Genomic DNA, 72,089 nt, shown 5'->3' with positions numbered 1-72,089 from the left:
GCAGTATCTCAGGCGATGCCCTCCTCCAAGAAGGCACCTCAGCCAAAACAGAATGCCAGACCAGGTGCAGCTTCTGTGGAGAGAAAAAAAATCGGAGAAAAAACATAAAGTTGAACGGTAAATAATGTAAGTTGGAGAGTAATACACGAAGAAACTGGAGAATGTGGTCAGTCTGTTCCTCAGCAGTCTGAGCCTATTGCAGCCTAACTAAAGAGATAGATCAGGATAACCAAAATCCTTAGATTGAGGCGTGAGAGAGGCAGAGCCAGGGAGCACTGTCTTTTCAGACTGTTTTCTCCCCCCAGTGGATCGGGCCGTACACTCATACTGCCTCCTACTCCCACACTCAACTGGGCAAACATCGCTGTCTTATCTATGAGCTTTATCAGAAAGGAAAGTTTTAAGCCTAGTCTTAAAAATAGACAGGGTGTCTGCCTCACGGACTGAAACTGGGAGCTGATTCCACAGGAGAGGAGCCTGATATCTGAAAAACCCGCCTACCGTTCTACTTTTAGAAATTATAGGAACAACCAGTAAACCTGAAGTCTGAGAGCAAAGTGCTCTGTTAGGAACATATTGAACAATCAGGTCTCTGATGTATGATGGAGCTTGATTATTAAGGTCTTTATATGTGAGAAGGAGAATCTTCAATTATCTCCTGGCTTTAACAGGGAGGCAGTGAAAGGAAGCTAAAGTAAGAAAAATATGATCAATTTTTTTCATTTATACCAAAACTCTTGCTGCAGCATTTTACACCAGCTGAAGGCTTTTAACTGTATTTTGTGGACTTCCTGATAGTAAATAATTACAGTAGTCCGGCCTTGAAGGAAGAAATGCCAGGACAAGTCTTTTTCAACATCACTCCTGAACAGGATATTTCTAATTCTGGGAATATTCCAAAAGACACTAAGATTTTTTACTTTACTGTCAAAGACCAAAATAATGTCATCCACATCAAGTGATTGACTAATCGGTACGAAACAAAGCTAAAAAATCTCCTGCATTCGCAAGTGCTATTTAGCAGTATTATAATTTAGGTTGAGAGTGTTACATATAGTGTTTCATCCATTTAGCTATTTCACTGGTAACTTACAACACATATTTATATATTTATATACACATCAAAACTACATGCTGGGTAATTAGTCAGTTTATGCATCTGAAAAAAAATGATACAATGTATACACTTGTGTTAAAAAACAACACAAAAAGAAAAACACTTGAATTGAATCTGACTGCATGCTGTTTGTTGCAGTTGTGTTTTATTGTACTGTAGGAATGATCTTTATGAGCCTCATGTTTGTGTTAAAGCATTAAGTTAATGAGGCCACTACATTATTTTCTCACCTCAAGCTGCTTCAACACAAAAACATCAAAGGATGTCAGGAAAAGCACATATAAGCGGGAATTGCACATGTAAAATCTGCAATTCCTGTTCACACAAATGAAAAATATCCCATGCCAGATGCATTTGATTCTAACAACCTATATGTTGAAGTGGTTGTGTGTAGGTAGACTGTCCAGGATCACAGGATGTGATGCAATAAGTATGTTTGAAAAATTGCAGTGCTTTGTTTACAACATTTCAGCGATGAGGGATGAGGCCAAAGCTGTCTTTTAAAATGTGAGTTTCAGTGTTTACGTGTAAACTACATGTAACCCAAAATTACAGTGGGAAACCAACAGAAAGGCAGGAAGGCAGGAGAAGAGTTTGGTTTGATGCAACAATCCTCTTGAGCACCCAGAATCACTCACCATGAATTCTTCAGGGAATTCACTGCTCTTTTCACAGATGAGCTCATTCTGACACTTCCTATGGTTAAGCCTACAAGGCTGACCTGGCTTTATGTGTTTTTTTAAAACAGTTTGTCAGTGATGACAAAGAAAGAAGAGGAACATTTGTTTTGCCTGTGACAATGAGCAACCTTATATTTTGAAGAAAACAAATGTTAATTTGTAATTTCATGGTAGTGAATAACGGAGCAGTGTGATGTAAGGGTAAGGAAACAGAAATGCGTGGACTCTGACGGACCACACTTTTGCAAAAAACTGAAAAATTCACTTCATGTGGAGCAAGGTCAAATAGTTTTCAACAACAATGTTTTTCTACTAGACTGCATTCCAATTATGTTTGCTATCAGATACACCTGGAAGTATTTATTTTAATTGCAAAGTGCCAAAAAGTGAAATATGACCTGAAAGGTAAGGTAGTCTAGTGTATCTGATGCACTAACATAATTGGAAATCCAAGGCTGGTGCTGGACAGATGTGATAAAAGGCAGATAAAGCATTGGGAATTTAAAATGAGTGTGTGCCTTTTACAGTCTTTTGGGAGGAAGAGCTTTCTCTCCGTGATTTATTTAGACATTATGGGTATAAAGTCTGTCAAACAAATTGAAGGGCACAGTTGGGAAAAGCTAAGTGAAAGTGTTTAACAAATTATGGGCAGAGACGACTTTAGTTGAGTCTTTTTATCCATCATTTTGGTCCATAGCCACTTTTCTGTCAAAATATATTTGGCCTGTATATTCCTGTCTATGTAAAAGACATCTATCCTTCTTATTTCTTCTTTTCTATCGTTCCCCATCTACCCATTGGGATCCTTGGATCAGCTGCTGTTGAAGCACATGTCCCAGACTGCTTTCTGGGACAAACTTCAAGAAGCTGGGAAAAAAAGATAGAAGGGGGAAAATATGGTTAGAGAGAGAAAAAGAGAGTGGCTCCTCTGGCACTACGGAGCCTCTTCAATTATTCAAATGGCCGCTGTCCCTCTGCACTTGTTCACTCTGCTTGGTTTGAATATTAAAATGGCCGCCCCCAAAAAAGACAGATTTGCAGAAGATGAAACTCATGCAGAGAGCAAAGGCTGGGTGTGCTTGACTTTTCACATCTTTGCCTGAGCAACTATTGAGCAGTCTATGCTACTGACAGCGTGACTTTGAGGAGTAAGATATTCCTCTCACGTATGGCCTAAATTCCATTAAAGACAGGCTGATGGACTGCATTATTAGCATGAAGAAGAGCATGCTACCTGTGCCCCAAAAGACAGGAAAAGCCCACTCAGGAGCAAACTTTGAAGTAGTAATACTTCCCTTCCTTGTCCTTTATTTATGCATCTTGACTTGGTCTCTATGGTTCAAGACATTTACTGACATTGACTTTAACTTCAAAAATTGCAAAAGATCCCGAATCCCAAATATGTTGAGATTTGGACCGAGACAAGCTATGAAAATTGGTCTGATTTACTGAACTTTAACTAGCTATTCTAGGAAGGTTTCGCAATCAATAAAAGCAAACAAGGAAAAACCAGGTCTTTATTTTTCTATTTTTCTAGTGAATACAAAAAGCAGTTTCAAATTATAATTGTATTTACAAAGTTATCCTAATAAATGAAATGTACGCTCAAAAAGGAAACATATTTTACTATAAAAACTGTTCTTTTGAGAGTAAAATACCTGGAAAGCTCTTTGATTTTCTTTGTTCTACTTTCTTAATAATCCAAATATGCAAACATAGAGATCATAAATCATTTAGGCAACTTATTGGAAGACTTATTTAAAATAAGAAATGTACAGATGATAATTTAGCACAAATGGAACTTCTATTATCTTTTTACATTACTTTCTGACTTTTTTGGTCTGCAAACGTACAAAAAAATTAATGACATATTGTTTCTTAAACTTTGTAAAACTCAAACAAAGGTCAACGGCCTTTGCTTTAATGAATGGAAGGGGGTACTCTCTCCTACTTTCAAAACCCTTACCTCTTTTAACCTGGTTATTGTTTGTTATATCTGATTACTGGAATAAAACAGTTTGAACAGAACTGTTTTTGTGCTTTTAATACCTCATTCTTAGAATGATGATTGAAATCGGCAGCTCAGAGGTAAAAAAAAGCCGGGAATCTTTGGCATCCACTAAAAGTCTTATTGGTATCTCTGCGGTTATTACTTATGTATGATGTTCCTAAACTGTAAGCTGGTGGTCTCCTGTGGTCGTCTCCACCTTGATGTATTCACACAGCCAGATGGTGTATTTTTCTTCATAATACAAACTGTGCTGTGATTCTGGAGCAGAATTTATTTCCACTGCTACACAGCTGAGTGTGTCATGGGAACAAGCGTTGACTGCAATCAACCAAAGCAGCCAAAAAGCGATAGGAGGAGGCAGAAGTTACTGGAGCTGACTTAAAGCTTTGTAAACTGTTTTCTCTGCAGTGTTAATTTTCCATAACAGAGCTCTGTGTGTGTTCAGCAAACACCTGAGCGTTCCTTCCACACTAAATGTTTTGCTGGAGTAGGAAGAGAGGAGGATAAGCATATTTTCAAAGGTGAAGTTATAAAAAGATTGTTTTAAGGAGTAAAAATAGGTAAATTAATGAGGCGACTGATAAAAGACGATGAAAGATCAATAACTGGAGGGATTTTTTTTAAAGGGCAGCTAAAACAAATGTCAAAAAAAAAACAAGAGTCAGCATGCTTCCTCTCACTTTAGCGTTTTGTGTAATATTTGAAATGAATTGTTATGACAGCAGCAGAAAATGCTGCTGAAAATGAAGGAGCTATCACAAATTAACTTCATATATCCATGTGAAACTAAAATCTGTTCAAATTGTTTTTTTTTTTGCAGTTCAAATGTATATTTATTTGGTGAAGCAACTCAGGAATTCTTATTTCATTGCATTTTTTGGTAAAATATAATATTAATTGTAAGGACCTTTATTGAGATATCTTTGAAAATCTCTGTAGATCACATAATGTCCTGAATTCTCCTTTATGTTCTCTTATCATTAGCTTCCTGGATTCTCCTTTATGTTCTCTTATCATTAGCTAGCCCCAGAGGTGTTTTTATAGGATTAAGGTCTTTTAAAAAGTTCAAATTGCCTTGCATTTAATCAAGGTTCCCAGAACCTTTGGAAGAGAAATATGCCCCTCAGAATTGCCGCTCCTGTCTTCATGAGGTGCTGTCATATTCATTACATATTCATTCTTTGTTTCAGGTCAGAGATACCTTGAGTCCTTACTGAAGAAAAGATTTTGTGACCTCAGCATACCATTTTTTGCAGTTGTCCTTAAACAGTTAATTAAGGACATTTAGTAACATCTCCCACTGTGTGTGGTGGCAAGATAAAACTGGGTCCTTGTTTAGTTTTGTCGTAGTTCCAGTTTTTTAAGCAAAAAGTATTTCTCTGACTGTAGATATGGAGTTCAATACAAAATGAAATCTTATGAAAATATAACGTTCTCCTGACCTTCCCATTCAAGAAGTGGCTAAGAAAAATAGTTCTTAGTGTCCTATTGAATCAACACTTTTGATCTCCAAGCATTTACAGAAGTAAGAATTCACTTTATGAGATACATCTGTTTAATCTCTTGTTTAGTCAAAAATAGAATTTGGATATAACCTACTTCATTTAGGAATTAAAATGTGGTGAATTCCACTTGCCAAAGTTAAAATCCAGCATCGGAATTGAGAAAGAATCTCAGGTAAGTGACTTTGAATGGTTGTTGGTGTCAGACTGGTTGGTCTTGGCTTTTCACAACCTTCTGATCAACTGAGACTTTGATGCACTTTTCACACACAACCACTGGGTGTACAAAGAAAAGTCTGAAAGAGAGAAAATAACCAGTGATTGGCAGATGCGTGGGCGAAAGTGCTTTGTTGATGTCAGAGGTCAGAGAAGATTTGGCAGTCTTCTTTGAAATGATAGAAAATCTTAGGAACCCTAAATAACTACTAATTAAAACCAACTTATGCTAAATACCATCTATGCATGCTCAACACATCAAGATGGGCTGGAGCTACAGAAGACTCATTGAAGTGCCAATCTGTTTAGAAAAAGAAGGTGAGGTGATGCTCACCTAAATTGGAAAAATTACAGAATGGGAAACATCGCCTCGTCTAATTAGTTACAATTTCCTGTGACGATCAGATGGTAGGTTTTAAGATTTGGCATGAACAGCATAAAGGCAGTCGGATTTAATAACAGACATTATGTGACTGGCAAAATGTAGGCCTGAGTGCATAACTACACCAAGTTTTCTGCAATGATGCTCAAAATTTGGATATTTTGGACTAAAAATATTGACTTCTCTTTTTATTTTAAGATACCACTAGGTCAATGACTATGGGTAATGCATTAATGTGGTAATACAGGAATATCCAATATGGTTTTGTTTTTAGCATACTTATAGAAATAATTGTCACAATACTATGTTCTGAGCTAAGGGGATTATATACTGTAGCAGGTTTATAATAACCAAATGACAAAAGAAGTCCCATCCACTTTTCATCAAATCAGTAATAATGCTTTGATAATCAATGCCAGACGCAGTAATAACCAGTAATACTCACTGAAAGTTTTTGAAATATCAGTGTAATGACATTTGGCATCAAAAACTTTTAAAAGTGAATTATCAGTGCTGCAGAGTTGTTGAAATCTTAACTGGAGAGCATTAAAAATATAACTTTGTATGAAATGGAGAAATGTTTTGATAATCTGCCTTTTCAATTATCTTTTCCTAAAATTTTAGGTTGGAGATGGGCTTGTAGTGATTTATTATTTAGGTGTCGAGGTTAGGCTTCTTTAAAAGAGGTTTGATCTACTTTCAAGGACTAAAGAAAATAACCGTAGATAAGAGAAGTATTTACTATCTGTTCAGTGATGAAACCCAGAAGCATTTTACAAAATGCACTTTTGGGCACCATGTCAAGGCAGTGTGTTGTGGACTTAAAGGTAATGTTAAAGATACACAAGTCAAGGGTTGAAAATCAGCTGAATGCACACCCAATTAAGGCTGGACAGAAGACTTAAAGTTAGATGGAGCAACATAAGGCTCATGATGTCCTTTTAATTTTGTCAGAGATAAAAAATCTCCAGTCTGGTAAAGAAAAGATTTGCTTAACGGGTGTTTGAGAGGGACAAATTGTGAGGAATCCATTAGCCTGTCAACAATATTTATTGATGGAAGGAGTTTATGGTGAATATAACACCGTACTGTATTTAAGACTTTATATGTCTGAAAACAACCTGCATAATCCTCTTTCAAAGAATGCCAGCACACTTCAGGTTCTCCTAAGTGATGTTTTCCCACAAATATGATTTGCTATGGTCACTTGAAGCCACTCATATTTACTCAGATTTTAAGTTTGTTGTTTAACAACATATCCTGCTTTATTGCTCAACATGATGATTTGTGCAGTTGTAACTCTTCCTTCTTTGTAAGGTCTGTTCAAACAATGGAGTTTTTAATATAAGCTTCAAAGCTACATGAGGGGCTTTTCTTTTCAATAACAATTATGCAATTTTAAAAGTGAAGTGAAATCTCCACTTCAAAATTTAAAAAACATGCAAGGTTCTACACACTACTATTTCCAGAATATGCACATCAAGGTCACTAACCTCACAGTTGGCAGTAAAAATTGATGCTAGAGAGCAAATTTGATAGCAAAAAGCAAGGAAAAATAGTAAACACTTCATGAGAGTCAGCAGGCTAAATAAAATGCTTTGGTAAATGAGCAGCCTTTGACAGATCCCAACATGAATTCTGGAGGCATTTGATTTTATTTCTCCCGATGATTAAAACAGAATAAACTGAGAATAATTCAAAACTAGAGATTGATTAACAATCCAGAGCCTGAATTTGACTTTGATGATAACCAAGTCATTATTGATGGCTTGGTTATCTATGGGTCCAGCAAAAAACCCAAATGTTGACTAAAACAATGGTAATTAAAAAAAATTAATTATTTCCAAAGTAAGTTACATGTTGTGCTTATTTAATCATCTTATTAAACACTGTGCAGCGCAAATAGTTTTGTAAAACATAAAGTGTAATGCGGTAAACAGAATGGAGGAAAACATCCAAACTAATTATATCTATATAAATGAAGAACATTGTGATTTCCTTTCTCACTATTTTCTTATTGTTTACTTCTGGTGTTGAAAAGAATGATGAGACTGAATTACTTTTGATCAGCTCTAGTTTAGATTCTGAGTTAATAGAGAAAAATCATTTTGAAAACAGTAAAATAACCCATTACAATCTATCAAATTGTTTACTTCTGGACAAATTATCCCAAAACATTCATGCAGTGTCCTCACGTTTTGCTGTACTCATTTGGAAAACAATTGAACTCCTTTATGGGAGACACAAAGAAAAACAAAAACAGATGTACTCAGCAGTACTCTGATTAGATGGCTTACTGTGACTTAGTGGAAGCGCTACCAAAAAAATAAAAGCAAGGCCCATTTTGGTTTGCTTTCTTTAATTTCTAGAATTTAATAATAATTTATTTATAGTTTCTTTTTTTTTCGTATTTGGTGCTCACAGTGAGTAGAAAAAGAGGATGACGTTTTAATGGACTGTTTTTCCTTTCATTATAATAGTTCCAGATAATTAATGCAGCATTTCACCGAATGCTTATTACTCTAAAGCCTCTTTGTGGATTAAAAAAAAAAAAAAAAAAAACTCCTCTGGCAAAATGACTGTGGAAACTGTAAATGTGTGAAACCTATAAATGAATGAAAGCTGAGATCCAGGTGCTCCTGAGGGCAGAAAAAACACTTGCAGTTTTAATATCCCACCAATCCAGAGAACCTTTCAGGAAAAAATATATTACTGATTCTGTGGTTTACTAATATCATAATAAGTCTGAATGTGCAGAGTCTAAATGAAGCTGTATGATATTAAAATGGCTGAATTGTTTGTAAAAATAACTTCTTATTTGTATAGCTTCAGTGCAACAGACTGGCGACCTGTCCAGGGTGTACCCTGCCTCTCGCCCAAAACGTTAGCTGGAGATAGGCACCAGCACCCCACTAGGGATGAGGGTGTTAGAAAATGGATGGATGGATGGATGGATGGATGGATGGATGGATGGATGGATGGATGGATGGATGGATGGATGGATGGATGGATGGATGGATGGATGGATGGATAGCTACAAAACTATCTGTACGTAGCTTGAAATATATTATTATTATTACATTTTCAGTGACAGTGTCAAATGCACACTTCTTCTATTGACATTCTGACAATGAGAATGGTCCTTATTCTCATTATATTATGATGAGCAGAACTGTTGCAAAATAAAATGTTTTTTTTTATATCAGTGATACTCAAGAAAATATGATGTATGTAGCCACATCAAGCTAATGTGCTCAGCCGGCTGTTACTAAATAGAGGAAATTCACAACCTACATTTATCATAGTCCTCCTGTGAATTATGTTGTGTTATATGCAATGCCCCATTGATTGTGAAACCGTGCAGTATGTTTTGAAAGCACACATATCCACATGATCTCGCTGAATGGACTGGATGTGATGTGAATGACATAGTGAGCTGCGAAGGGTTTGTGTTTTTCACAGAACTATAATCAGAAAGTGTTGTAGTGGCAGTCTTAGATTATAGCTGCTGTGATTTTTGTACAGTAATATGAAGAGATTTCAAAATGTTTTACAATTACTTGTTTAAAAGGGATTTAAACTAAAAGCCCTAAATTATTGCTCACAAGATAAAATTCTATTTCAAAAGGTGCTAGCCTAATTAACTATAAGATGTACGCAAACCACTCAATAAATTAGTGTAATTCCATGTTACATAATTTAAATGTGTTCCAATGACTCATTTGACTTGGTAAAAGTAACTTTTGAAAATTACAGCCTTCAAGCAAACATACTTTTTATCAAACCTACATTTGTGATTTTTTTAAAATATGTCATTATTAAATGTCATGTTTTTTTTAATCTGTAAGTGAAAGTCAAATACAAGCTTTAAAACATCAATTAGTATGTCATCCATAAAGGGTTTCACTTAGTGTCATAATAAAATAAAATATCAATGTACAAATTTATTGATTATACAGTGCAAAAAATTTTCCTTAACTGATTCTTGTCTAAACATTTCACTTAGATCATTTCTGCATCATTTGTTATTGTGGCCAAAAAATTAAAAAAATCCAACCTGTCGCAAAATAAGGGCAAATATTACTAAACTGCATAACTAAAAAGGCATTTTTGTATCTTCATGCATCTAGCCTTATCTGCTTCAATAATCAGATGAAAAAATAAACTGTTTTGCAAAACAGCTACGCCTTTTGCACAGTCTCGTGTTTCACTGAAACTCTGTTTAGAAGTTGCAGACTGAAGTTGTTCTTTCTCGCTTGACTCTTATCCTTTGCGCGGTCAATCGATAAGCAAGCCTTGCATCTTCAGAAGTGAGCCAACATATTTGATATGTTGCTGCTAGCATGAGCCAGACATACTGCATGATGCTTGCAGACAATTGCACTTCTGCTCACAGCAAATGCTTGTCTTAGAATACAAATCTAATGCAATAACTAGATAATGTTTTACGTTTCTGTTAGCTTCTACTGTGGTATTTTTCAGAAAGAATAGCATTAAACCATATTTTGTGTACCAAGTTGTAGAATGAGCGGTTATTTACTTGGCGTGCCATAGATCGACTGGGATCACAGATGTATGATTTATTTACTTTTTTTATTTAGCCTACATACATCCACCTCGTTTACTATCACAGTCACAGTAGGTCACACTAATTAAAACACAAGCCCACATAATAACGCAAACCAGTACTGCTACTAGTGTGAAATGTAACTATGAGATTCCCCTGGTTTTATCAAAAATAATATTTGTCCATTTCCAAATTTTTCATATTTAGTATAGGGCTATTATTGAGCAAGCACTGACAATGAATAAACCTGTGGCCGTGTTCAAGCACTGTGCAACAGTTGTTGTTTATGCCAGGTGCAGCACATCCTGTTGGCTCATCTATGGAATCACCAGGGGTCATTGACTGACAGCTCAAGGAAGGCAGAGCTGGTTAGGGAAGAACATCTTCTAGTCCTTGTAAACCAGAGTGAAAATTTCAGCAGAGCAAAAGCCAAAACTAAACATTGGGATGTTGTACCTCTACATTTGTTGTGGATGATGCAGGTTTTATTGGGTCAGAATGGTTCAAGAGTGATATAGAAAAATAAAAATATTTCTTCTGGTGCTTCAGCTACAGTATCATGTCCAGAAACAATCTAATTGTAAATGGGAAGTTGAAAATTATTCATACCTTTTTCACAAAACAATGGAGAAATCTTCATTGGCATTATATCAATTAAGCCCTCATTATTTAATTTTTTTCCATTTTCAATTGGATTATGACAGTTTATCTTTGGTATTGAACCGGAAGGTTCTAAGGTTGAAAGATTTAAATTTTTACCCCACAGATTTTCTATCAGATTCAGGTTGGAAATCCAGCTGGAACAATATGACAGAACAGAAATATGACTCACAGTCAGAAAAAGCTTATTGGTAAAGTTAAAATATTGCCTTAAATTTAAATCTCTGATGGTATTAACATTTTTAAAGCCTAATGTACAGTATATGTATAAAAAATATGTAATTTAGAATACAACATACAAACAAGGCACAGACAAATGATCAAAACATCAAAATAACCAATGCCTATAAGAAAAACTATAATCTGAAAAAATTCAAAAACAGAATTAAAACTCTGCCTTTATGCATTCATGAAACAGATCGCTTTCAGAATAAAAGGGTCTTTTGAATCTATTGCTCCTAGAAAGACGTATCCCCTGTTCAGAGCCAGAGGGCAAGAGCTGGAGCACAGAATGTAGAGCATAGGTGTCGTCAGGAAGGAGAGCAGTGGCCTTCGTTACAGCCTGCCTGCTAACAGGTCACAGAATAAGCTCTACCATTCACCCACAAGGGTTTGTGTGAGAGGCTCCAAACAAAGAGAATAACAAAAAGTCCATCATGCACAGCTTTTCAACATTTAAGATAACAGTTGTGATGGTTGAAACGTCATGTTGACCATCCTCAGAAAATGCTAAATGAAAGTTACATTGTATTTTAGCATAAGGGAAACTTAGTTTTTTGTCTGTGTTTGTCTGACCATCTGTATTGTAAAAATTCACACACCAAGTATCATACCTATCTCTACCATGTGACTTTAATTATTATTATTTTTAAATAATATATTCTGTAATGAGAAAATTCTGAAATGCAAAGAATTATGACTTTAAAAAAGTCTCATTGTCTTACACACTTTCTGGTTATTTTAGGAATTTAGAAACAATAGAACATTATTCTGCCATGCCTTCTCTGCCAGTCTAATATGGATGTGCTGGAACATGGTCAAATATGATCCATGTCCATGTTATTATCGAATACTGCTGTCCAACAGGCCTTGCTTCTCCAGAATACATTATTTTGATTAATTACACAAAGTCCCCATTGAATTTGAATGACCTCCAAATGAGTATACAAAGTCTTGGTCATGTGACTTCCTGTATGGTACCTAGATTTCTATAAAGCATGATAATGGAGCTATTAGCATAAACATGAAGACAGAGGGAAGCTTCTAAAATGGGCCTGAGTGCTTTATCTTCTGTCTCCTAGCTTTTGACAGTTTTACCACCTCACATGAACCTAATGCTCAGGAAAAGTAAATGCATGCAAGAGGATGCTTAATGCAATGATTCAGAATTTGAACAAGAGCAGCAGCCAGACATTTTTTATCTTACAAGAGTGTCAAAATGAAGAAAGCATCAGAGTCAGAGTGCATTCTCATAACTTTATTTGACTCATGATGTCAAACCTGATCTGTGGGGCTCATTCCTTTGAGCCAGACTTTAACCATCTAGATGATTTTGAGACCTAAATATATCAAGGAAACTATAATAAAACATGAATTATGTTTTGAATTGCATAAAACCCTTTAGATGAAATATACACTTAAGATGTTTTCCCAATAACCTTGTAGTGCAAAGATTATTTATGTTAAGAAGATTATGTGATGCCAAAATATTTTTTTTAAAGCAAAAAATACTGCAATACGTCTGCAAAGGTAAGTGGCAAAGTGTGTAAGCAAATTATGTTTTACCTGCAATAGACATTTAGCGTAAATGTTTAGTGATAGCGTAAAAAATACAGATGTAGTGATTCTTCCTTATTTCAAAGAATATGTATGCACTGGAGTGGCAGTAGGATGGGTGCATTAATCAGACAGGGGCCACAGGTCATTATCATGTTAAAGAAAATAACTGACCTATTCACCAAGCAGATACTTGAAGTAATAGAGTCCACTATAGATTACCATTGCAGATGTAATAGCAGTGTCAGTGCTTCCATGCTCAACAATTCACAGATACTTCCTTCACTCTAAATCAGTATTTTCTACTGTCGACAGATAGGTGAGGTTTGTGGAATGACTAAAGATCACCTGGAGGCCTCTTCTCAGATCAATACAACCTCATGGCCGACGTTATCTCCTAAGGAGGGGCGTTAAGATTGATTGTCGTTAAGCACTTTACAGGATGGAAAGAGGATGAGGACGGATCATAAAACGCCCACACACCACCTACCCATCCCTCTCAGCTGCAACAGAGGGCAGCCGATCGATGAGAGTGGGATCAGCAAAAAATAAATAAATAAACTACAGTCAGAAAATAAATATCTAAATAAACAACAGAAGCAATATTCAAATCCATGACAGTTCAACTGATAATAAACTCCACCATGTTGATTTGAATTTTTCCAGTCACAGCTGATCTGGTATTTTTAATTATGTTATATAATCAAGGAAGCAGTATTGGTTAACTCTGAATCAGTACTAATCTCTGTGTTTTTACCATAACAAGATGAAAAAAGGTTCTCAGATTAATAAGAGTTCTCCTAAGCCACCCAGTGAGAAACAGATATTTACTCAATTGATTTTGTATACCTAATAGCTTCTAAAATGAAAGATGTAAATATGGAATTAAAATTTCTTTCCACTTGATTTAATCATTGAATTTAATATAGAGCACACAGAGTTCACAGTACACACAGTACAACTACATTTTCTGTTTTTATGCCACAATCAAGCCTCAATATTATTCTCCTGAAATGGTCCACATTGGGAAATATACATAAAAACACAAACAGACTGCTTTGCTTGAATACCCGAGGAATTAGCCGAGAGTCAACATTACGTAACTGCACCACCTGACATATTTTGCTCAGGTCACAATGAGTCACACCTTCTGTTTGTATATGCATCATATCTTTGACTCAATATAGTATATAAACAAGCACACCATGAGAAAAAAAGAAAAAGAACAAAACTTTTTTTTAACATAGTGTTCATTGATTTTCTTAATCGAAATGAATTAGCTGACATTCGAGATTGTGAGGTCTGCAAATTCCTGCAGATGTAGACATGCTGAAAAAAGCAGGTTTTAATCTCAATAAACATTTAATTTAAAAAAAAACATGTTAAATGGAACACAGATACAAAAAAGAAAACCACTTTGTTAATACATCTTTATTAATTCAAAAATGAAGTCATACATTGCACTAGTAACAAATTCTCAGGACGGAAAAAGATTTGACTCACAGTTGGACACAGATTTATGTGCAACTGTTTGATGAGATTTGTGTGTATTCTTGATTTCCTTCACTGCCTGCTGTTGATGACACAGCGCAATAGTGTTTTATTTGCTTCTGAATAAATAAACCAGAAGATGTGACAGTATTTTTTTTATCAGCTCAAGACCTGCTGAGCCTTTCAGCGAGCAGAGAAGAAAATACAGACACAGCATACTTGTGCTGCAGTTTTGATGATTCACATTTTCTTCACCTTATTTCTGATAAGACGCACGAATAAAAAGCAGTTTTAAAAAGTATATTTTCGTACATTTTATTTCGATGCAACATGTGTATTAAAAATACATTAAACTGGGGCGTGCTGTGGTGGCCCAGGGGGTTAGCACGCGCCACGTTTGGAGGCCTTAGTCCTCGACACGGACGTCGCGGGTTCGACTCCCGGTCCTGACGACCTTTGCCGCATGTCTTCGCCCTCCTTCCTGTCTGCCTACTGTCGAAAAAATACGAGCCACTAGCACTGGAAAAAAAAAAAAATTACATTAAACTGCATACAGAGTTAGCTTAATTATTATTTATTTTCCTCCTGACAGAATAACAAAAAGGTTTGACCTGTAACTGAGCATTTTAGAGATCTAAATGAAACGTGTTTCTTCAGCTCCTATGTTCTTAAAACCATTATTTGGAGAAAATGTTGTATATTAGACATGTCAAATTGGACTTTTACAGTGGACAACATTCATAACTGTCTGAATCCCAGAATGTCAAATAATAAAAATGTGCAATTATGAATCTGAAGAAAAAACAAAACAACATAAAACTTCAATAAATTTAACTCCAGATTAAGGCAAACATATATCCATGTTTTAAAGTGCAAATTATAAGAAGTAAAATTTGTAGGAAAACTTTGTGGTCCAATACTCTCCCTTTGACACACACACACATGCCCACACCGTCGTGTCTGTCAATCTTTGTTGGGACTTCCCAATGACTTCCATTCATTTCTACAGCCCAACCCTAACCCAATCCAAAACTCAATTCACACCTTAGTTCAAAACCTAACCCCTAACAAAAAAAAACACAATTCCCCACATGTGGACCAGGATTTGTCCCCACAAGGGTCCCCACAACAAGGACATATACAGTATACTGTATATATACGGTATATACAGTATATATATATGTCCAAATGGCTTCCTCATGGAGTTAAATAAGAACATCTGCTTGGTGAAAACACATAAGGGAAGAAAAAAAGAAAGCGCGCTTGATAAAATAAAGCAATAGTTCAACATTTAATCAGCATGCTTGGAACAAATGCAAAGTGTTGGGATCAACTACTCCAGATGCACATAGATGTTTGTTCATATGGAGTGTATTAAATGACGGTTCAAATACTTGAAGCTCTCTCATAGCTATACAAACACACACATTAACATAAAAAATAATACCTAAAGTTTAGGTCAAATATATGCAAAACTGCTGACATGACATTGACTCCTTGTTTTTATCTTCTATTTTCATATACCAGAAGGATTATTTTAATATGCTAATAGATGTTTTTCCCCTTCTAATGTCACTTAACTCTCTGATATGAGCTTGCATTTAAACATTTTGAGGAGAAAAAGTGTGAAACTGGAGCAAAGGGTGACCTATATCTGTCTGTATTTGTTCGCAAAGCTGGTCAGGTTAAGGACAACACTGGGAACCACCAGCCCGACTTTCGCTGGTAATGCTGTGGGTGTAAATGGAGTCATGCTCTGTTGAAACAGTAAGGCTTGTGTGTGCTCTACTCTCATCCATCATATTTGAGGGTGCCTGTGTCTCGGCTATGTGGCCAAGGAGAGATGGAGGATGCTCTCCAGTCGAGCCCAGGAGATGGGGCTGAAGTGAAGATGACAGATGACAGATGAGGTGCCGTCATGGTTTCCTACAAGCTCAGTAAGAGCTGTCGTCCAGCACACATCTAAATTATTACCTCAGCTTCAGTGCCATTTGTAGTGCTCAGCCCCGTTGTGCATTATCCAGTTGAAGCAGCAGACCTTTAGCTTTTCTTGGCTCAAGCGTTTGTTTCAATCAGTTGGGAAATAAGATAATTATCAACATACCTCTTGCTGTAACCAGCACCTGCTTTTTCTCAGAGACTGTGATGATTGTACTGAATATGTGCATATTTCCTAATTTTGCAGCGCAGTATGGACTCAGTATATATAAAGTTTGTATATAAAACTCATTTTCACGCTTCTGGAACAGCTGGTCTCAAGCGATTACTTCCATTATAAAATACTTGACACAAACAAGCCCTAATGATAAATCCTACTGCAAACTCATTAATTCAAGACTTAAAAAAAAAACATGCATGAGTCTGATCCGCTCCCTGCAGGCAGACTCTCTTGCTGTGAGCTTGGATGGTGAGGGCCTCATTCCACTAGGTTTGACTGTGGCCCCAGAACAAAAAAAAAAAAAATCTGGCAAAGGACGCTCGCAGAAATGTGAAACTACACACACGTATCTGCCAGACACTATGGGCTTGTGCTGAGTGGGAGCTCCAGCATGCCAAGTTGATGTGGAGGAAAGTAGGGCAAACAATGAATTCCAAAAGACAACAAAGTGGATGCATTCTTATGCAGAGCAATTACACAAATATGAAGTATTAACAAGATTTGCACACATTTACAGAACAAAATAGCAGTAAGAAGACCTTTTTCCAGTAAGTGGAGCTTCTCTGCAGTCCCATGCCACGGCCCGGGCATTACCCGGGGCAGTGAACTGTATCTTGTCCAGTTCTATGAGTGAAGAGTAAATTTATAGGTACAAATTACATACAAGATTATGTAAAGGTCTCTGAATTTTCTTTCATTGAAGGTGTAATACAAAGATGTTTTCACCCCCTCACTCTTTTATACAAGATCCTGCTCTGACTCATCAACTTAGTCATGTCTGTTGTGAAAATTTAGCTTTAATATTTTCATTAATTACCCTCCCTTGCAGAGGCTAATAAAAGAAGAGGACTGAAATGTTTTTCATGTCATAGGAGACATCTTTTGTGTTTTTTGTAAGTCGCTTTTTAAAATAGCATAACTGCAATTTTTTTCTCCATATATTATTAAAACAATGTGCCTCATTGTGGACTAAAATTATGCTGTTTGATTGAAATCGTCCTGTTTTGGTTTGACAGCTCGAGAGCCTGCACTCTGCTCCACCCTTTTACTAAACCTTCTCTTCAAACTGAAACTAAGTTTTATGAAATGTTCTTGTAGTTCTTTTTTTTTTTAAATAAACCCATTTCTTTCTCTTTTTCAGTATAGGCCCACTTCAACCTTCGAAAGAAAGGATCATTAGAATAGAATAGAATCAAAATAATCCTTGAAAATTGCAAAGTTAATTATTATTCATAAAATCTATGAAAGTTATATTGTTGAGGAGGGTTTTTTTTAGCAAAACGTTATAAGCATTAAATTTTGTTGCTCTTTCTAACAGAGCTACACAGGAATAGCCTGTGCAATTCTTTTGCTAGAAAAACAGGAAATGTTAACTTTTTATAAAGAATATGAAAAATCTCTACTGATATATACAGTATATGTATATACTGTATATGTAGTATATAGCCTTGATTTTTGTTTATGTAGAGCTAAGGGATAAATAAGCTCTATCTACATCAGCCAGGACAATTTAATACACTTTTGTTTCCAAGCAGGTTTTTACCACAACTTGGTGTAAAGAGACTCAACATCATAGAAAATATATATATATATACTGACCATCATTTGCATTGACCATCTAAGAAAATCTGAGAAAATATCACTTGCATAATAATTTGGAACACGGTGTAGATACTCCTATTTAGGGTTGGTAGATAAGTATAAATAGGTATCCTCTGGTCTAATTCCTTTTCTGGGTTGGGAGAATAGGAGTCTAAAAAGTAGTTGCTAAGGTAGTTTTTCTGGGTTCCAAGTTCTAATCCCTGTTCTGGGTTGCTAAATAAGTGTAAGTAAGTAATCTCTGGATATTTTAGTATTATATTGTATCTATTTTATGGACTCAGTGGCATTTGAGCCACAATAGAAACAGGTTTTAACTCTGTGTTCTTGTTATTCTCTGTTCCTCTGATCTTTTATTGTGTCTGAAATGAAAAAAAATAAATAATGAAGAGTATATAAGTGATTCTCCTTAGAATGCATGCAATTTTCTCAGCCCTTCACTTACATCAACAGTTATTATATTTAATTATCATTCCCATGTTAACTGTTGTTTACCCCTTTTTTTTCCGTTTTGATGTGTTTTTTTATTGCCTCCTGCTTGAAAGTAGTTTGGATTGCAGTATTGTGAATAATATAACATATTCTGATTGATTGATTGATTGATTGATTGATTGATTGATTGATTGATTGATTGATTGATTGATTGATCAGACATTTTTAGAACTATCAAGCCCAAAATAAAATGCTGCAGACTCACAGACTGGTTTCCTAGAAATAAGTGAAATGAGCGTGATGTTTTTAATGACAAATTATTTGGAACAGAGTGTGCTGGAATTGCAACAATTGTAAGAGCAATTTGTGCTCCTGTGCTCAAAGCAAAGCAATTTGTACATGTCCTGTGTTCCCGACAGCCAAGTAGCGTTCGCTGATACACACGAGAGACACTCCAATTCCTCTCACATTTCAGTCAACAGAAGCTAAGTTTGTTGACCAAGCATGAAGTCAAAATGGCTTTTTAACACAAAGGCAAGGTTTCCATGGCAATAAATTTTGTAATTATGATAAAGGCAAATGCAATAAGAATTACGTTTAAGTAGTATCAAAACAAAATAGAATAATTTCTAAAAAAAAACAAATGTATCCCTGGCTCAATGTGGATGTTCTCTGTGAGAACACATGCATGTCTTGGATAGGTGCCAGTTTTGGCTGAAATGCATTTTACCTGGCAAAGATTAAAATGGTGTGAGTCACAAGCTGTTTCTTGTCTGAGCTGGCACTGACCAGCAGTTTCCCAGATATATAATAACCCTGCTAGCCCCTGAGATTAAAGTAATTGCTGAAGAAGAGCACGCTGTCCAATCTTTCTCATTTTTCTTTTCTTTTTCCAGATCTCTGTTTTTGAATCAGACAGCTTCTTCTTCTGAAATAAAATCACAGGGAACAATAGCCTAAGCAGACACCTTCTACTACAATAAGAAATTGATCTTGACAGTTTATTTTCTTCTGACCAGTTAATAGAATTGTTCTGATTCAAATTCCTTTTCAATGCTGTTTTAAATGATTGTTTCAGAGCTGGCGCTGACCAGCTCTGAAACACTTTTCTGTCCTGCCCATAGCTTAATGTGACTGCTTAATATTGACAACAAATGAAATTTACATAAACATATGTAAAACACAGCTAAATCCTGGAAGAAAAAGGTCAGACATTATATAAATCATATTTTCTTTTACATTTTTCACATATAGAAGTTTTTGGTGTCCTTCCACAAGCTTATTACAATAGAATAAGCTTGTGGACGCCTATTCTTCCACAAGCATGGTGCATTTAGTTACACCAATGCATTTAGTTACATTGGTGTAACTAAATGCAGGTTTGTAGGAGACCTGGCTATGACACACTTTTCTGTCCTGCCCATAAATATGGGGTTGAGATCAGGGCTCTTTAACACACAATCCAAAGCATTGTCCATTTGGAAGACCCAACTGTGCCCAAACTTTACCTTCCTGAGTGATGTCTTGAAATTTTGCTTCAATATTTTACATGTTTTGCTTCTTTAGGTCATCTACATTGTGTTGTGCCCACCATGCAGCAAGATCACATAATATGATTCCGCCGCCTCTAATTTAACCGTTCAGAGGGTGTTTGTAAGGCTTACAAAGTTCCATTTTCTTTCAACAATTGCAATGTTATCACAGCCAAACACATCAATTTTAGTTTTCATCAAAACACAAATCTACTAAATCCAGAATCTTTGAATCTGAGTACATTTGCAAACTGTAACCCTTTTCTGTTGCTTTCAAAGTGGTGACCTCTTTCTCAATGAATGACTTTTCAGTCCATAACAATACAGAGTCTTTCCTGTTGAAAATATTTTCCCTTAATAGCTCCATCGAGCATTTTTACAAAGTCCTTTGCTTTAGTTCTGGGTTTAATTTGCACATTTGATATCAAATCATGTCCATCTCTGGGGCAAAGAACCCATCTCTTTCCTGAATGGAAAGATCGCTGGACATTTGCATGGAGCTCACGCTTGCATGACGTCTTTTGAATGTGGCATCTTCAAGCATCTGCAAATCGTATCCAAGAATGAAGCAGACTTGAGGATGTCTACAATTCTCTTCCTGACGTCTCCTTTAATTTTTTTTTTCTTCTTCTTTCATAATGTCAGGTAAGTAAGCCGTGAGTTTGAGGTGTTGTCTTCAAATATGCTCATAGGTGTGCCTCTAAATGTTCTATATTTATGTATCAAAAGCTTACAGAATCTTGACATCATCTGAGGTTATTCAAATGTTTAAGAGCATAGTAATCTTAATCTGTGTCAACTTCTGACTTTGATGACACTGATTAAACAAATCATTTAAATATTCCCTTTCTGGTTATTCTGAAATACAGTAAATAGAAATAACTTGGCTAACCATTGCACAATCAAAACAATAAGAGATTAGTATAATTTGGCATCAGAGAGTGAGAAGAAAGAAAAAATATGGGACTTATAAACATTTAGTTTAACTGTATATTTTGGTCAGAAAGTTTGCACAAAAACAAACATTAAACAAAATGCAATCCTGAGAAGTTGGTCTTTTTGATGGGTACACAAGGTGCCCAACATAATGAATTAAAATGTACATTTTGTGCCAGTTTAATTCTAGGATTGACTGTTCTTCCATTGCTCATTTGCTTTTACAGGAACCTATAAACAGTGAGCAGGCTAATTATTGTACAGGGCAACATTTGAAGGATAAATACTTAACCTGAACCTTAACATGAACATAATTTACAAACTGTGGTGGAGCCACCATTTTTCTCATCTCAGACAAAGGGAAAAACAGTTTATGCGTTTCTGTAAATCACTTGGAGAAGGATTTACACTGACAAGCTGTGGGCAGTGAAGTATGATAATGCACAGATCCAAGGAGTGGAGACTCACATTTGATTGTCTAAATCTCCCTCAGTGAAGAGCATGAGGCTCTATGGCAACAGCAGGGATGAGTTAAATTTTAACTTAGTCATGAACGCTTAACAAAATTAAAACTAAGATTTATTTTTCTGATTCTGTTGTTTGAAAATTACAAAAAAATCCTCAGCTTAGATTTTTCTTAAAACTTTTCTCTCACCATTAAAGTTTATATTGTTCTTAAATGTGTCTGCATATCTGACCACTAAAAGATCATTTAAAAACATATATATATATATAAATTTTAGACACCTATTCTGTAGTCAGACAAAAATATGTCTTAGTTATACATCTGAACTGAAAAAAAAATGTAAAAAAAGTTGTAATTACTGTTCCATGAGCGATTAGCAACAGCAGGGTACCAGCAGAGGGCAACAAAAAATCATCGTCTCCTCTGCTAGCTCTATGTAGGACACCTCCAACAGCTTCTTTTAACAAGAAAAAATCAAACACTAAAACCATGTGGGAAGCCAAGTTCTTCTGGGATCTGTCTTTGACAACTTCTCTGATCTTACTTATTGCTGTCATTTTATGCTGTGGAGCATCAGGGAAGCTGTCAGCATGTGCAAACCTAAACATAGAAGTAACCGGACAGTACTGGCTCTCACAAAAGCATAGACGTCAGAAGAAGTCAGATTCTGCTTTTTAAAATCATGTTCTTTTTGCAGAGTTGTTAAATCTCTCAAAATGCAGCAATTTTTCAAAATCACTAAGTAAACCATTATACGTTACAGGTTAAAAGCAAGGACCAATCATTTTACGAGTGGGAGCAGCTTTTATTCCTTAGAATTCAGATCTAGAAGATTCAGCTCTAGTAATCAACTTGGCTTGCAGCTCCTTTAATGAGTGTGAAAATAACTAAAGTAGGGACAAGCATGTTGTATCTTCTCTGTATGTATCAAATCACTTTCTGCATGAATCATAGAAATATGGAGTACTGCTCTGCAGATAACCGGAGATGTTTGGTGGCAGCTGCACAGGCGATCGTGTGCCTGCCTCTTGGCACACGTCTATGCCTCTCGAAGCCGGCATGTGTGCCAAGAAGGAACAAAGTTCCTTGCAAATCCATTCACTGGGTATGGTTGTCATTCCTCCAATCCATTCAAATTTGATTTGGCAAAAAGTAGTTTGCATGAAAGAACCTTGAGCTTCAATTTGAGGAGGTGATGAGGGGGAATGGAATGACGCATAAAACCCAGGGAGCTAAATGAGTCAAGCAGAGGATAGCAGTTCACATATAATACACTTGGTTGATAAATTTAATACCCTGTTTTGAAATGGCAGGTTTTTTTTATAGTGAGGACACAGTCTGATAGATTTACTTCAGGGTATACAGTAGATAGATGAGCATTCCTCTGCAAAAAAGACCCAAAGCTCAAAACCCCTGGCTGCATGGCGTCTCTCTTTGTGTATTTTGTACGTCCTTCCTGCCTGTGTGTGAGTGATTATATGTGTCAACCCTTCCAAGATGAATAGATGGTGGAAAAGCTGAATAGAGTAAGGTGAGAGGTGACATGCAACAAACAATTAGTCATCACTGTCCAGTCTGTTATTTTTGGTACAGCTGCAATCCGGTGAAGAGGTTGATTGTCTCTCAATAAGAAGGCTGGAAGTTGATCTCCAGTCCTTCTAAAATGGAACTTGTTTGGTTTATGACATGCAAGAGGTTCCAGGAACAACCTGAAGCCTAATCCATAATTACAGAGAGCACACAAAAGACTTAAAGTATGTAGCAGAGTGGAGAACTGATGACTCCAAAAGTTGTCGTTTTTATTGCAGTTCTATGACGGTGAGTTTTGGACATTTTATGTGGCTTTTACTTCTTTCTCTTCAATCACCAAATCAAATGTGCCTCTTTGTCCTGCCGAGTTCTCTTGAACTTTCCAGATAGTGTTGGTAAGTTTAGGAGAATAGCTATTTTCTAGTTGTCATCCCTTAACTTGGAAAAATCAGCACATATCTGCTTTATTTAAATGGCATGTTCTCGTGTCATTCCAAATTTGAAGTGTGGATACCAGAAAAGGGACACTGCGTCAGCTCATATTGATACTTCAGGGTATCATCTATGTGTTTTACAAATTAGAGTTCATTATTTTAAAATAGGTAATTTTATTTTTTTTTAAAGTTAATGATATGTCTACTAGAGGTCACCAATAAAATCAAAACTGTAAAAAAAAAAAAAAAACATAAAAAAAGAATGTTTCTGCCTAATCAGAATGAAAGAACACTCAAAAAACACTTAACACACCATCTGCTCATCATCTATAGAATAGCAAATAGTAAAGAAGTGAAAGATGTTAATGCAAATTCAATTAAACATTTTTCTGGTACAACAAGCATGAAACCATCTTAAAACTGCAGGCTTTCAATAAACTAACAGGCATGAAATAATTTCCTGATCAGTTAATTCACATGTGCTTTTTATGCTAAACAAATGTGCCTACTGTACATACTTGACCATAGGAGTGTAAGCGTGTGTGTGTGTGTGGTTGTCTTGGTGATCTGTCTCTGTGTTGCCATGTAGAGGACCATTGACAAGTAAAGACCGGTAGACCCAGACGTTAGAATTAAGCAGGCAAAGAAAATGTGAAGTAAGCTTCTCTCCACTGCTGTTTTATGTTTTCTCTACACTCAACTGTCCCTCTGTTATAAGCAGAAAATTAATCTCAGTAAAATGTTTGGAAAGGAAGAATATGTTAGCTTTTCATTAGTACCTGCAAGAATGAGGATGTTTGTTGGATTAACTGTAAGAGAGGAACACTCATGTTTACCTTCTGTAAAATGGCAAAGGGATCTGCTTTGTGTTTCACTAGCCGTAAATATATAAATTAATAAACAATAATAAATGACAAAATGAAGAATAAAAATCATGGATCAACTTAAATGCAACATTACCAAAACGTATCCTGCATTTACACACACGTATCATCAAGCAATGCTACGTCTCATATATTTTCTGAAACATCAACATGGATCATAATATGTGAACCAATGGCTCAAGCTGTTAATGTTGATTCCTCACCTCCTCTGCTCAGAATGCTGCATATGTGTGACTAAACCTGAGATATGCAGAATAATAATGAAGAGAAGAAACATCAAATTGATGAACAAATATATATATATATATATATATATATATATATATATATATTAATCTCATTATTGTTTAGGATTTTCATTCAGTACTGAAAACATGACAAAATACTCAAGTTTGTATCAAATAGGTATTATTATAATGATTGTATAAATCCCAGCCTTGTAGTTAAGGACTGTAAATTAGATGTAGGAAGTATGTTCCCCAAACTTTGTTTTGTGCTTATTTCCACTTTTTTTCTTCCTTCCAAATTATTCAAAGCTGAGAACGTGATACACTAATCCAGCTTCTCATCTTGAAAGGAACGTTTTATCATTAGCTTTTTGTAAATTGCTCATCATTCTCTCTTTGAATTTGAAGTAACTAATATTTCACGCAAAAGTTTACCTGTCATTGTAAACAACCTCATTATTTCTGTTCCTTTAACAAACAATTAAAATTTCCCAGCAATAGCAGAGAACAGTTTTGGCAACTGATACAAAAATGCCTTACTTTTTTTCTGACTGAAGAGGTTTACTGTAGCTGCCATTAAAGGTGAAGAACTATTTTTTGCAGTTGAGTTTAGAATATTTTTGTCTTATGAGTTCTTGCAAAGTTTTTGTTTTAATAATTAGAATTTAAAAAAATGACGCCAGCACTTTTCCTTGGCCCATCATTACCTTGGTGACTGCTGTCTTGACTGCTCTCATGAGAGGTATGAAAGGATCCATGACAGCAATTTATTATCATAATCCATTTAATATTTGTGAAGTTAGGGACATTATTCACTGTGCCTTGACAGTTTGAAGGACAATTTAACATCATAACTCTGTATATAACGGCTTTCAATCAAGTAACTTTTATAGATGTGCTGGTGTGTCAGCTTTGACTTTATAGTATGGGCTATCTATTGCAAAACTTTTTTTTTTTAAATCAGCTTAATCTGATCATTTACACCTGTTAGTTTATTTTAGAATTTTTATCATTTATATATTTCAGACATATATTAGGAACTACATTCATTTCTCTTACACAAGATCAAAGTAATTCTCTGTCTTTCAACTGTGCTGAGCTCTTGCTTATCAATCGATGAGCAGTCTGGCCTCTTTGCAATCTGATAGGTTGAACTTCTTTTTGATTTGCTATGAAGTTTGGAAAAAAAGCATCACATCATATATATATATCAATCATAAATAATTAACATGAAGCAAAAGTTTAAAGCAGCAGTGGATTCACATTTGCACATGAAAAAAATCCTGTATATTTTAAAACATCTTTCTTGTTCAGCCCATGGGAAAAGCACCTCTGCTCTGAGGGAAACCGAGGCTGCGCTCAAAACTAAAGTTGTGTATTTGAAATCGAGGAAAGCAGGAATCTCCACAGAAAATGTCACACTCAGATATATAATTTGATGATGTAGTTGATTTAATTTCTATTCATTATATTAAGTAAATCAACCACTCAGAAGCATTAAAATGTAATAGTAAGGAATATTTGTTTTCGTCAATAGTGTTATTTCAATGTATATACTGCAGGAGAAAAAAAAACATGGAAAGCTGCATGAAACATAAGAAATTTGGTTCAATTCATTTAATTTTGTTCTACTTATTAAAAAGTCTTTCTGCTGAGGCTAGTCAAGTCCTATTCCCATGTGGTGCATAATTAAGGATCCTCTTAAGGTAGGCAGCTGGGAGAAATCCTGATCAAATGCGACGTACCGCCTTGACTAACTCCGTTTGATTTAGATGACCCTTTGCTCCACTCCAACTTCTCTCTAGAAGTCCAAACTCATCTCTCTCTGAAATCAACTTATTTCAATAACCCGACTGTTGAACTCCCATCCTTTCACTCACCAGAAAAATCGCATAACCATAGCTAAGGTTAGCAACCTTAATAGGAAGTTGCATAAAGAGCTTTCCTTTTTAACTTAGTTTTGTCTTAAAGATGCAGTATGTATCTTTTATGATTTTTTTTTTTTTACATGATAAGACAAATAATTTGTGAAACAAATTTGTGGATTTGATTGATTATTTTTGACCAGAAGTGGTGCATTTCTTAAGACAGCAATGATAGCTCAGAGGAAGTGGAAAGCTTAATTTTTTCATAAATGATGTCTCATATTACACTGTCCAAACATAGTGATAGTTACAGGTGAAAAACACATTTTTTTATATAAAAGTTACATACTACAGCTTTAAAGCTATAGTAGGTTTTATAAACATTATGTCAAGTCTAGAGGAATGATTCCTGCAGCATCTCCACACAGCCAGGTGTGGTAGTAACATTGTTCCACTGAAAGACACACCTCCCAGACCATGATGGAGCCTTCTCCCCTGTGCTGTACAGAAAACATTTGGAGTAAGAACTCTTGTGGATTCTACTGTCTTTGTTCATTGATCCCTTCTCTTGCAGGCTGTTTTGTGATTGTTGGGCTGCAGTCAGATTCAGGAAGGATCATAATTCCATGCAGTGCAGGTCAAACCTTTTGCAGGTAGACTTTAATGTTTTCAATCCTGCCACTTTCAAAGACTTTGACATGTGGATACAGGAGGGAAGAGGGCAAAAGAAGTGTAAATGCCTGACAAAATAATATGAATCAGGGTAGACTTATGGCCTAAAATATTTTTAATAATTTTATGAGTGACCTATTTGTTTTTGTTCATTTTTTTTTATTTGACCTCTTGCTCCTGTTTCTTTCTTTTGCATTTTGAAGTTCTAGTTATAAGCTGGCTCCCACCTAACAGCATGAAATGTGAATATTTGTAATTTCTTTGCCAGTGTTAGAATTTGATCAGCGGTATGAATGCACTTGTTTGCTTGAGGCAAAGATAAATCCCCAACTAACAAGTTTAATTTGTTAAAATCCTCACTGCTGCAAAGACTATAAAATCAGATCAGTTATAATCCAGGCGACGTTAACAGAACCAGACTAATATAGAAAATTCAACACTACTTTTTGTTTTAATACAATTAATGTATCTCAAATGTCTTTGCCCTAACATAATAGTAGCATGTCAGCCTGTCAGTAAAAGAAAACAATATATGGATATATAAATAGTTGTTACAAAATTCTTAAACTATTTCAGCAGCCCACATTCAATACCTTTGTTGCCATTGGAGGTTTTTATAAAGTTAGCAGGGCTGCACCACACTGTGTTTACACTGCTATGGTTTTTAATATGCTTTTGTTTTTATCATATTTCCTATATTTAGTAATTGCTTAAATATTGTTTTCCTACATATGGCATCCTTTTTGGTTTTGGTTTCCAAAACCAACAAGGAAGTTTCCACCTGTTCCTAACAGGTGGAAACTTTTGATTTCCACCTCAAAGCCACAATAAAATGACAGGTTTGGCATCTAATTGTTTCTGTGACAGGTTTGAAACGGATGTTTAACTTGATTCTGCATAATTATGGCTACAGGCTGTTTCAGTGAACCCTGGCAGTGCTTGGTTAGAACTGGATAAACTGGTTCCTGTTGCTACCTAGCTGCATGCAATGAGTTGAGTGAACCTCATCAACCACAGGCAAGTTTCTGCATTATTTTAAATAAAATAACCATATAATGTTAAATGAGAGGTTTAGCAACAAATTATGACAGGGTACTTCAAACAGAATTAAAAATGCTTTCTATTGTGACCCATCACAATAAAGGAGTACATTAAAAAATTTCTTAGGAGACTTCAGTAAAGTTTATGCTTACATTTCTCTAAGTAGATATAGGTGAAATTATTATTAAATGTAATATATAAAACAACATTGACATTAGTTATGAACTTGTATGAAGTATTTGGCAAGCATATTCACTGCTTAATTACTAAATGCACATGTTGTTTTACAATAACAATGATCTTATTTTGAAGAAGTCACAAAAGTATTCATATCTCTTGGATTCTACCACAATTTGTTATCTTAAAACCATAAACGTCAGTGTATTTTATCTGGATTTTAAGTGATAGATCAAAGCAAAGTAATGCTTGACTATGAACTGAAATTAGACAGATGGTTTTCAAATTGTTTTCACAAATAAAAATCTGAAAAGATTGGTTTTCCGCAAAGTCAAAGTCAACACTTTTTGGAACCACTTTTCCACAAAGTAGCAGCTGCAAGATTTCAATAGTATTTCTTTACCAGCTTCACACATTGCCAACTCTTCAAGAAATAGCTCAAGCTCAGTTAGATATGATCGAGAAACTTGAAAGAGCAGGAGGCTGGACTAACTTTCTCAGATTTTTTTTTCCATCAAAAAATATTACAATAAAATTCAGCAGAGACCAACAAGACTACATGTGAAAATGGATATGGATATTTTTGCACAATTTTATATATCACAATTGTGAAACACTTCTCAGATTCAAAGCGAAACATCTTAAGTCAACAACCATGGATATGCTAATTGATGTAATAGTCAATTTAGGCTGCAAAGAAACTACATAAAATATACTACTCTCTCTGCGGTCATTATATAACCACAACCAGCTTGTAGTGCAGGTAACTAATAGGCTAGAATGACAAACATACATTGCAAAAGCTATTTTAGAAAAACAATACTGATTTTACAGCTCAGACTTTAGCTTTTTGGGGAAGTATAGCTAAGGTTGTTTGCATCACTATCAACAAAGTCAGAGCTGACAAGAAGACAAAAGTGAGACCCGGGTGAATGGATTAAGGGCAGAAGAGGGCTCAAAGCCAAGTGCTGCTGCTGGTTTGATAAGTCGGCTGAGGAGGTTGATTTCCATTGGAATTCAGCAGACATCAAACCTTTACACATGGTGTAAGTAAAAGTACACCATCTGTTTTTCACAGACTGTAGCTAGAAACATGTATCAGTAAACATAGTAGCTGGCAGGAGACCTTGATGTTTTTCTAGCACTAATCACATCTGGTACTTTATTTGACCTGTATAAGTTACTACCTTTATCTACCATGCCATATATGCTTATTTTTCTCACTTGGTTCAATAAAGTAATAATTTTAGAAAGGCTTAATGGTGTCAATGGTAAGCCAGGTTTCTATACTAGTTTCTCTACTGTTAATAAACTATGCAAATCTAATCCAATCTCACCCATAAATACAGGCTAAGACTTTACCTGCAGAGAGGAACATCAATCAGTATTCTGTTGTATCACAAAAATTGTCTCTAATTAAATAATTCACTGGCTTTTGTCAGCATCACATAAAATTAATTTACTGTTTCTTTGTTCCATTAACTAAATTTCCATTTCTGTTCAAATTACACATAGAAAACTTAATGACACCACCTGGATAATAGATTTAAAGAGCCAATTTAAAAACTTTAATTAGCTGGCACTTAATGCACATGTTCTACACATTTATTGTGTTTTAAAAGGTTTTTCTTATCTCTATTACCTTTTACATCCATTAACATTTCACACTAGTCAGTGTAATAAGAGGCTGTAAACTAGCAGAGCATAAAGCGATTTCGAAACAAAATAAAAAAAAGAAAAACAGAAAAAGAAAAAAAACTTTTGTAACATGACCTTCATGGTGTGGTGGTCATGTAAGCAAACACCTAGTCGGCAAGGAGAAACATGTAGTGACATTTGCAGTAACTTTCAGCACGATGAAAACAAAAACCTGTGTCAACCAAAAGCTATATTGTTTTTATTGGCTTCATGTTACTAATGGCTAATGTTATTCTTGACTGTTGAATGTAAATGTTTACTTTCACTTTCCTACATTATCTTTGGTTTGGTATAAGCCCCGGATTCAATTTAATCCAATTCAGATTTGGGGTTAAGAAGACATGGCTTGTGATTAAAAAAAAAAAGACTTTCTTAGTAAATCTTCACATTTTCTTTCTGCTTACTAGGTAACAAGTCCAAATTTGCCCATTCACTTTAATAATTCATCAACTACCTAAACAAAACACTGCAGTATGCTGCACTTCTGCCCTTTGAGTCACACGGATAAGGGCCTCATGCTTAATCCTCCTCTTGTAAAGAAAAGGTGCATGCATTAAAATCCACACTGCTTTGTTGCTGGTCACTGAATAAAAAGGTCATAGATTTCAACTTCTTGTGTTATTGTATGAAATGCATACTCAACACATCTGTCAAGGGTACCGGGAAGAAATAAAAACAGGATACAGAAGTTCTTTAGAGGCTTTAGGGATAAATTATTCCCAATTCAATCGCAAAAGCAGTGCTGATATCTCAAAAAACCCAACCTTCAAACTGGAGGGCAAAAACTGTGTCACTAAACCTCTATTTCCTTGTTTAAAATGAAAAACTACAGGTGTCTCCTCTCTCACTCTAGCTTTTGACATCTTTCTGTAATAAAGATAAAACAGACCAGAGCATCAGAGGGCCTAAAAGTGGTATATGATATGTTGATCATTCTTGAGATTCCATTGTTTTCTATTTGGATGTGTGCGCTGAGCGGCTGATACACACAGAATTACAGTACTTTGGTCTGAACGTCAATAATATTAATTCATATCACCATTTGGCCTGTCACAACGCTTTTACTGGAGCTAAAAATCATAAACACATTTACACTTTAATCAATATTGTACAAAATATGGGGCAGCAATGAATGTTCCTCTTCTCCTGAGACATGGGTGCCAAACACGTTAATACAACTTGAACATAATTTATGGGTGGAGAGGCGCCACTACAGCACTTGAGCTGTTATACATCCCTCAGCTGATTGAAAACACTGGTGAAAATAACATTTTCTGCAATGCTTTTAATGAGATACTCTGTGCAGAAGCTGATAATGTGTTCCAAGAAGGACATTTAATGGGTACAGTAATAAAGCAGAAGAGGATCCAAAACATTAATTTGATTTTGTGGCTATTCGGTGCAAGCTTCAAGCTTTTCTCAATAAACATAACCATCAAAGAAGGTTTTTGTGAGAGTTTAAACCAACATGCAAATATAGAAAATGTAGAGTTTGATAGGTCCTAAGAAGCCAAGTATTTCCCAGAGATTTGGCTTCTGGGAAATACAGAAGCTCAGTCTCCCCATAAAAGATGGAAATTACAATTAACAGAAAAGACAAATAAATTGTTTTTTATAAAGTTATTTTTACAGTTTTGTGGCACAAAGAAGAAACGTTTCTGTGTAGTTTTTACATAGCTTGAATGTCTGTATCTTTGCTAAAGGGATTTGTGGGATTCTCCTTACAGAGGTAATTTCTAAAAGTAAATGTTTTTTAATAACCCACATTGCATTTGAGAAAATATTGTAAATTAATACTTTTTAATTCTCAGTGATAGTAAAGGGTAGGCTAGACTAGTCCCAGTCTTCTAACTCATCTACCTATGAACTGTAATTTCTGTATTATTTTCTACTAAATTAAAATGATGGAATGGTTACTTCAGACGGAAATTACGAATAAAAAGCACCCTAGTTGAGGTACGTATGTGCTTTATGCTGAAGAACTAGCCTAGATCACTACAACCAAGGAATTCACAATAAAAATGGTGAGTAAAATCACAACCATACTGATTATTATTATACAAACACTTGACATAATTTCTGAAATATCAGCTTAATCAATAAACAATTCCAATGCAGGTTCTGTTCCTTTCTTATGTAATTTTCAGAAGCTGAAGCTGATAACTGTTTTCTCTCCTTAAAAATCAGTTTGTGAATATTAAACAATTAAATGTATATCCTTTAATAAAAATGTAAACATCAAATGTAACTGATTTTAAGTTGTGTGTCATCCATCAGCTGGAAAATGTCCATAATTCCCCCTCTAAAATCACTGACTGTTTTAGTTACACACCTTTCCAATACTGTAACATTTTAAGCCTGAAACCACACATTAAGATTGAATTAGTGGTTTATCTTCAGAAGCATAGTGCAGCCACAGTGCAGTCAGATTCACTTTGTACCTCAGTTTGTCTTGAGCTCTCAATAAAACCCACCCCCATCTTTCCTTGACTTAATGTCATGTTCAAACCAGGTCAAGTTTAGAAAAAGACATAGTGGGTCATTTTTCTACTGTATGACAGTACCTGTCCAGCAGTTCAACTAAATCATAAGGTATCTGTGACAAAGATTTCTGTGCCAAGCTGGCCTCGTTCCATGTGTGATTGATGTGCCGGTGTCCCTCCAGAGCGCTCATATTGTAGTCTTGATGTGACTGTAAGTAAACTTTTCATTCAGGCCATAAATATTAATATAAATGCATAATAAAACAAGTATTTGGAAATACGAAATATGCAACATTTGCCAGTATTAAGACATTTTTTCCCCCAGTCTGACATTTGAGAGTACAGAGTATTTGCATGTTTTTATTTTTTAATGCCTTGAATGTGAATATGCTTTTAGACTACCAAAAATATCTAAAACTTCTTTTTTTTTCCAGATACTTGTGATGTTCAGACGGTCTTTTTCATCTTTTGGACTTGTTTAGGAAGACGCTTTATCTAAATTCTTCATTAGGAGGTGAGAAATCTTGGCAGCACAAAAAAGACTTTGGTTTCACTTCAACCAACCCCCACCCACCACTCCAATAAGCCTGCGGCACATTTGACAGCGCTCTGTTTTGAGTGAGTAAAGTTGTGGAAGCGCTGGGATAGTGGCAGCAAAGGGAGCTTGTTAAAAAAATGACAGCTCTGCCTTTCATGAGAAATAAGTGTGCACACAACTTAACGCATGCTGTGCAAGGATCTACAGGCACTGTACAAGTTTTGCGCTAAACATGCTTCCCTGCTGCTGGGATGGTGGAGCGGGACTGAAAGGATGTCCACGAACACAGCACGAGTTCTTTCGTGCCACAGAAAGTTATTTTCTGTAAAAGATGTTTGACAAAATGACCACAGGCACTCGAGTGTACGCTGTGATTTTTATTCCACCAGTCAAAGTTTTGTGTCATTTGTAAATGAGTTGTTTAATATGAAATGTGGCTTACAAAAATGAAAGGGACAGATAAGTAAACAAAAAAATCATCAAGTCACAACTGACATTTCATGTTTTATTCACCGAGGCAAAGGAAGTTAAAAGTATTACAGATTAAGTGAGATCTGTGCTCTAGTTCTCTCTGACATACAGCAATTCCTTGATTTCAGTGCAGCCAGGCTTGAACAGAAAGGCATTTGAACCTGAGGACATTGGTTTGACAGCTACTCTCTTGTGAGTTGTCCCACAGTGCTTTACAGTGTACCTGCAGCTACCTCCAGATTGCAGGCATTCGATCTTCAACCCCGAATTTGCCCTTACCATCACATTTCATCCATTTTGAGGCGGGCTGCTGTGAAAGGCAAATGATTACAATCTGCTCCCCTGATTGAACTCGACTAACCTTTCTGTAACAAATGTCTCAAAAATAAGCACCAGTAAATGTCACACTATTCCCTTTTCTTCCACCGGAAGGGCTGAGGGGTCCAAACCGCACTGCTTCATCTGAACAGCAATATCAAACAGGTAATCATAGCATTCACACCTGAAAAACACAATGATTTAAGGAAATAATTAACATAAAAAGCAGAATTTGAATGTGTTTGCTTAACTACAGTAAGACAAATACATTGTATATGCTAGATTAGATTTATTAGGGATACACTTGCTGGAAAAAATAAATGCTTACATTGTTTTTGCTTTTTCCCAAGACTCTCCCCAAACATAGACGCCATGCCGGCGAACAAGAACTGCACATGAATCCGGGTATTCTTCCATCGCTCGGGCCATCCTGTCCTTCAAGTCCTTCTCCTCTGGTGTGTTTTCAATAATAGGAACTACCAGCATGTCATCATACCTACAAAAGCCAAGTATCGAAATCAAAAAGGCACACATTATTGAAACCTTCTGAAGCTGTACATTTCATAGCAAGAATCTCAGTCCCTTGCAAAGCATCATCACACCTTGAAATGTTCCACAACCCAGGCTGTTACAACCACAAACTTCAATACACTTATAACAATCTGAAAAGAGCAAAGTGTGTTGCTATTTAGCCTCTTTGAATCTGATATTCCTGATTAAAATCAAGTCTATATTTCTTCAGGAACCACCTCATTTCTAAATAGAGAGGCAACTGCATATAATTTGATTTCTATCCACATAAAGCTGTTCTGGAAAAGCCTCAGAGGTTTGTTAAAAAAAAAAGGATGAATGAACAATGAATCATGAAGACCAGGAAGCACACCAGAGAGGAATGAGAAAAAGTCCTGGGTATATCAGCAGGGTCAAGTCATAAAACATTCTCCCAAACTGTGCTAATTAGAATACAAACCTAGAAAAAAACCTGTGAAAGAGAAATGTAGTTGCACAAAGTTTTGACTCATGGGAGCTGGATATAAATGCCCGATACACTTTTCAGAATCTTTATAAAAATTTCAAAAACTGTGCATTGCCTCATAGCATAACAATTGTTATTACTTTGTTTGGCCAAGCACATAAAGTACATGGAACTTTTTGGTATGTGACATGACAAGATGTAAGAAAGTTAAAGGGCATGAACTTTTTTACAATTCACTGTTAACTACCATAACATTTCTTTGATACAAGAAACATATAATTCTGGCTTTGCTCTTAAACAGTCATTAGAAATATACATCTCTCTTTTCCTGTGTTGTCTGCTGCATTTTTTGTTCCAGGCAATAAGTGAAGCTAAACAATCATTTTCATTATGTTTAAGACAAAACAAATTGGGTAGTTGAGTAGTTCGTTTTGGTTAAAATCTTCGTAATGGTAACACTAACTGTGGGAAACCACAATATGGACATTACAGAAGCAGTGCAGACAAGTCTTAAATGTTGACAAATCCAATCAACCATCAGATGAGTGTGCGTCAGGTTCACTGGGAAAAATATGGCAAGACCGGGCCCATATAGGCACACTGTCAGAGAAAATTCTGGCAAACACTTATTATAGGGAAATAGTGTGTGCATGCAGTGAATCAGATGTACGGTGATTTATGCTTTTCCCAGCAGTGGTGAAAGACAAAAGCCAAGCCCATTGATTTCAAAAGAAAATTTAAAAAAAAAAAAGCAGAATAAACATAGGATGGTGAAAGTTTCCACCATAAAATTTCACAGCAGATGTGTTGCTTCTTCAGAGCAACACATTGATAAATTAACTTTGGAGGGCACGTTTTCATTTAAATTACAAATGTTTGCCGATGAGCCGAATCTTTTACCAGGAGATTAAACCTTTCTCCTGACTTCACCAATGCTTGCTGCTTGATTACATACCGATAGTTTGTGCCTGAGGTGCCCTTACGAATCCCCTTTATCATCTCTTGGTGTGTTATCCTGAATTCTTTGCCAGGATACAGCAGCGTTGTCATGACAGCAGCCTTGGAGTGGGTGTGTATAACTGCCTGTGCCCCTGAGTTTTAGCAAAGGGAAAAACAATTTCAGGTTTTTAAGTGTTGTACTGTGGTATATTCTCTCATAAATGTTATTTATGGTCCAACTTAAGGAATAAAATATAGCACATGGTGAAATATGAAAGAAAAAGCTAAGTTGTGTGTGTTGATAGATTCTAATTGTAATGACTGACCGTCAATTTGAAGTGAGAGATTTTTTGAAATACTGAGCATTGCTGACTTTATCTTTATTAGTGGACATTCTTTAATGTTTTTAATGCTTTTTTATGAAAACTGCAACATTTCTTAAAATCACAACTTCCACATGTGAGATATGTGAGATTAACCTATGGTCTTATTAAACATTTCCTGGAGATTTTTGCTAGCTATCATGTGATTATCATACAGGTTAGCCGTGGGCAAGACAACTGCTTCTAAATCGTCTGTTTTTCCCCAAACGTTCTGAACCCAAGCAAAGACACAGCTGGGAGAGGGGAAGGATAAGTGATACAGGCAAATGGTAGGGAAACTTAAGCAACATGTCTTCAAGCATGAACATTGTTGCTACAAGTTCAGTCTAAAATGAACCAGCAAAAAAAAGGATCCAAAACCAGTCTGACTCAAACTCCCTTCAGCACATTTTATTTATCTGATCACTAACATTAAGCCTACATAGTTGTATAATAAACAGGTAACTTGTAGCAGCTTCCATTTACCTCATCTGATGTGATTTTATTTTCAGTGGATATTGGACATGATTTGATATGAGATCCTCATTACACTATAACCTTGGTTAAACTAAACACTGTTTTGCGATGTCACAGCATTTGTACAAAACTTTAAAATAAAAAAATGTATAGCATAGGCCTGTCACGAAATTTGGCTGAGTAATTAATCTTTTTGTTATATCTGTTATCGCTTAAAATAAGCTCACAATCACTATTGCGGCTACGTCATGAGCCGTGTTTGTTCACTGTAAATTCACGTGTGATATAGTGGGTTTGACGGGATTTTCTGTCTGAAATCTGAATGTCGGTGAGAGAAATCGGTTCTTGTGTGGCGTGTTGCTCTTGCCGTGTGGCTGGACACCACACGGCACGATCAAACCCCTTATACCTACGATTTTCTGTCGGTTAGTATGTGGTCTCTCAGGTTTTGAAAATAGGCCGACGTTCGGCCCATTCTAAAATTGTGTAGTGTGAACTGGGCATTACACTAAGCAAATGAGGAAGGGAGGGGTCAGTGGAGAGCACCGGAGTTTAGCCTTTTTTCATCCAGTGTCATCAATAGAAAGAGACAAAGGCCAGAAGAAAGAATAAAGGCGATAAATTAAAATGAGGTTGATAACTTTCATTTATTGTGCGATTAATTGATGTATTGTTTATCACGACAGGCCTAGCATAGCATGATCTGAAAATGACAATATTATTCCTACCAATGAAAAAATATAAATTTATCTGACATGTATTTTGAGCTACAAACATTCCAAAAATTAGAACAGCTTCACAAATAATTTTGTGTCTCTTTGTAGAATAACAGCAGAAGCGTAATAGGCTGACATTACATGGTTAATTTGCCAAGCTATCTGCTCAGGTAGCCAGCATCTAGTTGTTTTTTTAACAGATATACTGCTCATGGCTTACCACTGTAGTTTTAAAAACAGTGATATGTGAGGTCTTTAAATCTTCTTACCATCTGAAACATTTTTCAAGGCCTGACTTTGTTTTTTTTTTTGTTACAAAGAAAAAGCGTAGTACCCTTCATTTTGCCAGTTGACAGGCAGTGCTGCATTACTCTATGCTCCATACAACCAGAGAAAACTGATCACTACGGAAATTTCTCTGACATCTCATTAAAAGAACTTTAATCTGTAAGAAAAGCAGGAAAGAAAGTTATTCGGTTGAAACTAACACTTTAAAGCTTTTATATACTTCAATAACTGCAACTGGCTCTTGTCCATTTCATAAATAATATAACAGTGAGGGACAACTCATTGCAACGCACAGCTCCCATTCAAAATAACTCACTTTAGGCACAAAATATTAGATCAATACAACTTTCACTTACCATATTTTCATTTACAAATAAAGCCCTGAATGTGTTTGCTATAGACCCTAACCTTTAGGGTTAAATCTGTAACAAGCTTTAAAGAAAATTCATACAATTTTAATCTCCAGTTTCCTTCTCTTCTTAAAGTATGCTCTCTTTTGGTAAGAAAAAAAAGAGAATAAGATGACCGCTGACAAACTCAAATTGCAGTTCAGACACAGACTGGTCCATTCCTCACACCCTATAATTTAAATTCTCCTCCAGTCTTTTGCTGAAGTTTAAAGTTTATGGAACTTTAAAATGAATGATTGCACTCACAAAGTGGATGACTTGTAACGTTCATATTAAAAGGTACAAATGGGTAGAAACAGGTTAGCATTAGTGGGACGCCATGTTTGAGGAGTGACTAACCTCTCATGGTGTAGGCGTTCATAAAAAGTGGCGTACACTGGCTTTTCTTCAACTTCTTCCAAGCAGGAGGACAACTGATGTCTCTCTCTTCTACATCACACACAAACATATCCTCTGGCTGAATACAACCACAGATAAAGCATGAGAAACAGGCACAGAACTACTGAGAAATGTGAGTCATCTTTATTATGAACAGGTTGAAAACTGCTCACCTGTATTCTCTCCTTCTGAACGCCTGATGGTGCAATGTAGATCTGATCACTGTGATTTATAGAGAAGTGGTTAAACATTATTGTCAGGAGAAGAAAGAAAAAGCTGCAACATTGCCAAGAGCATGAAGATTTCTTTGAACTAAGCTTGTGTTTCCCCTGCCTTGTAAAAAAAATGCCATCATAAAACGTGGGAAAAAAATAAATCTCCCATTACAAACCCCACATCCTAAATTATGTTAACTCTAGCTTCTCTGTTACATTAGATTTGAATTTCTGTCAACAGCTGACATAGAAGATAAATATGATTACTATGCATGTCAACAGATCTTATTCTCCCACTACTGCATTGAATTTGCTGTGAAAATTCCTATTACGCAGGCTCAGTGGCAGCACCTAATAGAAGAGAGTCTGCAATGAAATGTAAATAAATGCAGAACTGCAGCATTAAATCGAAGGTGCTAGATGATCTTCTCTAAATCTTTGAAATAATCTTGTAGAATGTTAAGTTTCCAAATAGAATGCAAAGGATGATGCTATTATAGTGAAATCTATCGAGCAAACGTGTCCAGATAAAGATCCATTTTATTGATTTTGATAGGATGGTTTGACAAGGCTGCCTTAGTTTGTGACTCATTTCTGAGTCAAACCAAAACTGCAGCTGGGGGATCGAAACTTAAAATTCAAGCCTGCACTCACAATACAAAAGAAAAAGCATTTTTTTTATATCATCCTATAACATTAGGATAATATGCACTCAATTGCTTGATCAATTTAACCTCTGCTTGTGAAAATCTTGTTTGAAACCAATTGTTTATCATCTGAAAACACAATGAGGAGATAATAAATGTTGGGCCCAGACTCATTCTTTAAAGGCAGGGTTATTTCAAATTTAATTTATTTTATTTTATTTTTTTGAAGAGGATGAAAAAACATCCTCTGCACAGGGTCTATGCTGCAGAGGGACTAGGAATTTTATATGGGAATCTCAGGCATAGTCATTAAACAAGATGAAAGGGAAATTCTTCTTTGACTCATTTTAGCGTTTCAGTGTTTTTCTGTCTGACTGAAATACCAATGCACATGGAGCGGCAGTCAGCGAGTCTTATTTAGCTTATTGGAGGTTTCATCATGATCCCTTGTTGACTTCAATAAACGTCTGCAATTGTACATTTCAAACAGAGATTTGCTAATGGGCGGTACTTTCTTTGTAGCAGCCAAAACCACAGATTTCATTCAAGTAAGTAATAACCTGTCAATGCCTTCAATTTCAATTCCAGTTTGTTGTAACAGATTTGTTGCCTTTACCTTCAATTTGCAAACGCTGCCTTGGTACAGCTGACCTCCTACTGAACTTTATACAGCTAATTCATAAATAGAACTTGATATTTGGCACTGTTGGATATTTGCAACAAGTTATATGACATCAGAACAAAAATATATCCATATACGAACCCTCGTCTCAAACTGATCCCACCACCAGTCCCTGTCACCCATCCAAGCTGGTAGAAGAGCCGGCATAACTCGGGAATGAGAACACGGGGATGTGCCTTCTCCTGCAACACACACACAACCGCTCACTAAGGAATAAGGGAATTATGGCTGAACAATGTCATTTCATGTCATTTCAGAGGTGCCATAACAGCAGAAATGGCAGCAATAATATCTAACATATTTTTGTAAGTTGTTTTTATAGACAAATAACACATTTCAAAGAGATAGTATGTATTTTCCAGGCACAGCGTGCCATTTAATAGAACAATCCAGCAACTAATACATTTAATTTAGAGAGTAAATCAACATATTGTTTTTTTCAGTTTCACTTTATTTATTTTAAATTGACTGTTATACTCCTAATTCCACTGACTGAACAAAATAAAGTTCTGTTTTTACATGTTTGACCAAGCTTTAGAAGTAATTAGTGTATTTAAGTCGATTCAGCACCAATTTTCTGTATCTGATCAGTATTGGCCGATACTAAACCTCAGATATCTGCATTGGTATCAGAAGTGAAAAAAATGGAACAGGTCATCCTTACTTCTATTGTTATAAAAATGCTATAATCAAACATGACTTAAAAGAAACTGGACTTTGCAATTTAACACCTTGAAATTGGATCTCTGTTGCTTTAAGAAACTCCTGCTCTTTCAGAGACTCCGCCTTCAGCATGTCATCACAACAATATTTCTCCATTAAATCTTTAATATTGTTCTTGGGAGCGTTGTGCCGAGAAGTAGCTTATATGATGAGCTCAGCATATGTGCAGCTCCACCAGGTGTTTGCTGATTGCTGATGCCACTAGTCTGAAGGAGTAGAGTGGGGAAGTGGCAGGGGAGGTGTGGTCTGTGAGGCAGAAACTTGGTTCGGAGACTGAAGTTCTGAGGAGGAAATGTGTGGAAAAGGGGGTTATGGCTGCCATGGCCATAGGTGATTAAAGGATTTCTCAAACATACATAATACCCCAACTTTACATATGATTTGATAAGTGCATATGTAATAAAGAACTCCTGAACTCTGTGCTCATAATTTATGAAAACTATATTCCAGACTAACTCTGTAGAAAACGCTTCACTTTGTCTAAAAAGACAGAATAAAACATAATCTACCTTCAAGAGACACTTTCTTGGTACACCTTTTCATTTGCTTTACAAGAAACTCAATGAATTTAGGCATTTAGACACAGAAGGGACAACTTGCTGAAGTCCAACTTGAGTACAAAAAAGAGAAATAAAGGAGATTTAAAGGACTTTGAATAGCCTTTGAAAGGCCTAACAGTCTGCTCTGAGTGTCTCAAAGACTGCTGATCTGCTAGGATTTTCAGGAACATCCATCAGTGGGGTTTACAGAGAGCGATCAGAAATAGAAAAAATATCCAGTGAGTAGCAGTTGTGTGAACAAAAATACCCTATTGATGTCAGAGGAGAATTAGCAGACTGGTGTGATGAGACAGAGAGGTAGCTGACCAAAACTGGACAATAACAGATTGGAAATACATCAACTTCGTTGAGTCTGAATTTCAGTTGCGACATTCAGACAGGAAGGTCAGAATCTGGCATAAACAACGTGAAAACAAGAATTTAACATGCTCTAAATCAATTCAGGCTGCTGGATGTGTAAAAATGTGGAGAACATTTTCTTGATCCACTCAGGGGTTTATTACTAATTGATAATCAATTAAACATGACAGCGTACCTAAAGATTGGTGTTGAACATTTCTACTCTTTCATCTTCTAATTTATAGGATTAAACTCTTCACCAGGGGGGCCCAAAGTGCAGCCCCTAAATGATACAAATTGGTCCCATCAGTGAAGGTAGTTGATAAAGAAAGAGAATTGTTTTTGTTTTTAATTAGAACAAAACTATGGCTCACATCTTAAAATCTTCTTGCAATGTTAGCACAAAATATTAATCTTTTCATAACCTAGATTTCTGCTTTCCCTTTCCATAGTAAATAATACCACATCTTTCCACTGACTAGTACATTAAAGCAGATCTTGGCACACCCAAATCTGCGTTTATTTAAATTAATAAAATTTGGCTAAATACAGTAACTGTTTTCAAATAAAGAATCAACTAAATCATGTCTTTATTGCTGAAAATAGACAATCTTTTTGAGTTTTCTTCTATCAAGTCCAAATTAAATTAGTAAATTGGTTCACTTTCTCTTAATAAGGAAAACATGCCAAATGTTCTAGAAGTTTTGGACTACAACCATTTACACATTTATTTCCCAAAAAAATAAAAAATAAAAATCGGACCATTTTATTTCAGTTGTACCTCAAGAGTAAAGCAGACACCTTTTATGACAAAAGTCGAGATTCTGGACAAAAAGAACACTTAGCTTGAGAGAGAGATAAAGAAATCCATTTTAGTCAAAAGACAAAATTTAACACTGAACTGAGGAGGAGGGTTGCAGTTTCAGCTTTCAAGAATCTGCAACCCTGTTTTGAAACTCATTCCAAAGAAATTACATAAGCAATCCCATCTTGATTCAAGTGACCAAGCACACAACCCACTCCAAACAAAAGACATAAACGAGCCAGGTAAGGAATGAGCAGGCTGTTGATTAAGGCGAATGCTTCAAGGAAGATGGGCCTTCATGTGCTTACAAAACAGCAAGTTGCTCAACTTCAATCCTCCAGAATTGACAAAGAATCACAGACGAGTGTTGAAACGTTTTCAGGAAACTCACACGAAAGTCTGGATGCATTCAATTTAAACCTGTTGTAGGAAAAGATTCCATGTTTAAATTATTGTTCAGAACGGAAAGAAAAAAATATCTCAATAAAGCTTTTTGTGATTTCAGTTTTTAAAATAGGTTTTATTTATTTTATTTTTTTTGCCCTTTGAAAACTCTTGGTCCATGTTACAAAAGGTTTGAACATCCCTGCTCTAGTCCTGAGGGGCCATTAGCTGTGTTTCCATTGACCAGATAATTGCGTAATTTGACAAACCGAAAATAAATTTGCTTAAAATACATGGCCATTTCAAACTCTTGTTTTTTTTATACAAAGTTTTGGCACTAGGATGAGATGTGTTGAAGCAGACAGACATCTAAAAGTTGCACAACTCTGGCCCTTGAGGACTGGAATTACATTTGGAATTTCTGTTCTAAAACTTCGAGCAGGATAAAACACCATGGAACAAAGTTAAAATGAACTCAAACCACTTTTTTGGACATAAGGATGACTCCTCCAGTGGTATCCACATAAACAAGCCAAGATCTCATTACAACAAAGTGCCTTTGGGATGTGGTGCAGCTGAAAAATCTGCAGAAACTCTGTGATGTTGTCAAGTTAATATAGAAAAGAATCTCTGACAATGTGTCCAACACTCAACTAAATCCATACCAAAAAATGTTAATAGAGTTTTAAAGGCAAAAGAGAGCCCAACTATGCATTGATGTAGTAAAACAATAAAAAATTGATAACCTGACTGGATTTGCAAAAAGTAGCTAAAAGTAAAACTTTAATCAAATTTGGAGACTGAAATCACAAGAATCTTAATTTGGGTATTTGTCAAGATAAAAAAACAACAAAAAACACACTAATCAGGAGGATTAAATTGACTGACAATTACTAATATCTTCTTACTATAATCTACATTCACAACATAAAATGTACATGACAAACTAGCGCAGCTGTCTCATTTCTTAATTAGCAGTTGATGTAGTAGCGAAACACTTGTAAGTACATCTCTCGACATTTGTGTGTTTGTTCCTATAACAAATTAACAAATTGACTACACTAAAAAATTACAGACTCATGAGACGGTTAGTGCAGCCAAGGTCAGTAAACCGGTTATTAGCAGGAAATGATTTTTTTTTTCCCCCCTTCTCACTACTCTTTGGCATGCACAATTTTAGTGTTGCAGTTTATGCTGAGATTTTGGCTGAGATGTGATTTTTCCTTCTTTTCTTTTTTTAGATAAGGTTCTTTAGAAACTCTTACGTAATTCTGGCACCGTACTTTGAGGCGTTATCATGCTGGCATGCAGCTCTTCTGCCAAGCTTCTGCAGACTGGGAGTCATCTTGTCCGACAGAATTTTGGCATTTTCTCATGCAAACATGCGAACTGTGGTCGGCTTGGCTAGAATTACTTAACTCCTTCATAGACCCCTAATAATAATATACTAAGACTGGTCACATCTGACCAGAAAATGTGTTGCGAAACTCAAATAGACATATTTGTCTGCTTTGGAATCATGTCTACAGAGGTTGATGGTATATCCCTGACACTGAGTTAGGTGTCAAGTAAACTTGGATTTCCACTCATAATCCTTGTGCCAATCCTGGAACACTTATATGTTTGCTAGTGTCTAGTTTATTAGAACATAAGGCTTGTTTCTAACAGCCTGATTTATTTTGCAGCTTTGAATGGACTATGTTTCAGCATTCTATCATCTTCTGGTATCCTTTAGTTTTTCCAATCACTGTGATCACACTTAGTATTTCATCTTTTACTTTCCGCATGCAGGCAACACACTCAAAGTAGTAGCAAGGATTTGTTGTTTAAAATGTATTTTACATCTCCAAGCTGTTATTTAAAAATCACATTTGTTCTCAACTCTGCATTAATATTATTACCTTTTTTATTCTCATACTTCCTTTTTTTTTATTTTGTTAGCTAGCTTAAAAAAGAAAATGCTCTATTTGCTGTTTATACATATTCAGCTATAAAAAAAAAAAGCTGAGACAGCATTCACCTTTTATTTGCTAAAAAGTAGACAAAGGATAAAAAATAAACTTTTGTTCTTTACTCCACTCTCTAGTTTCTCTTTTTATAAGCTTCAAAGTCTATTGTGCTTATGAGTAATATTATACTTGCTTGTTTCTCTGCGGCATCTTGACACACATCTGAAGAGCAGTTGCTAGTCCCACACAAGGCCGACATCTCCTGTGAGAAAATAAAAAAACCATTAAATGCATTAGATGACAATTCAGTACCTCATTAGAAAACGTCTGTGCAATTTTTATGTCAAATAAAACAGGATTAGCACTCTTGAGTAACAAGGAAATATTCTTCTATTATACTTAGCATCTTGATGTCAACTAATTACCCAGTGGAAACATTTCTGTGAAAATAACAAGGAAGAGCTGGGAGGTGGAGATCTGAATTCCTTATAACTTCCATTGTTTTCCACTACAAGACAGAAACTGTAGTTTCGTATTAAACTGACAGACAATTGTGCACCACTGGCAAATGCCCACTGTTATTTTAAATCAGTCTCAACAGTGAAAACTTGTACTCTTTTTTTTTCTAGAGAAAATATCTCGTATTTGATTACTATGGAGGTCTGTTTCTGCCACCTCTGGTAAAAATAAATAAATAAATAATCATCTCGAAGATAGTATCTCAAAATTTCAAGATACTATCAAGATCCAGGATAAAGCATCCCCTCTCGATCCGCGTTTCCCCATCAGATATGGTTCCCGCTGCGTCTCTGGACCCCCCAGTTCTGTGGGTGGTAACAGGTGGTTTGATTCTTGCACACACTTTCGACTTCATTATTTAAAAAAAAAAAAAAAAAGCTTTATTTCTTATTAAAATATCGACAAAATAATTACTACAAATCTCTTACAACTTAGTTGAAAAAGAAAGTTAACTTAATCTGACGTTTCAAGTTCAAAAAGTGGTCAAAAAGATAATTTTACAAAAACCTCCCGTCATCACACCGGACATTTGCCCAAAACAATAAACCTCCATCAAGCACCCAGTGTGTTCTTAATTACTCAAATAAATGGAAGGGTCTAGCAGTTACCAAAGTAATCTAAACAATTCCAAACATATAAACTAATTACAAAATTTGGTTCTAAACTAACTTATGGTACATATATTCTAACTGTCCACAGAAGAAATGTGTGTGTTTGCGTGCGCGCAATAGTATATCAAAATTTCGAGATAATTATTTTTTATTTTTAACCAGAGTTGCAGAAACAGTCTTCCATACATTACAAACTTTTCAACCAATAATGTGAAAGGAAAAAAAGTTAAACATATAGCATCTAATGATTTCATATGTACAACAATTTATAACCTAAAAGAAAACAAAAAATAATTAATGTTAGTTCAGCCACTACAATCTATCGTGTGCGTCAGGGCCAGTCAAAGTTCAATCAATTGTACATGGCAGGTAGTTTAAAGGGAGTACTCCCCTTGTATTCCCATTTATTGTGATTTTGTAGGAAATGATTTGAAGTTAAAACTGGGAGATTAAAAATATATAACTTCTTTGCTCTGACTTGTATGAAGTTATTTACTTTTTATTGCAAATCTGGATTGGAATTATATATTTCTAAAACACTAGAGGATCCAAAACAGTGACCATGTATGCTTTGTTGTAAGTAGTTGTCTCTATCATTGTGACTTGAGAAAAATGCAATCCAACATTCTTCTTGCATCAGAAATGTGTAACTAATGGGAGTTTCGGTCCAACTTGGATCTCTATCAAAAGCAGGTGGAGCCCTTCAGCTCTAATAAAAAGCCAGTTTTCACTTGCTGAGAATCTATTACTTATATAGTTTTACAACTGAATTGTTTCCAACGAAAGATTTCTGACTCTACGTGTCAGAACATACCCTCTTTGATGAGCCATGCCAACATTAAACATAGTATGCAAATCTTTATAGAGGGTGAAATATGGCCATGAGGTGAAACTTTAATAAGGAGATCCTAGTTTAAGGACTACCAACTGACACATACCTGAAGAGAACATGGAGCTTAATATAAATGACTGGCATAACTGAATTCGGTCCATAAAACAAATTAACTTGTAGCAAATAAAATGTAATTGCATCTGATTAATCCTACCTGCTCAGGAAGAGGGCGGCATGATATTAGGAAAACAAAAGCAAATATTGCTGAAAATTATACAATTATCCCACATTTCTCTCACTCTTCTCAGTTCCAGCGACACACACAATGCCACAGAAATACCAAAGAGTTCTGATCTTGGCAACTAGGATTCATATCTACTGTGGGGATATGAGACTATACAAATGGCCAAATATACTAATGAAAAACACAGATTTATTTAATACATGGCGCCTGAAATATTAGTCTGCCAAATATTGCATCCAAGCTACCCTTTGTTACAGTAATATTGTGGACACAGGCGTTGCGATAATGACTGCTAATTCACTTTAATGTGCAAATCCACTGTAAGATAAACGCCACATGGCATTTATGGTAAACACAAAATAACTTAAGAGGACTTTGATTATTGCTGTAAAAAACTTTAGACACTAATTATCAAGTTTTGTTGATATTACTGTCCTAGATGTCCAAACATAATATGGAAATTAGTGTCCAAAATGGTTAAACTCATTAGAGGTATTTTGGAAATTGTGATGATGAAAAATAAAAGGAGAAAGAAGGAAAATGTAAGTTAGAAACATTCAACACTGCTCTGGAATAGTGCTCCATAAATCTGATAATAGCCTATGCAGATATATTTGGATGGTTTATTTTACTGGATTTCCTAATTAAGAAAGCTCTTGTGAATTCAATTTAAGCTGAACAACTAGAATAAATAAAATGCTAATGTAGCCATGGCAAAATGATAACTGCAACATCTGGTGTTGGCTGAAATAAACGTTCCATTTTAGATTCATAATATAGAAGCAATCATGTATATTATTCTAAACTTATGTTTACTCCAATTTGTTACTATAAAGGGAATCCTGCAATGACTGTGTGCGGATAAAGGGCCAGCTTTTCTTGGTCTTTATTGTTAGGTTTGCATTTTAATATTTTTTTTTCTTTTTGGTAGTTTTTTATATACTCTCTTTTGGTAGTTATTTTATCTGTCCTCATTCCTGTATCATTCTAAATTCAGCCCTCGTATACTTATAAGGTTTGCCTAAAAAGTCAATTAGACAGCTGCAACTAATCCAAAATGCTGCAGCTGCTGTTCTCACTAAAACTGCGAAAATAGAGCACATCACCCCAGTTCTGGTGCTTAGATTGGCTCTCTGTAGCTAATCACTGAAGGGCTTAGCACCGCAATACATGAAAGATCTGTTGTCGTATCAACTTTCCAAACCACTCTGGTTCGGATTCTGGGGATGCAGAGTAGACTTGAACCAGAAAACCTAACATGGAGAAGCAGCATTTAGTATTTTTGCTCTTCCAATCTGAAACAAACTTTCACAAACCTGTTTAAACAGTGAATTTCTACAAAGCAAAACTGCTTGGGGTTGCCTTTAATATCATTGATTACTTACACTTATTTAGCAACCCAGAACAGGGATTAGAACTTGGGAACCAGAAAAACTACCTTAGCAACTACTTTTAGACTCCTATTCTTCCAAACCAGAACAATTAGAACAGGAATTAGACCAGAGGATACTTACTTATACTTATCTAGCAACCCTGAATAGGAGTATCTAGTTTACTTACTTTGGATTAGCTTTTTCTTCTTTTGCGCTTTCTTTTGGTTTTTTATTTTATTTGTGTTTCCTTTTAATTAAAGCACTTTGTATTGCCTTGTTGCTGAAAATGTGCTATATAAATAAAATTACCTTTACCTTTAATATGTGTTCCAACTGATCATTGTTTTGCCACTGCAATGTAATATGTTTTGTTTGTTTTTGTCTTATTTTACTTAATAAATGATGTAAGCATTACAGATTGAGCAAATATCTCAATCTGCCTGAAATTGAGATATTGAAAACTTCAATAGGTAAAATAATCTTTACCTATTGCTTTATATGCACTGTTAACCCACTCTGAATTTGCTTGTTTTAACTGTAATGTCCTATACAAATAAACTTGCCTTTCCTCAAATCCATTAAACTATGGTCACTTAACTTTTAGCACACGAAAGCAGACAATTAAACTACAATGGCTGCATTTTTACAAAATATATCACCGGCTAAATTAGAGCAGCTGCAAATGGTACATAATCATAATGCTTTAGGTGGCTAGGCTAAGGAGCGAAAACAAAGCATACTTTTTCCATTTTTATTGAATAAGAATTACGCTTTCCCTCGAATTACGCTTTTAACTAATTTACGTACAAGAGCCCTGTAATATACCAGCCGGCCCCCACTTTAAAGCAGACTTTTTTGTCTTTCCACTAAGTTTGATGCTATATAGCGGCTAACAGCCGAGGCTAACATCCTGGTATTATACGTTCGGCTTGCGAAACTTCATTATGACGCAGTTCACCACAGCTGTTTAGATTGTGGTAAAAAAAAAATACTTTAAAAATACATAAACGGGACAGATACTTACCGCAATTTGGTTTTTAAATCTACGATTAAATTTACGAAGTTACAAACTGATTATACTGACGTCATTCAAGTGCGACATCCAAACATGTCGATGACGCGTGTGGTCTTCTTGCGCAACAGATTGCTTACAGGGACGAGGTGGGATGGTCAGTCAGTACAACTGAGGCAATCTGGCGCTCTCTTCCAACACATTCTCCCTTTTTTACGGTGTTCCATTCCGTAGACCTGAATCTGTAACAAGGGGTGTGTTTTAGAAAACCAAAACCTGCTCCTGGGGGATACAACAACGAGCCTATTGCCTGATGTGAAATAAGAGATTTGACCCAGCTTCAGCTTCCATAGGATATCGCTACATCACTCCAGCCTGGTATTGTGATGCCGTATGTGTTCAGGAACAGGACTGTTTTACAAGCCTTTCAGATTGTGTTTCTTTAAGAGAGACTTGAAAGTATTTGATCTGAAATGTTCACCTTTGGCTCTACTGGATTTTGTGTAGGAGTATCAAAAGGGGATGGATATGCACTTCAAAACATGCAATTTTCCTAGTTGTAGTTGTAAAAAAACAAAAAAAACAACAACAACCACTTCATAAACATACACTACTTTGTGTTGGTTCATCACATAAAGTGAAATAAAATAAAATAATAAAAACACTGCAATGCTTGTGATTGTAACATGACAAATGTGAAAAGTTCAAGGGGTAAAAAATACTTTTTGCAAGATTATGTATCAGAATATTGTTAATTTACATCAAATACAAAAGATAAGAATAGTGTTGGCCCCTTAACTGCTTTATGTTTATTCATCTGGGTTATAGAAAACACAGTCAGGACACACAAAAGGTTGCAACTAAATGTCCATAATAACCTATCTATATGTATTATTTATCTTTTTTGCTATTTGCCAAGCAAATTTGATGGTAAATAGCAGATTGCCAGGGGTGGTTTGGCACCTTTTTGTGCCAACCCACAAAAAAGTGGTTTGGCATAGAACAATGTGGTCTAATGAAGCACTCCACCATGCTTTTCTTGCTTGAAAAGACCATGATTTTTTTTGCACAGTTTTCTTGGCACATGTGTTATAGTTACAATTATATGCTTTCAATCTGTGTCATTCAAGTCTTTTATTGGCACTGCAAAGATAGATGTTAAGGCACATTTAAAAGCAGCTTAAGTACAGCATGTAACTTTAGTTAAGACAACAGACATCTAAAAGCTCACTAATCTATTGAATAGAGAAATCATTGTGACGAAGACAGATATATAGGTAATTCAATGCCTCAGAACAGACAAGCTTCTGTCAGTTTCAAATTGTTTTTTGTCTTTTTTTTCTGTTTGATTTTACTGAGTCACGAACATACTGAGCAAGATAGAAATACTATTTATCATCACTGCAGCAGTCAAAAGTGAACAGTTTTTGTTTTCGCCTTGGACACAACTCATTTAACCTGACAGCTTAAATATTTACATCTGTATTTTGAAAAATCACTTGGAATTCGTAAAAATCATTATAATGAGATGTTGGAACATTTGATGTTGTCTGAAATAAACCAAATCTGAAGGTTTTTGAAAAAAAGAATGGTTACACTTCAGTCAGCATCTCATGAAAAGAAAGAAAAATGATCAAATAAATTCTTCTCAAAGACATGATGTAAATATTTCTGTTCAGACTTTGAGGTCTTAAACAAGTCTTCCCTTTTTTCAGTTACTGATTGAAAAAGGTGTTTGATTTTAATGAGAGTTAGGAAATATATTTAAGAAGTGTTCAGAGAGATTTACTTTTGATAATTAAAGTAGACGCCAAGGAACTGAACAAGTAGCTAAGGGGGAGCTTAAGGCAGCTAAGAGAAGGCTTTATTGTACACAAAGCAGACTATTGGTTTCAGAACAAGATGGTAATTGACTTCCTGGTTTATTTAGGTTTTCCAAGTTCTTTTTACAATGTCATAGCATGGCTGTTTTTTTCAGTTTATACCAGATATACACAGAATATAAGGAGGCATGCACTTTTGTTTTCGCAATGTCTGAAGATAAATTACACCAAACTTCTCTTGTTTTAGGTCAGTTACAATTTCCAAAATATTTTCTATTTGCTAAATCCCACAATAATGAAAGAAGGAATGTCACTTAATTATTTATCAATGGCTTCAAAAGCAGAAGTTTATATACAGAATGATTAATATCTCTTTATACAATGAGAGAAAGCCCAGATGATGATATCATGGCTTTGGGAATTTCTAATAGATTATCTGAGACATTTGAGATAATTGGAGGCACACCTGCGGATTTTTTAAGGGCCACACCTGAAGCATGCTGTTTCAGAATATGTCTCACTTTTGGAGACATATTCTGTAGTCTGATGAAATTAAAGTGGAACTGTTTAACAAAAACGGTCATCATTACATTTGGAAATAAAACAGGGATGCTTGTATTGTCTGTGAAGCATGGGAGTGACAGCATGATAATGTGAGACTGTTATTTTCATAAAATAGATGGAATAATCGGGACAGAAACACTAGTGTGAGAAGCTTGTGGAAGTAAATTCAAAAGGTTTGAAACAAGTCAGACAGTTTAAAAGACAGTTATGCGTGATTCTAAACAAATCTGTGTCAACTTCTGAATTTGCAGAAAGCTACAAAGAAATCACTACAAAATGTTTTTGCTGATTATTTCTGGCATAAAGCAAGTAGAAATAATTTTGGTAATTGTAACTGACCTTAAAACAGGAAATGTTTAATTTGATTTACTTTCAGTGAGAAAAAAATGTGTATATCTCTTTCTATTGAGTATATGTAAATATTTGGTTTGAACTGTATTTTCTGAAATCACTACTGAAGTCACACAGACATCTTCTAAGAAAATACAGGCATTCTTGTTGTACTTGTAAAACATATGTGCATGCAACCAAATGCAAACCACTTCTTTTTATTACACATTTAAACAGGTTTGTTTCATGCACACTTGCCTTGACATGCTAACTGTGGGACCTCTTTCTTAAATGGCTGACGTGTGCTCTGATCAGGCACTCCTCTTATTGTTTACTTTGCTTCCTGATGGCATGACTCCAACTGTGGTTGACTGTAGAAATAATAGCTCCAAAAATGTAAGCAGTGAGAACCATCTCAGCAATATTTTTTTCTGACAGAAGTCAAATAAGGTCAGGCCATTGGCAAAATAAGAGTTAAGATTTTACCAAGTTGCATTAGACATGATTATACGATAGGTTTCATACAGTTCACAATGACTGATGATTCTACATTTTGTGTGGAGTAAAATGGAATTAGTAACAATCTGAGAGAGAAAAAAACGAATATTGCAAATTGCATGTAAATACTTTGAAGTGACCAAAGACAAAACACTGAATAACTAGATCACAAGAAAAGACAATGCATATCTCATCATATCTGTCATCATGGACTAGGATGCATGGGAAAGATACTTCTAACTTTAGCCGGAACAAGGAAATTGTAAACGCACAATTCTGCACCTACATGGAACATGTTCTCCATGGAAAATGAAGTTATTCAAGGGAAATCATGTAGAATAAATTCTACAGACACCTATGCATCTGGAGGATATGAGGAAGAGATTCCAGATTTGACCGAAAATACAAACAATGCAGAACAAGTTTGGAAAATGTCATGACACGGAAGCTCGCCAATAGGAATACCGTTGTAGGAAAAATGACCACACAAATACGACAAAGAAAAAGAAAAACATTAAAATGAGGAAAATGTTAATTGACTCAGAAATGGTCTTAATGTATAAAGTTGATAACAAAAAACAACAAAAGATACAAAAAAATGCTATAATATATTTTTCAAAGAAAACATCACACAAATCAGACAAAAGTCTGGATATATGTGTGTGACAGTGTGTATGTCACTTTTCTTGGAAATCCATGCTGCTAATCCATACCTGGGGATTTGAGGTGGTGCAGCACCAACTTTAAAGGCTGTTGAGCTTTTTCTTTTTGGTTTTAAGTTGTTTAAAGTTATTACATCAGGTAGTCATAGCGAGAAAGATAACTTACTCTAGTTCTTTTTTCCATTGGCAATGCTCCTTCATCTTTGACTTCTCAAAGATAAACCTTCTCTAATAGAGCTGTCATTTTATCTACAGAGCAATGTCTGCAAGCTACCTTTGGAGCCATAACACATGGTTAAAAAAAAACTGTCTGCTGCGCTTTTGCCTGATTTAAACCCTGACTGTTCCTGAAGCCAAGAGTTACATCAGTCTTGCTGTCATTGAGCTCTGTTGAATTAAACAAAGTATCGTGCTTTATCAATCTCAACTTGTTTTCCTTAAGTTGTACTTTCCCAGAGAAGGTCTAGATTCTGCATTAAGATTAAAGTTAAATGTTTCTTCAGGTGTGGTGTTTTTGATTTATTGAAACTAATCAACTGCAATGCTTGTGAGCAAAAGTTGACCCTTCCTTCAGCAGAACAGAGAGGCTTTGCCAGAATTAATCAAGCTCTACTCTCAGCAGGAGTCAAATCAGGTATTATTTTAAAACAAAATTCATTTCACCATGATATTTGTTGCTTGAATTTGATTTCTGAAACATGGTGTCCATCCATGCATCCATCCATCCATCCATCCATCCATCCATCCATCCATCCATCCATCCATCCATCCATCCATCCATCCATCCATCCATCCATCCATCCATCCATCCATCCATCCATCCATCCATCCATCCATCCATCCATCCATCCATCCATCCATCCATCCATCCATCCATCCATCCATCCATTAAAAAAACATTGTAATGCACAGATTTAGCAGTGATCCTTCATGCTGAGGGAAAGCTAAAGCGCTGTGCAGAAGTATTTGCCCTCTCTGGCAGCCTGTCGTGTAGTGGTGGAGCCTACGCCCCATATAACGAGTCTATAAGTGCCTGACACAGCCATCTGGGATTCACTTCCTAACCTTTCGATCTGTGCCGCATGTCGCCCCCACCTTCCTCTCTCTGCCCATTTTCCGCCTGATTGCTGTCAGTAAAAATCTTTAAAAAGAATAAATGCTGTCTTATGGAAATTCTTCTGTTTTAGCATGTTCCAGATCACCAAACTAATTTTAAATTCAGACAAAGATAAACTGAGAAAATTTAAAAAAGCTAATGATTATTTAATCAGTAAGAGGAAAATGTTACTGAAAGCAAGCTTTCTTTTCCTCATTGGCTTTTAAGTCAGCTTGTTACAAGAAGTGTTTTCTGAAACCTCTGAGTTCAGTACAACTGATAGAGGCCATTTCTTGAGGAAACAACACATTAAAAAAAAAAAAAAACTCAGCTGCAGCATGATAAAAGGTAGACTAGCCGGCACTTGTTTAGGCTTTATCTAATCTGAGAACTCCAATCTGGTTGACACTACAATCATTCATTCACCTGTGCACACGTCATCTCTCCTAGTTTGATTTATTCTAGACACTGTAGTCTAATCAGTGTTTGCCATCAACAAGAGAATCATTGTTTTCCTTGAGTCTACATTTTATTGTTTATGTAACACTAATAAAATTTAAGTTTTATAAGTTTTACTAATTTCTTTTTATAAAACACAATTTATTCTTTGTGATTCTAAGATCATGTGAATGTGCAAATACTAGAACTTGGGCTATTAGACTGGATGTTACTCATCTGGTCCTTAATAAGCATTGGCAGGGTAAAAGCCATACCTTTTAAATTGGAATATTCAGCGTCTGGTGTTCTCATGAATTCCTTATAGCTATAGAGATCTTAAGAGCTCACCAAACCTATATTTATTAGATTTTGAATGGATGAGTCAGAACAAAATCACTAAAAATAAACCATTCCAACATGATGACTTAGAAATCAATTTAAAGGGACAGATTTATATATTTAAAAATTAAGACTTATAAGAAAGAAAGGTTTATCACAATCTTGGTATGTGATTCTCACTTAGTCACTAATTAGCCAGTCACTAATATCTCTAGAAGGGGATGCATGGTTAAAGATTATAAAGGATGCTTCTTTTGGAATAATGTGCTGAGGACTGATATGGGAGCTTTGCAGCTGCTGGCACTATTGTTTCACAACAGCAAGTTTCTGGGTTCACCTCTCAACCAGGAACTTTCTGCATAAAGTTCATGTTTTTCCCTCTGTGTGAGTGGGTAGTCTGGTTTCCATCTGCAGATAGAAACTGCATGTCATTTTTATTGCCAAGGATGAGTAATAAAGACTTAAAATTTTATTACAGTGTTTTGTGACATTTATTGTTATAACACTAGAAGTCACAATGACATGATAATTGTGATCATCAGGAGACATTTCTCGGGTTTAGAGAAGGTTCTTCTATTTCTAAGCCTCACACCTTTTATGCATCATCTACATCTATCAAGTCCATTAACTTTGATTGTTTGTTTTTGCTCTGTTTATTTTGTCTGTTCAAAGAAGTTTCACTTGGCCTGTTTTTTCTCTTTAAAGGTGGCACCTTCCTGGAGGGTGGCCAACTATTGTGGCCATTATTTACGGTCGTTTTTTATAGATGAAACACACAGCATGTTTGTCCAGAAAGAGAAATTGCTGTAAAGGCAGCGCTTGATGCAGTCAGCTGGATTTCCTCCGATGTAGCATTCACACTCAGCTTTTCACCATCTGGGAGAATTAGGAAGAGGCAGTGATATTTTAAACATAGTCAAGGCACACCATATGGTTGCCAACATAAATCATTAAGGGTAATCCCTGTCATTTGCCTCCCATGTAAACAGATCATTTTCTTTGCTGCCAGGCAGCGCGGGATGATTTGGCAAGTTAAAATTGCATCCAGCAGCTGACACAACTGAGTGAAATGGAAGGACGTGGATCTAATAAAGTGCTGTATTTTATTTTGTGGTTTCTGTTTACACTCGTTCCCTTTCCTCCCACTCTCCTGTAGCTACAGTACTAATGGATTAAACTTTTTGAAAGCACAGAGGTGAAACATTCAAGTATTTTTTGTATAACCTTATATGTAAAACAGTTATTACAAGCTCTTATTTTTCAGAAATGTTTACAGTGATCCAGGATTTGCATGCTGCCTCTGATTTTTAATGCAGGTCACTGACAAACTGGACCCCTAATATTTTTCCCTCTTTTTCACAGTGGTAGCAAATTTGAGTGCTGCTGTTCACAGGTCACTGGGCTCAGTTGCCTCGGGATTTTGGACATTGGAACAATGTTAGCTTCCATGAAACATGAGATAACGGTGAAGCAGAGGATGAGGGAGGACAGCTGCTAATTGGCTTGGAAAGGCCATTGGACATGCCCTTGAAGGGTTCCTGCAAGTGTTTATCAATTCATATAATTCATTATACAAGAACGGGAAAAGGGACTTTTTTCGTCTTATCTTCTATATTCAGTCTGAAACTTTATGATAATGGCTGGAAGAATTCACATGAGAAAATGATGTGTATGCTAAAATGTAGACCCTTAAAAATAAGCTGTTTGGCCAAATGTGCTTGTGGACAGACACTGCTTTTGAGAAACTGGCTTTTTGCTTTCCATCGCTTAAATATAATGAATTTTTAATGAAAAACCTCATAACCCGGGGGGCTATGTGTTTGCTGCTTCAGATCCAAGCCTGCTTTTGAAAACTGAAAAAACTGTTCAGGCGAAATTAAATACTGCTTCAAGTCCAAACATCTGAAGTCTGTAGAAAAAGGATTGTGCCATTACCATTTCACCCAAATCTCAGATGAACCTTTGAAGTTTGGGTCTTGAGGTTACATCTCAAATGGATCAACCTTCCGATGTTTTAAATTCTTACAATTCTGACATTTCTACACAATGTACTTGTTTAAGTAATGCAATGGTCAGTTTATCCGTCACAATGCCGTCTTTTAACTTTAATATTGTAGATCATCATCAAAGAAATAAAATCATAAAATAAACCTATTTAATCCACAAAATATTCACTATGTTGAGGAAATAAGAAGTTATTTTTATTTTATAAATAATAATTCTATTTTTTAATGGTGAAAAGTTAGCTGCACCTTCTTAGGACAACAAGAAAATGTAACTATTGCCCAAACCTAATGAGTACTTGGGTCCTTCTAATCTGATAAATGCGACAGTGACTTTGTGTCTCATCTGTTCATGAAGGCCGTCAGATCAAGGCATAATGTGTTTACATATTTTATCCTTATTGTATCACAAGTTCAGTTTAATCGATCGCTTTATTCTAATGGTCTGGCAGAAAGCAGGCCTGCGTATGGGTATTTAACAGAAGGCAATTACTTCCAGGTTTGTTTTTTTTCTTTCTTTATGACATATAATTGTTCTGAAACATTTAAGTGCGGAACAAAGCCAAAACAAAAGAATTCCACAAGCGCCTGCGTTAAATGTAACATTACTCTATTTCCTCATGCTTTACATCATAGGACTTATTTTTTTCCTGTGTGACGTAATTTGAAATCTATCTTGTATTACATACTGACTAGACAACCATGAAGTGAGCCTGACTGAGAATCACAGCAGAGTCTAGCCACAGAGAACTTACCATTACACCCATGTAAAGGCGAGTATTGCGCCTGAACCTATTCATTATGTTGTGCATCACAGCTAATATGCTGTAAAATTCCATTCTTTCCGGTGGCAGAAAGCAGAGCCTGTGCTGGGTGTGGAATACAAGCTTGGACAAGCACTCACCCACTCATGCTGAGTAATTCATGACGCATGTCGCAACTTCATGTATGAGCCAGATAGCCTGAAGCTGCAGCTCTTCTGTGACGCTTCAGTTTTGTCAAGTGCAAGCGTATCACAACAGCCATTATGTAGTATACAGTACACACAACCTGCAGGGGGATGATAAAGAGCTGAGTTTGTGGCAAAACTTTTCAAGCTAAGTCAAAAATCACAGCTTTAAAGGGTTAGAAGCAAAGGCAAGGGAAAATGGGGGATTTAAGTTCCTGTGTCTTCTGTGACATGAGAAGGACAGAAGACGGAATGATAAGAAAATGCAATGAGATGGGTGTGTTGTTTGATGTGTCTCCAAAACTGAACATAATTTATGATGTGCTGAAGACTTGAACAGTCAATATAGAGAGAGAATGCACTTTTGTTAAAGCAGTTTCACACAGTTTCAGGCGTAGTTTCAATGTGTTTCCCATACCCTAATTAAAATGCTACATAAAGTGGAGTACTTATCATCACTCATCAAGTCGCTAAATATGCAAATATATTTTCTTATGTCAAGCCTAACTTGCAGCTGAATCTTGTTGCCAGTTTCTACGGTGACAACAAAGGCAACATGCATCATGATTTTAGCATAAACAGTTTTTATTGTAAGATTACATTCTTGTTTGCCAAATTATGCAATGGGTTTTTCCAATTCGTCAGAAAAAAAATTGGAAGAAGAGATAAGCTTGTTCACAAAAGCTAATTTGCTGAAGAAGAGTGGACAGGAAGAAATCTTGAAGTATGCTGCTGCTTGTATCATCTCAGCAAACTCCCTTTATAAGCGTAAATGTACTTTCCAACTCCAATATTATGTGATCACCACAGTGCCTGTATGTGTTAGTTCCTGTTCCTTTTTGTCCTTTGTGTAATTTCAGGTTGTTTTTTTTTTTGTCTCTGACACTATTGTTTAAAGACAGTCTGGGTGTTGAACCTGTTTTAAGTCCAAAACATTAGTGTATTATATCACTTTTCATTGTTATTCACAGCTGTTTTAAACTTGGGACTATATGCGACATACATCAGAAAAAGTAGTATAATAAATCTATATTTATTTTATTAACTACCATTAAGAATACAAAAACAGATCAAAGAGCTGTTTAACTTATCTTTTTTGATGTAATTTTTCCTATATGAAAGATGACAAAGCCTTACGGCATGTTTTGTGGTGTTTCTTTGCATATTCTTTAACGTTGTACAACCAAAAGGAAACAGGAATTTTCTATCATGTGCATTTTGTCATGTTCTGCCTAAGGAGGAAGGAAAAAGCGTGAGAAAGTGAGTGGAGGAGGAGCTTTCATAAACAGGTGTGTCTACCTTCCTGAGTGCTTGTCTGTTACCTTATCTCTGACGTGATACCATCTGCTAGTATATAAAGCAGAGGTGTTATTCATCCGCTTCAGATTCACACTTACAAAGTTCAAGCTTGCTAATTGTTGACTTCAGCTCTGGGCATCATTGCTATTATGAAGATGAGGAATCTTCTTCCAGCTGTTTTTTTTGGACTTCTTGCCTTGATCCACTCCTCACCTATTGACTGTAAGATATATATTTCTTTCTATAATATTTAATTTTCAAATCAATAATATATTTTTAGAATATAGTTGATGATAAAATTGTAACAATTCATTGAGAAGTAAAAAAAATAGCTTTAAGAGATTGTCACTTAATTCTGAACATGCTTTAGTATGCCAAACCAAATAAAATGTTTTTATTCTATAGTAGGTAGTCTTTTAACTTTACACTGTGACTCAGCATGTAGCCAGAATTCTCTGTGTATTTTAGCTCTAACTCCTGCACGAGTCATATTTCTTAGCTGCTGCTCAAATCTCAACGCCACCCCCAGAGAACACACAGAGGACTTTGTAAAAAAATATTGTGAGCTGCTCTAGGAGGTGCATTTATGTGTTGATCTTGATTACTGTGAAACCAAATATCAGCAAATAGTTGTTACACGAGTTTGGGCAACAACTAATCTCAGGGGGGGGATACACCTTATCTGAACATGACTGAGCAAAAAAAGAAAAAGAGCACTATTTAAAGTTAAGGCCCTTAACTTTCATTTATTTTTTAATGTAACAGACCAGGTTATAGTTTTCAGTGATGGAGAGTTTCCTACCTTTTTTGCATTAGTATAGGTATTATTATCTAATATCTAAAAGTATTAATGCAATTTCTTTTAAATTTTACCGTCAATTTGTTGATTAAAAAAATGATGTAAAATAATCCTTCAACCTTTTAGCTATGTAAAAATGAGCAATGAAGAGAACAAACAAAATAAATGAAGATGTCATGAATGTGAATTCTGACTCCTCACCATCAGTGACTATGAGTCAGGGTATGGTGAGACAATTGTCTGAATATCTGAAATGTTGCAAGAATAACACATTATCAAACACAAATTGAAATGTCACGTTTGCAACTAAAACAAAGAAATCCATATAAATGAGAAGCAAACTTTTATCTTCTAAAAATGTAAATAGCATGTAATAATTCACAAATTCACATTTGTAAGGACAAAACAAACATTAGCATGCTTTCCAGTGAGCTTGCTCCATTATTTGTCCTATTGCCTTCTCTTTAACAGTTATCCTTTCCTAGTAAAAGTCAAGTAACTTCATTAGTCATCATTGTACCGATGAAGTAGGTGTGTCAAATTTTTAGAATGATGCTTTGTCAAAGCGCCAGTCTCTTTTGTTACCCAGATATTAGTCACACAGGTTAATCATCATTAACCTGTGTGACTAGTTCCCACCACACCTCATGTCAAAGAAGAGTGTAAAACAAGCTAACCCTAGAACTCATGGTTCAAGGTTCTGTTGTAATACATAAAAGAGCTTATTAACTTTCCTTTCCATTCATGTCAGGACCAGTTTATAAATATATCAGTTTATCCATAGATTTTTCTCTTTGTTCTAGCTATGACCCAGATCCCTGCCAGGCCAGAGGAAGACGTTCTAGAAGAGGCCATGACTGATGGGTTCCTTGTTGAACACTTTGCTGGCCCCTCATTCACAACTGAGCCACCCAAAATAAATACAACAGTTCAGGCATCCCAGACGCCATCTTTGGAAATCTTACCTGAGGGCAGCGGTTTCTACCCTACTTCTACGACTGACTCACACAAAACGACCACAAACAACTTGCAGACATTCTTTGTTGACCCAAGCGAGGGCAGTGGTTTCCTCGGGACACCTACGTCACCAACAACTGAAACACCTGAAATCACTAGAACTATTTCTCCATCTCCACAAGTGACCTTAGAAACCCCAGTTGAGGGAAGTAGCTTCACTGAATCCCCTACAACAGAATCATCGAAGCTATCTACAATGATTCAACAGACGAGCACAGATTTCCTAGCAGATGGTGATGGGGAGAGTTCAGTTTTCAGTTTAGGTCCCACGACAACATCCCCGAGTGCTTCAACTGCATCGACCCCTACCTCCACAAAGGAGTCTGTGGAATCACCATCCATTGAAGATTCTATAAGGCCAATAGGCAGTAACTTTAGCAGAAGATTGGAAACATATCGAGATGAGGTCTTTACCGATGGAATTTCAACAGAACAAGTTCATCGCCCAGATGGTACATTTTCTGTAAATAATTATGATTATACATAAATTAAATATTTGATAGAACAATATTGTATTGTCCTAGAGAATGTTTAATTCAGAGTTGTTCTGTTTCTTAAGAATCAACAGAAGATGAAAGCATGCACAAAGGACACAGCACACCTGGTAAGTTTAGGCATAGTTTGTAATATATAATATATTTGTGGCTCATTAATTCCATTAAAATAACCAATTTTCCCATTTGTACAGGTTGGATCATCATCCTTGCATTTCTAGTTGCTCTGGCTGCACTTATAGCTCTTTGCGCTGCCATTGCTACCAGAGAGAAGTAAGACCTAATTGTTAGAATACCAATCACTATTTTTACTTCTACACTCTTTAAGTGCTGAACTAATTTTTTGTTGACTTCCTAATGTGTAGATGGAATGGTCCACAGCAGACATCTGAGACAACTGAGAAAAAAACTAATGCTTCGAACCAGAAGAGGGAGCAGGAGATGCAGACTTTCCTGCACAAAGAAGAGCCCAAAGAGAATGGAATGGAAACTGAGTACACGGTTATTCCACTGGACGATCTTGCTGACCATTATTCACAAGACTGAGTTTGAGAGACCAACCCTATGCAGACTCAGCTGTTAATCATAAGACTGTTTCTTAAAGAATATAAAATTTGAACAGAGGAACAAAACTTGACAGAATTGTTTTTTTGATCAGAATTTTTTTCTGGACTTTATCTGGCAGTCAAAATTGTGTTCTGTTTTTCTTTTTTCTTATTTTTTAATGATGCCTTTCAAAAGCTTTAACGAGACCTGTTCTTGAAACGTTAAAAAAACCAAAATTGCTGAGATATTTATTGCCATAATCAACTTTTTTTATTACTTGTAAGATAGACAACCGTTCATGTGTGGTGCACAAATGTATTTTATTTCATTTCAACAAGGAAAGATTTTACAATGTATATTATTTTTTTCCTCTTTTTTTTACTTTCTTACAATTTTATTTTTTAAAATGTGTATTTGTTTTAATATTATTTGAGAGTCTTGATAGTAATCTTATTGAATAATGTATTGTGAGTTCTAACTTATATGAAATTGCTCTGCTGCTTTCCCATTTTCATTTTGCAAGCTGGGAGCTCAGCTTGCTAACTCCACTGCTCTTCCTTCTCCCACACAGCACTTCAAAGGTTGTGAAATGCACTTGCAGAATATTCATTGCATCCCACGTCAAACAGGAAATAAACACAACAGAAACACATCGGTAAATATTTATCTGTGTTTTTATTTAATATGTACACACATGTATTAAAAGATTTACGCACACTATTTTCTGGACAAATCCTTCAGTACAAGTCCATTCAGTTCTGTTTGCATGTAGTCAGCCAATGTTATGAACAGGGAAAATGTTATTTATTCTTCAATATATGCATTGAATAAAAATGAAAATATATATCTGAAATTTTACATGATAAAAGTAAACAAAAACAAAATGAGTCCAACTCACTAATAATGTATATTTCAAATCAGAAAACCAATGAAAAATGAGCTTTGATGCATTTCACATATAGCTGATTTTAAAAATATAAATCAAATTATGCAGTTAGTCTTTCAAGGTGACAAAGCCATACAAATCAGAGGGCTTGGTGGTTTTATTCATGTAGGCATAATCTAGCTGCCAACATCAAGTTGAATACACACTCAAAGCCACCTCAGCAGAATCAGAACCTAAAAATACAGTCTTCATGGGATCGTCATAAAATTTGCTCTTTTTTATAAAAAAAGTTATAGTTTGATTACGTCTTTATCTTACTCTTTCACAGCCCATCAAAACGTCTATTAGGCCAATAAATAAGTACAGAAATAGTATTGCTCTATTGTTGCTTAACACTGTTAATAAGAATTGTATTTTTTTAGAAATATTTAGGATAGCAAAAACACTTGAGACAAAAAAAGTCAAGTCTATACATTTGATTTGTATATCTCTAAAAGTGAATATATACACAAAGTGCAAGCAGGCACTTTAAACAAGGATGTATAAGCTGCTGCTTATAAAAAATAATCCATTTGTTTGCTAGGATCAATTAAAGTTTCTTAGCCTGTGATACTCAAAAACGTGAAAACAACATTCAGTGACCTTGTTGTTACAGTGCTGGATGTATTAAAGTGCTGGAGGCAGAATTTAGTGTGCACTTGCTAAACAGATGTGACCATAGATAATTAAGTCTAGATCCAATTACAAGCTTGTTATTTATATGCAAATCTGATGTGAAAAATCTACAAAATCTAATACAATCTTGTGAGAAGGTCCAGCCATCCTCAGATGCTGTATTTTCTCTGCAAATGTATCGGGTGAACTTAAGTCCAATAAAAAGCTTAGCAACGTCAGTCCAGAAATATTTTAGTCAAAGTGATCACACTCTGAATGTGACATCTTCAAGGCAAAGTTGTTATATAGCACAGAAAAAAGAACAGTTTGTAATAAAATACACAAAACTATGTCCTGCTTAGATTTTCAGAGAAAATCTTTTTTTGTTTGTTGTCTCTTGTTGAACCACTAGCTTTCTTTTCCTTTTAATCTTTGCTCTTTTCAGCCCCAAAATGCACCGAAATAATCAAACATCCTTCCGAGGTCACAGGCAAGCAGACACTCATTGGTTCATATGTAAGAACAGACACATAAAGTAGAAATAGATAAATAAATAAACACAGGAACCGATTTCCTCTCCGCAACACATTCTGTTCTGTTTGTTGCCACTTTTAGAAGTCACTCCCTGTCTTAAGTCTTAAGCTTCACTTCTTAGGCTTGACCACGTGTCTGAAGGTATAATCCCATAAATCAAACAGTCAGAGGTAATGCAATGCTTTACAGTCCTGTACTTCAAGTTAATGCCAGCAGAAGCAGGGCTTCATTTTGGTTACGTTCTTTTTAGCCTTTGGATAAATCAAACAGCAATGAAAGTTACACATTTGTGAATGTCAAATATTTAATGACGGAGCTCGCATTTCGCCAGCAAATTTCTTACTTCATTCTGATTCTTTGTTACAATCTTGACTGCCAAGGCAATTTCTCCAACATTTTCATGTCTTTGTCCCTTAGGCCATGAAGCAAGTGCTTAAACACAACAATAAAGATATCAGTCGTCTTGACAAGAAAGGAAGAATGCAGCAACCCTGAGTAAGGTCCTGAGTGTCGTCAGCCAGCTATTTGACTCATCCGAAGAATTGCTTGAAGCAGAAAAGTTCATTCCAGTTTATGTGCATGCATAGATTTGCAGATGTAAGATCAAATTTAAGATGCAAAAGCATAGCGTCCTCCAGCGGTTACCCAGGAGAGAAAGGGAACCCTTCGTTGACTTGCAGAAGAGTTTCCATTCTGTGTCATCTCATTGCACTCTCTGTGTCCTTTCACAAAATATATATGCTTCTTTTTATTTGTTTGTTTGTTTACTTTTATTAAGTTAGTGTCCGCAGAAAGTTACAGCTGGTCAAATTCAGGCTAAAGTGCTGAATCTGCATTACTTGAAATTCCATGGATCCTCCTCAACAATAGAGAACTCTGGAGTGTTGCCATTTTTGCCGTTTTTGACCTGCAAGCAATTATCAAGAACAGCTAACTATTTGGGCCAAGGCACCATCATTAACAAATACTTAGTGGTTGTGGGAAGAGAAGCCATTCCTTCATTACATTCAAAGCGTTAACCGGTTGACAGACTTTAGTTTACAAATCCCCCCAAAAAAGTAAAATATGCCATACCACAAACAAATGGAATGATACAGAGGTTCTGTTTACATGTTCCTGTAACTGAGAACACCAAAACAGTTCTCCAAAGTTGGTCATGTATCTTATGGATTCTCTCCCCAACCGAATTACAATACTGATAGTAAAACACAGGCAGTGAAATGTCAACAAAATCTGCTGTTTGTACACAAACAGAACTACAAAAATAAGTCTGAGAGGCATTTATGAATGTAGTGCATCGCTAGCGATGACATATGGTGAATCAGCAGTCTTTATGCATACCACTGGCTGCAAAAGAATTTAAAACGCTGTCTGTTGATTGACGAGTGTAATTTGGTTAGGGTTGCCATAAATACATGTCCAATTAGACAAAGCAAATAAAAATGACACCACAAAAAATAAATAAATAAAAGTAAAATGTAAGCATTCACAAGAAAACACAGTGTTGTTAAAGTTTAAAAAAAATATATTTTTTTTGTATTTATGAGACTTCTTGATTAATAAAATGAAAAAGTACAAACTTTGCTTTTGCTGAACCTGGTATCACAAAAACTGCTTTTTCGTTCCATTTATGGGTGAACAAATAAATATGGACATATTTATTTTAGAGTTTCACCACTTATAAATATATTTTCATGAATGAAAATATCACAAGTGCTATGACCAAAGACACATACAGGGATCAATTAAAAAAAGAAAAAAAGAAAGCACACCAATAGGACAAACACAAAGCTGAGGGGCTTCTCTACATACAAGTCTCTATGTCCGTTAATGTGAAATGTACCTTGCAGTCGTCTATCAGAATTGAGTTGTGGTGAGCATACATATTCTGGTTGGTGTTGTTTTCAAAAAAAGACTGTGTCTTTGCCATCTCAAAGTCATCCATCCGACTCTGCTGGGCATCATACATGTCTAGTTCGTCTTTGGAAAGGTGGTAAACAATTCCGGCACCGTAGGAGTCCCCGACCACATTAACGGAGGTGCGGAAACGATCTCTGCATGTTGATAAATGATAGAAAGAAACAATATATGAGCAAATTATCACAACAAACTACAAACATTAGTGTTGTTCTATTAGATAGATATGGTTCAAACTCTCCAAAATTGTATTATTTGGTTCTAAATATTGAACATTTATTTTTTGATCTTCAGTTGGTTTTCTCTTTTCTCTTCATATCTCTTTTTTTTGATGTCGTAAACATTATATATCATCATTAAATTGATATAAAAAAAATCAATCACAATGATTGTGATGTTTATCATAGTGATGTGATTTTCTAAAATTACCTAACTGTTTACATTGCTTATAAAATCCTAAGTTTTAGAATCAAACTAATGCTAATCTGGTCTTCAGCCCTTAAGTTTTCAATAATGATATCAGTGTTTGTGTACAACTCACAGCAGCCAATCAACAGCGACCAGGAGGCTTATGTCCTGAGTTGGGAGCCCCACTGCTGTGAGAATCAGAAGCATGGTCACAAGTCCTGCACTGGGAATACTGGCAGCTCCAACACTGGCCAAGGTGGCTGTCATGCTAAACAGGAGACAAATTCATTTCTTAGCAGGTGAAGCCAAAGGCTGAATGTTTTCATTTTTCCTTGCAAGTATTGAATGTAAATGCAGTAGAAATACCATAAATAACAGATTCACAACTAAAGTCTGTACATTCTAGGGATAAATAAATAAACAAACCAATCCTTGAAGAATTAAAGGTTGGTTGGTTTAAATTATTTCAGAACATTTTAAGTTTAGTGAAGAATAAATTAAAATATGATGAATGGTATTTATGATTTGACAATTTTAAAAACTCAAGGAAAAAAAAAATACAATCCAATTGTAACATTTATCTCTAGCCACATTCTCACCTCACAGTGACTATCTGGCCCCAGTCCAGCTCAATCCCATTCATTTGAGCGATAAAGATGGCCGCCACTGCCTCGTAGAGCGCCGTACCGTCCATGTTGATGGTGGCCCCCACAGGGAGGACAAAGCGTGTGACCCTCTTGTCAATGCCCAGGTTTTCCTCTAAGCATCGGAATGTGACAGGCAAGGTACCAGCACTGTTGAATCAAACGACAAAAACATTCTCCATGACGACAGTGATATTTAGGTTTTATACTCCACTTTCATTTATAGTTAAATCTTAAAACAATAACAACTCTTCTAGACTGTTGGTAATTATCATTATTATAAATTTTTTAAATCAGGTCTAGACATAAACAAAGAACAGAGAGCCATTACAAAAAAATATGTGAAATTATCTAGATGGCCACATAAAATTGTATAATTCAACTGAAATGTCTGTTTAGTTTTATAGTGACTTGATCTATATTTCAGCTGTAAATAATTATTGATCCCTGGTAGGTTGTTATTAGATGTTCATGTACTGTATTTCTTAAAGAATAATTGGATTCTGCTAAAATCAGTTTCTGAAAGTAAGAGTTTGAAGAAAAAGCCTGAAATCAGAAACTAACACCAAAATGTGGTTTGTTGTATCTCTACACAGGTCATATTCTCTATAATTCCTGTTGATTCTCATAAACTCTCAGTCTAAACTATTATAGTGCATAAAAATCGCCGTTTAAACCTTGATATTAAATTTACCAAAGAAAAAGTACAATAGCTTGTTTAGAATTAACTGTTTTTTGTATATTTGGCAAAGAGTGGGTAGTTAGAAACTTAAGCTCACATCAAGAGGGAACAAAATGGTTTACATTCCTAAACAATTAGAAGCAAAGCTGAATTTATGTAGGTACAACTTTATGATACTATTATGTAAAATAAGACATGCTAAAAAGCCTAATTAAATGCAATTTTACTGAAGCAATAGATTAAAATTTTTGTATTCTGCTGAAAAGAGCCCTATTGTTTTCTTCTCAAATACATATCTTGCTATCATAGATAACTGTATGATTGTTGTGCAATATTATAACAATTGATAGAGAGTTCAAACTATAGAACATAAAAAATCAAAAGTCTATTTTACCTAGATGCCGTTCCGAGTGCTGTGACCCAGGCTTGAAATATTCCCATAAAGAAGGTGAAGGGATTCTGTTTTACTATCACAAAATATATTAGCGGAAGGAAAATGCCTCCATGGATGATTAGGCCCACTATCACAGTCACCATGTACATCCCAAGCTGCCTTGCAACCATCTCCAAGTCAGCAATGGAGATTATTTTTCCACAGATAAGACAGGCGATACCAATAGGAGAATACCTGAAAAGAAATATAATGTAACATTGTTAAGCAATTTCCCTTCTTTCCAGAATGAATACACTAAACACAATAATAGAGAAAACCTGCACTCACCACATAATTGCGTTCACAAGCTTCATAACAATTTCATTCAGAATGTTGAAAAACTCCAACATCAGCTTGGCCTTCTCTCCCATTTTCCCCATTATAACTCCAAAAGCCACAAAGAATCCAATCAGCCCTGCATGCAGAATAATAGTGATGTTAATTTTGCTTGAATGAAAGATTGTTTTTAACACATTTTATCTCTTGCATTATTCATCATAATGAGTTTAACCGTCAGTCCGAAAAGGGTTTGGATTTCAATCTACATAGCTCTTGTTCATTATGTTTGATTCATACCTCCTAATTAGACTCGTATATCTTTAAATTGAGGATGAACCAGGTCATGTAGAAATGTAAAGAGATAATCGAAACAACTAGTGATGAAAAGACTAAAGGTTTTTCTCTGGTATGCTCTTACAAACCTTACTTAGCTATAAGCTTACACACAGAAATAAAATACATTACAAATATTTGAATTAAAAAAGATGCTTTTATCTTTTCTTATATAACTAAAAAATTAAGTGAAAAATGTTTTATTTTTCTTTAAGGGCACTGTCAGCCTATTTCAGACATAATGTGGGATTTTTGAATTTGCACCTACCTAGGACATTCATCCCACTCTTGAACTGAAGTGACCTCTTAACTGTGAACTGTGGAGGTGCTCTCGTCCTGTTGGTTGGCACTGGTACTTTGGTGGTTACTGTCTGGATCTGGACAAGAAAGACATTTTAAAAACAGGCAAAAAAAGAAAGAAGTGGGAGCAGCTGACACATCACGTTATATGGTGAGAGAAAATTCTTTGTGTGACGCCTACCTGCTGGAAACAGGCCTGGACCAGATTCTCTGGGAAAAGATTTCGAACGAGATCGAAGAAAGCATCAACGCTGGATACTTCATCGTTCTTTTTTCCATGTCCTAGATTAGCTCTCAGTTTGGGATTCCCTGGATGGATGACCAACACCAAGATTACTCCGAGGACGGCTGCAATTACTGTTGTTGACATGTAGTACACCATCGCTCTGGTGCCTAAACGACCACTGGATTTGGCATCCAAGCCCGCAAGTCCTGTTGGAAAGAAAAAAAAAATGTTTCAGGAACAAAAAAAATCCAGGAAATTTTTTTTCTTTAATTTTTTTAACGTTTAAGAGATATTTGTTGAAAAGTTGATACTTGGAAAATGTTTTTCAGCTTTCCTGTTTTTCCAAGGTCACAACTTTTACATCCAATCAAATCCAGGTTTATTTATAAAGCACCATGCAGGACAATAGAAACAACACAGAAAACAAAAATCAGCATCCAATACTAAATCTCTGCTGCTAGGAAAATAATTTGATTTAAATGCTGATGTGTTACTATATCAGCAACATAAAATGAATCAAATTAAAGTTACTATAACATAAAATTACAATGTAAACTTTGTCTGCTATAAGTCATAATAGAAGAGACAGCATCAAGAACAATACCCTGGGCTATGTTTAATGTTGCAAATTAAATCATTTTACAGTTCAGGTTTTGTTTTGTGAATGCTTCAAAGATAAAAGCATCTTCAAACTGAGAGGAAACAATACCAGCTACAAAACATACAGATTGCTCATAAGTTCCCTAAGGCAGAAAAAAAATATCTTTGTAAGAACATTTTAGTTAGCGAAACAAACACAAATTTTAAAAATTAAAAATAACACAGACTGTCTATTTCCCTGTTGCCACCCAGCTCCCAGGTTACAGCAAGTACAGTGTGACCTCATTTCAGGACACTTGTTTGCAAATTCAGCAGAACATTCCATGCCGCACAGACACCGAATCTCACCCACCTGTGACCAAACTGGAAACAACAAGAGGCAAAATAAGCATTTTTAGCATCCTCATTAAGATCTCCCCAGGGAAGGCAATGATCATTATAACGTCAGGAGGGAGGGGTGATATGTGCCGTAGAAGCATTCCAGCAATGGAACCAAGAAACACACCTGTAAAAGAGAGAAAGAAACATATTAAAGACAAAGCCTGGTGACTTTACGGACTGGAATAAAACATCTGAACCCTTATGTAAACACATATTCAGAGGAAATATGTCAACACCCTTTCTGCAAACAGAATCTCATATTATTCACATATTTCTTTTAACAATCAGCATAATAGTTGCAGTTTCAAGATATTTGCCTTCCATAGACATTGTGATTGCAGTGCTTTTGTAATAAACAAAGACCAACGATTTAGAAGATTTCGTGAGTCAGTAGTGACTAATCTAATTTATCTTTTCCTACCTACCCTGCACTGAAATCTACATAAATAAGAATTATTGCAAGAAATCTTATGAAAAGGGTGGCCATTAATCAGTGTATTTCAATGTAATAAGCTCCAGAAAATTCTGAAACCTTCTTTCTTTTACAAGAGATTCCAACATGCAAAAGGTTGAACTCTCTTATATTTACGCTCCAGTGTGTTCACACTGCGTGGGTGGATTTTTCTCTGATGTTTCGAGTTCCTCTCAGAGCCCAAAGACAGGCAGCAGCTGCTGCAATTGTTGAAGCCAGATGCAGCAGTTGCTCTCCACTGATTGCACATGTACTGTAGGTATGATGGGACACACATGGCTATCACCCGATCCTGCCAGTGGCTTTTGATGGTAGATGATGAACACAATGTTAAATAGCTGCAATTCGATTTTGGTTCTGGAGGAGAGATTTACTCATAATTGATTTCAATTTTTCCCATCATGAAAGTTGACGGAGCTTTTCTCTTTTTTCAGACGCTTCTTCACAACAACACACAAAAATATGTTCAAGGAGGATGAACTGAATCGAAACCTTTGCTAACAAGTTCAAATTAGATTAGGAAAGTATGTTCCCTAATAGTCAAGCAGATCCCTTGGCAAAGCAGTGTGGGAAGAGTTTTGCTTTTAAATGGAGAGAAAAATGTTTGCTGGCTGGGCAAGATCAGAGGTGACCTCTCAGAGGATTGTGTTTTATTATGACATTATTCACTATAACATAAACATGAAATAATAAAAGTTACTACCAGGAGTCTCTCAGGCACAGCCTGAAGTCATCCTATCCCATTGATTCATTCACTTTATTCATTATTTCAGATATTTTTTCGATGCTCTAAAAAAACCTTTTATGTGTTTTTTGAAGAATAGAACATCAGAGAAAAATTCACCCACACACTGTGAACACATCAGAGCTTAGACGTAATAGAAACTCCCACTTTAGATGGTTGAACTGGGAGTCAACTTTTCTCTCTGATGGGTTTAAATGGGGGCATCTGGTACAGGTTGGTGCACGTCCAACCTGTGCACCAATTTTCTTGCTGATGGACAAATGGTGCACACTCAGTGAGTCAGACATGTGTTTGACAGTTATTTCATGATCTGAATGTCCTAATTTAAGAAACACTAAGCCAAAATCCCATCTGGGCACCAAATTCATACACTGCCGCAAACTGAAATAATGGCCTATGTGAACAGAATTGCTGGGTTCTCTTTGAATATTTGT

At 35.7% G+C, this 72,089-nt stretch overlaps 3 protein-coding genes and 1 long non-coding RNA gene across 4 annotated transcripts in view; 1 reads left to right on the top strand and 3 right to left on the bottom strand.

The window, feature by feature from the left end:
* Positions 1 to 33,438: 33,438 nt before the first annotated feature.
* On the bottom strand, positions 33,439 to 49,444 carry apip (APAF1 interacting protein). The gene is made up of 8 exons (XM_032560122.1): positions 49,317 to 49,444; positions 44,907 to 44,975; positions 40,035 to 40,135; positions 38,583 to 38,631; positions 38,371 to 38,488; positions 35,795 to 35,930; positions 34,192 to 34,359; positions 33,439 to 34,047 (listed from the first exon to the last, which is right to left on the bottom strand). Exons 2-8 carry the CDS (start codon positions 44,970 to 44,972, stop codon positions 33,948 to 33,950), a joined length of 738 nt encoding a protein of 245 aa, XP_032416013.1. The 5' UTR covers positions 44,973 to 44,975; positions 49,317 to 49,444; the 3' UTR covers positions 33,439 to 33,947.
* A 5,351-nt stretch (positions 49,445 to 54,795) lies between these two features.
* On the bottom strand, positions 54,796 to 59,103 carry LOC116718311 (uncharacterized). The gene is made up of 2 exons (XR_004338910.1): positions 57,962 to 59,103; positions 54,796 to 55,930 (listed from the first exon to the last, which is right to left on the bottom strand). It is a non-coding gene; the product is annotated as an uncharacterized LOC116718311 (long non-coding RNA).
* A 277-nt stretch (positions 59,104 to 59,380) lies between these two features.
* On the top strand, positions 59,381 to 62,823 carry LOC116718302 (mucin-5AC-like). The gene is made up of 5 exons (XM_032560119.1): positions 59,381 to 59,527; positions 60,908 to 61,573; positions 61,681 to 61,725; positions 61,810 to 61,888; positions 61,981 to 62,823. Exons 1-5 carry the CDS (start codon positions 59,455 to 59,457, stop codon positions 62,159 to 62,161), a joined length of 1,044 nt encoding a protein of 347 aa, XP_032416010.1. The 5' UTR covers positions 59,381 to 59,454; the 3' UTR covers positions 62,162 to 62,823.
* A 151-nt stretch (positions 62,824 to 62,974) lies between these two features.
* LOC116718309 (excitatory amino acid transporter 2-like) overlaps positions 62,975 to 72,089 on the bottom strand; it is a 16,622-nt gene continuing 7,507 nt past the window's right edge. Inside the window, exons 3-11 of the mRNA XM_032560127.1 lie at positions 70,410 to 70,562; positions 69,413 to 69,663; positions 69,200 to 69,308; positions 68,608 to 68,734; positions 68,281 to 68,514; positions 67,160 to 67,354; positions 66,694 to 66,828; positions 66,079 to 66,289; positions 62,975 to 65,142 (exon numbers count right to left, since the gene is read on the bottom strand). Coding sequence (XP_032416018.1) covers positions 65,071 to 65,142; positions 66,079 to 66,289; positions 66,694 to 66,828; positions 67,160 to 67,354; positions 68,281 to 68,514; positions 68,608 to 68,734; positions 69,200 to 69,308; positions 69,413 to 69,663; positions 70,410 to 70,562 — 1,487 coding nt within the window. The 3' untranslated portion in view covers positions 62,975 to 65,070. The remainder of the gene's footprint in view (positions 65,143 to 66,078; positions 66,290 to 66,693; positions 66,829 to 67,159; positions 67,355 to 68,280; positions 68,515 to 68,607; positions 68,735 to 69,199; positions 69,309 to 69,412; positions 69,664 to 70,409; positions 70,563 to 72,089) is intronic.

This window comes from Xiphophorus hellerii, chromosome 4 (genome assembly GCF_003331165.1).
Source record: "Xiphophorus hellerii strain 12219 chromosome 4, Xiphophorus_hellerii-4.1, whole genome shotgun sequence".
NCBI classification, from domain to species: domain Eukaryota; kingdom Metazoa; phylum Chordata; class Actinopteri; order Cyprinodontiformes; family Poeciliidae; genus Xiphophorus; species Xiphophorus hellerii.
Note: the sequence above shows the minus strand (reverse complement) of the source record. Positions and strands in the feature narration are given on the sequence as shown.

Excerpts from the sequence above, each read along its gene's own strand:
- apip (XM_032560122.1), bottom strand. The coding sequence starts at position 44,972 with ATGTCGGCCTTGTGTGGGACTAGCAACTGCTCTTCAGATGTGTGTCAA. Across the intron at positions 38,632-40,034 it reads GGGATCAGTTTGAGACGAGG|TGATCAGATCTACATTGCAC; the intron begins GTTCGTATATGG and ends TATAAATCACAG. Across the intron at positions 38,489-38,582 it reads TTCAGAAGGAGAGAATACAG|CCAGAGGATATGTTTGTGTG; the intron begins GTGAGCAGTTTT and ends GGTTGTATTCAG.
- LOC116718302 (XM_032560119.1), top strand. The coding sequence starts at position 59,455 with ATGAAGATGAGGAATCTTCTTCCAGCTGTTTTTTTTGGACTTCTTGCC. Across the intron at positions 59,528-60,907 it reads CCACTCCTCACCTATTGACT|CTATGACCCAGATCCCTGCC; the intron begins GTAAGATATATA and ends TCTTTGTTCTAG. Across the intron at positions 61,574-61,680 it reads ACAAGTTCATCGCCCAGATG|AATCAACAGAAGATGAAAGC; the intron begins GTACATTTTCTG and ends CTGTTTCTTAAG.